This window comes from Notolepis coatsorum (assembly GCF_963971535.1).
Source record: "Notolepis coatsorum genome assembly, chromosome: 1".
Taxonomy (NCBI): Eukaryota; Metazoa; Chordata; class Actinopteri; order Aulopiformes; family Paralepididae; genus Notolepis; species Notolepis coatsorum.
The window spans coordinates 16,904,309-16,976,397 of NC_140165.1; the positions used below are offsets into that span (position 1 = coordinate 16,904,309).

Sequence of the window (72,089 nt, forward strand, 5' to 3'; positions counted from 1 at the left end):
CTTGGATCAACGCAAGATTGATACCATATAGCCCTTACCTTGACTATCATGTACTACAAAAAGAATATTCCAATTATCTGATCGCCATTCCAAGTATTGATGTCGATCGTGTTGCCAACATAATCCACCAAAGAACATGAATCGGGAGTGCTTGATTCTCCTCAATCCATGCATTATAAACGCTTGTCCTGCCCGACGAGGAAAACCCGGACCGGAGTTTTTAGATCGACGCACAGACCAAGCCAGAGATAAAGATCCCATTTTTAAAGATCCAGTACATTTTAATTCAGTCATAAATTGGATAATGTGGCATCTTTTTTTTTTTATTATAATTTGTTTTGATATAAACAGTGCAGCCTCTCTGAGCACAGCCAATCAGCTTTTAAAGGAACCAGATTGGATATCTGAAAGGCTGGATTCTGTTGCTATCCAGGGGGACAGAGAACAAAGGGCGTCGTCACCATTATGTCACCAGTTTTAACATTTTGGGTAACATACCTTCTGTTAAAAAATGCTAAAAGATTGAAAAACTATTTTCATTGTATTAAATCAAAAACAAAAAAACAAAAAAACATTACTATTTCTTTGAAGCTGTGAAACATATTTGTTTCCTGTAGAAACTAGTCTAAATCTGAATTTAATTATTTATTTTCCAGCATTATATTTTTGCCTTGTATTGAACAGGCATACACACCAAATACAAAATGTGGCACCTAAATACATGTCTGCCAAATCCACACTAAGACTATAAGGGACCTTTAAGAATTCATATTACAGGAGAGGGGGGTCTGGGTAGTGTACCACCACATAGACCTGGGTTCAATTCCTGGTAGCAGTACTCCCGGGTGGTTTGATGTTCGCGGTGGGGTATAAGTACTGGTCGTTGCAATAGCAAGTCCTCCTGGTCGGTTGGGTGACTGTTCAGCAGGGAAGGGATCTGGGAGGGAGATAGTGTGAACCTCCACATGTTACACTTTCCTGGTGAAACTCCTCGCCGTCAGGTGAAAAAAACATGTGGTTGTCTACTCTACACCCTCCCCAGACCGACAGGGGAGACATGTGGTCGTCTACACCCTCCCCAGACCAACAGAGGAGACATGTGGTCGTCTACACCCTCCCCAGACCGACAGCTCGCTCACTGAGATCATTCAGCACCTTCTTGAGATCAAGTGTAAAAAAAATCTAAGCAAATGAATAAAGGGAAGATGATTAAACAGAAGGATTTGTAGATACAGTAATAAATGATTAGTCATTTCCTTGCGGTTTTCCGATAAGAGATATAATTCGGTAAATCCTATAAAACATCGGTAAAAATTAAAATATACACTTTGACTACTGTTTTGATAGGGTTATGGTATTTACTCTTGGCTACAAAAATATATATAAAAAAACAGAACCTCTTAACATCGATGATTCGTGACGCGCCACTTTGCCGACCTCTAGCGGCTTGGGTGTGCATTTCTTTTAGTACAATATATAGATAGAATTAAAGCCCCATTTGTTGCCCGTCAATTGCCCTTTCAGGTGACAAAATCCATTCAGCGGTTCTCGAGTTACATGCGAATATGTGAGGCGTGCGCCAAAGTACACATTACCACCCCGACCTCTGGGGGCTCTAGCTCCGTCAATCATTTGGCGATCTCGAAAATATTTGGACAGGGTTGTAGCCAATGAGTGTGGCTTTCCATTGGGGATCTAATACGGTCTCTATTGAGAAAAGCAGGGTTCCCCTAAAGGGGGACCTACGGGCTTAACAGGTTTTAAAGGGGAACTATTTTACTATTTCTTTCACTATTTGGGCACTTTTACACAATTCCTGTGAGTCTATGGAACACCTCTGTAATTATATATATATTTTTTTTCATTGTTTTGTATTTCTAATCAAGTCCTCAAAAACAGCATTTTTCTACCTGAAGATCTTAAGCTGTTTTGAGGCTGGGCTCCTAAACCACTGTGTGGCCTTCGAAGCATCTGGGACATCATCATGCAGCGGTGTCTCTCTGACATCACAAATCATCACATTTTCAGATGACTCAGTTCAGTGAGGGTGAATATTGTGAGAGGAGAATTTGAAGAATGTGCCAATATAGAGACATAGATCATATTAATATACGTCCACATAGCTAGGAAACAATGCTAAACACTGAAAAAGGCCATTTATAAGATAGTTCCCCTTTAAGGAATTCCAGGTCTCGACTTTTTTTGGCAAAAAAATCAAGGACCTTGTGCCACCCTGGTTGGAGTGTTCCTTTCACTGCCCGGTGTAGCAACTGGGACGAACTGCACAGAAACACCAAGTGATTTATCTTCAAAGGATCACACCAGAGGTCAAACTTCTGGACTGAATCAGTAACGTCACAAAACACAAGTTGGAAAAAAAAAAAGCAGTCACTTTTATTTAGCATATTTTCACAACACTTGATACTTTTTATTTTTTGCCTTTAAATCAATTTTGTATCCTTTTTTTTCCTTTTTTCTTTTTTAGAATGTAACTGTCGATTTGCAAACCAACCTACAAACAACAAACTGCTCAGGTCGAACCCTTTTCACCTTTTTGCCTTAACCGGCCCCTGTGGGTGCTGCCACCGGGTGAGCAGCGTCTTCTGCGGTACAAAACAGAGGTACAAAGTAACCAAACGGGACAGTGGAAACCCAGAGGAAAAAAAAAAAAAAAAAGATACAAAACAAAAAAACAACAAAGCGCAATGGAAATGAGGGAGAGAGAAAAAGAAGATTCTGCACGGTACTGTTGTGTCAGTTCCACTCGCGCCGCCACAGAGCACTGGTAAAAAAAAAAGAAAAAAAATCTTGGGTTTTAGTGGCATACCAGGAGCGAACTGAGCTAGCATCTCAAGACGAGACAAAAGACGGAGACAAAAATCTACACAAGATGCCACTCTTTCTCCCTCCATCGTCTCTTCCTGCACCAGGGCCCCTCCCCTGGTTCGACATGTGCATTTCAGATCGGAGCGGGTGAAGGGTGCGAAAAGGGGAACGTCGGAGGGACAGAGTATAGAGACACTTGTGTGTGTGAAGACAGCGTTGTAAGGAATCGAGAGTCCTTTTGAAGCAGTGATTACACCCCTATTTCATCTGTCCAAAACTAAAAAGCAATAATCTGACCAAACAAAAAACAAAAGCACAACTGCCAGTGCTGAACGGAGTAGAATTTCACAGTTGGCGACCCAAACGTTACCAAAAAGTGAAACAAAAGAAAAGTGCAGTCACTACAGAATTTCTACACAGACAGATGTAGGTCCGTTGGATTCAAAATCATAGAGGGACCAAAGAAAAAAAACGTTGGTAACAATTGGCAAATGTATGTAGATCCTTAATTGAGCACAATGCCTCTACAGGTGGAGGTTTACAGCTAATCCGGGGCTATATTTAAACGGCTAGACTCCTCAGTGTGAAGGGTCCGTTAATAGAAGACATTCACACTGCAGACAAGAGGCCCAAATCCGATTTATTATGCGACTCAGATCTGATTCTTTCATGACAGTGTGAACAGCACAAATCACATGGAATCTGATCTTTTCAATTCTGATTTGGGCCGCTTTCATAATGTGGTTCCTAAATGATACAGGTCTGATTTTTTTGCAATGAGACCTCAGTCTGAACAGTCATGCGACTTTCACATCAGTCTAGATTGACATTTGTCACAATTATTTACGTCCATCTTGTTTATTGTTCATTTGTGCATGCGGGTCAGTTCAGCAGCGTGGACTAGTTCACACTGGAATCTGATAGTGGCCACATAAAAAAAATATATATTATAATAATAATAATGTCAACAGCCAAACCAAAGAGCAAATTATTCTGAATTGAGCACTACGGCCTGCAGTGTGAACAAAGCCTTTGTAGAGAGTGAGGAAACACAAGGTGCTTGCACCAAGAACTTACATGGGGGGTGGGGTGGGGTTAGCCAATCAACTGGCTATTATTAGTTGGCACAAGAAGTGCACTATCTTGGTACACACACTCTCTCTGAGCTACGCCACACTGTCCGTCTTTACAAGGGAGTGGTCCCAAGTCTGGAAATCCTCTCCTTTCAGGTGTGCGATAATGGTGTCCTGCTTTCCAACGGTTACTGAGGATTACAACAATACCGCTTTCCTGGAGAACCTTCGACGAGAGAGAGAGATAAAAAAAAAAAAAAAGGGAAGATGCGAGGAAATAAAAATGCTTCAAACAATCATGGCAAGCGGTGGCCAAAAAAAAAAAAAAACATTCTGAAAATGTCTAAGTGCACTTACACAGCTCTGACTCAGATTTTTAGTCTAACCTGCAGTACTCGGAATGATAAAAAAAAGAAAAGAAAAAGAAAATCTATTTTTGAGAATGTGTCTTTAAAATGACAAAATGCTTGTTTCAATAAAAACTAAATGAAGTCGTTAACCCTTTCACTGCCACACGACAGAAGGTTAACCCTTTACTATCACACAACCGACCAGTAAAGGGCTAACCTTCTGTATTGTCACAGTGAAAGGGTTAACCTTCTGTCGTGTGGCAGTGAAAGGGTTAAGAGCGATGATGAAGCTGATGGTTGTGAGCTGAAAGGTGGCGGAGCGAAGCGCCTTCTTCACCCAAGAGGAAGAGGAGGGTTATTTAAGTGTCCCCAAGTGTCGGGTCTATAACGGCTTTTCTTTATTTATTGTGTTGAGTTCATATTTATTTGTTAATGCATCCTACCAATTCATATTATATAATACCAAACCCCGCCCACCCTTTCCCTCCCCCCCACCCTTCCCCTTCCCACCTAGAAAGAAAAGAAAAAAGGTGTCACCCTAGGCAGGCATAAAAATAACCGATTTCAACCTTAAAATAAATAATAAGGGGGGGGGGGGGGGGGGGATCCTCTCTGTACATAGAAAAACGCAGGGCAATGTGCGGGGTTGGGAGGGGGACACATTCACGTGATGTGTAAGGGAGGGGAGGGGGGGGCTTCTATGCTTTGCGCCGAGTGATCTGGGATGCAGGCACAGACAAAGGACTACTAGAGCGCTCAACCGTATGAACCGATTCACCGTTTCCCATTCTAGCTCGCTTTTCCTTTCCTCTTTATCGTTTTCCTTTCGTGATTGGTGTTTTTATCATCTTTTAGATCATTTCTGATACAGAGGGCGGGGACAGGGACGGGACGGGGGGGCGGGTAGGTTTGGGACTGGGCCTTCTGAAAAGGAGTCCTTTTTGCAGTGTGGTTGAGGAGGCCTCAGAGCATGCCGAACCCTTTGGCGTAGGTGACGGCCTTCAGCAGCCTCTCCTTCAGCTTCTCCCTGGTGTTGTACTCTGGGAGCAGCAGCACGTTGAAGCAGGTGTGAGACGTGGGTAACCTGGCGGGGAGGGGAAGGAACACAAGAACCAGTGACTCAAAAGACCCTGTCGCAGATGGTGATGGAGGTATAAAGACAATACAGGTCATACAGGCCAGCAGCGTTATTAGTAAGAGTAGGTGAGGGATATGTGCATCCAGAAAGCATTCACACCCCTTCACTGTTTCCACATTGTTATTTTACAGCCTTACACCCCTTCCTGACAGGCAGCGACGCGAGCGAGCGTGATTGCGAAAATGATTAAAAAGGAATTCGTTTCAATCAGACTATCCTGACCTGCCGCGAGCGACAGCGAACTGAGCGGCGATGTCGTCCCCCCCTCAAATATTCGCTCGCTGTGTCTCTAGTTGAGTGATTACGCGGCCGAGTCCCGCCCCTAAACACTTTTTATTGGTCAAGAATCGCAGGCTGCTTTCCCCCCGTGTGCTTCCAGGTAAACACAGACACACTCGGACACGCGCCGCGTCATATCAGGACAGTGTCGCGCGCGATTTCGTCTCCAGTTCGCTCGCTCGCTCCCTGTCAGGAACCGGCTCCAAAATAGATGATTAATTTCCCCATAATGACAAAGTGAAAAAGCCTTTTTTGAAAATGTGGCAAATGTATTAAAAAATAAAACACTCAAATGAGTAGTATTCACACCCTTTACTCAATACTTTCTTGAAGCGCCATTGGCAGTATTTACCACCTCAAGGCTTCTTGAGTATGATGCTACAAGCTTGGCTCCATCTGGTCTGTATGATCTGTATCGACAGAGGTTCAATCGAGTTTCACTGTAGGTGCTGCCACCACCACCACGCTTCACTGTAGGTGCTGCCACCACCACCACGCTTCACTGTAGGTGCCGCCACCACACTTCACTGTAGATGCCTCCACCACGCTATTACAAGGTAATAGATAAAGGGTGGTGATTGATTGATCAGGGGAGACAAACAAATGGATTGAGCTAGGAGGGGGGGATGGTTTTAGGTGAGTTGGGGAGGGCTAGGGAGGAAACATATTCCACAGAGTCCTTTAGGTGCCTTTGGCAAACTCCAGGCAGGCTTACATGTGCCTTTTAGTGAAGAGTGGCTTCTGCTTGGCCACTCTACCACAAAGGCCTGATTGGTGGAGTGCTGCAGAGATGGTTGTCCTTCTGGAAGGTTCTCCCATCTCCACAGAGGAACAGTGGAACACTTGTCAGAGTGACCATCAGGTTCTTGGTAAACTCCCTGCCCAATGCCCCTCTTCCCCGATTGCTCAGTTTGGCCGGGTGGCCAGCTCTAGGAAGGGTCCTGGTGGTTCCAAACTACTTCCATTGGAGACCACCGTGCTCGTTGGGACCCTCAATGCTGCAGAAATCTTTTTGTACTCTTCCCAAGATTAGCCTGGATACAATCCTGTCTCGGAGGTCTACAGACAAATCCTCCGACTTCATGGCTTGATTTGTGCTCGGACATGCACCGTCAACTGTGGAACCTTATATAGACAGGTTGTGTGCCTTTCCAAATCATGTCCCATCAATTGAATTCACCACAGGTGGACTCCAATCAAGTTGTAGAAACATCTCAAGGATGATCAGTGGAAACATGATGCACCTGAGCTAAGGTGACAGCAAAAGGTGTGAATACTTATGTACATGTGCTATACAGTATATATATATATATATCATCTTTTTCCTTTTCAATACACTTGACAGGACTGTAAATGAAGGAAACCTCAGTTGCCTTTCGAGTTAAAATAAAGGTTTGGAATGAAGGTACAGAGAGGTAGGTAATGCATTCCCTTTCCTGTCGCAGGTACAGAGAGATTATCGGGGGTACAGGTCAGGAGGATAGTTCAGTGCCGACTCACCTGTCTGTGTCCGGCCCGTTCTTGGCAATGATCATCTTCAGCTTGCCCAGGCCGCCCACAGGGGCCCGGTCCGTTCCTGTGGTGAACTGCAGGAACAGCCTCTTCTGCTCCTCGCCAAATGCGTGCAATGTCTCCCAGAACTCCCTGAAGGAGAATATACACTTTAACCCTTGTGTCTGAAAACTAAAGTGTTACACTCTTACTATTAGGGGACTAAAGTGTCACACTCTTACAATTAGGGGACAAAATTGTATTATATGTTGAAATCATTTTCCAAATTTTTATGGATCTTTTGTAATGTCAGATTTAACAACAACTCTTCAGAAAAGTGGGAGTATTTCATTTTTAATCTGACATTACAAAAACTACAAATCCATCTAAATCTGTGTTGTTGCTAATCATTGACATATGCTAGCCTGTAATAATCCCCCCCAGAAAAATCCACTTGGCATTTTAAGCACATAATTGGCAGAATAAGAAGAGCAATGCATAAAGTGCAAATAGCTCTCGTTTACAGAACAATAATCACTTTTTAGCAGACATAGAAATAGACAATAATCCAAGTGGCAGAGTGCATTAGAAGGCTAAGGTGAAGAGGTACGTTTTTAGTTAACTTTTGAAAATACTGAATGAGCTAGCCTCCCTAATGTCCGTAGACAGGGTGTTCCATAGCTTTGGTGCGTAATTCGGAAAAGCTGCATCCCTGATTTTCTTTTGGCTGCTGTTGGGAACCTTCCATAAAACAGCAGTAGATGATCGTAATGTTCTAGGGGGCACATGGTTAACAAGAGAATTGTCAATGTAGCTTTGTCCTGTTCCATTTAGTGCCTTGTATAAAAGGAGTAGTCGAAGTAAAACAAAAAAAAGTGAGATGGAAGTGATTTTCTGCAGGAGACACATTTGGTAGCACAGGGTCATGAGAAACTGAAGAGATTTGGATATGAAAATGCATACTATAGTTCCTTTGAACAAAACCCGAGGAGAGGAGTAATCACGTTAATCAAAAACAGTCAAATTTGAATTGATCAAGGAAGTAAGAGACAAGGAGGGAAGGTTTGTTCTGGTGAAGGGGAAAATGGAGGGCCAAATGGTTACGTTAGTAAATGAACAGGAAACGCTCGGAGAAATCAAAGAAGTAAAGGCCAGGATAAATAGGGAATTATTGACGGAAATAGAAAAGAAAGCGAGGTTCATGAAACAAACGTACTATGAAGGGGGACCAAAAGCGACCAGACTGTTGGCTAGGAGAATTAGAACGCAACAGAAGTTGAACACGATACACACAATAAGGGATACAAAGACTAATGAAATATTGAGGGACCCAGCTGAAATAGAGAGGACATTTAGAGAATACTATGAGAAATTATACACACAGCCAAAAGCAGCGGGAGAAGAGGAAATAGAAACATATTTGGAGAAGCTAGAGTTACCATCGATAGGGAAAGAACAGAATGAAGAATTAAATAAAATAATTACGGAACAAGAACTGGAAGAGGCAATTAGTAGAGCTAAAAACAACAAGTCTCCGGGGAGCGACGGATTCCCATCGGAATTCTACAAGACATTTAGAACTGAATTAGCACCCATGTTAGGGGCGGCATTCAGACACACGATGGAAGAGGGGAAAATGCCCCCCTCGTGGAAGGAAGCCATAATCACCACGATACCGAAGGAAGGGAAGGATAGGGAATTATGTAGTAGTTTCAGACCTGTGTCCATACTTAACGTAGATTACAAGATGTATACATCGATAATATCAAAAAGATGAGACGTTTATGCCAGACATTATAGATGAAGATCAAACTGGATTTATTAAAGGGAGACAGACACAGGACAACGTGAGAAAGACATTACACATAGTAGAGGAGATACAAAAACAAGGGGGTAGCGCGGTACTGATTAGCCTAGATGCAGAAAAAGCGTTCCGACAGTGTGAGCTGGACATTTTTATATAAAACATTGATGAGGTTCGGACTGAACGGGAGGGCGATGAAGATGATCAAGGCGCTATATCAAGAACCGACAGCGAGGGTTAAGGTGAATGGCAGCTTGACGGATAGAATCAGATTAGAGAGGGCTACCAGACAGGGATGTTGTCTTTCACCGACACTCTTCGCCGTTTTCATAGAACCACTGGCACAACTGATCAGACAGACCGAGGACATCAAGGGAGTAAGGATAAAGGGAACGGAATATAAACTAGGCCTATTTGCAGACGACGTGATAGTATACATGAGGCAACCAGAAAAGAGCTTCCCGGCACTGATGGATCTACTGAAGGAATATGGCCACTACTCAGGATACAAACTAAACATGACAAAGACACAGACCTTAGCATGGAACTATTCTCCAACGACGGAAATTAGAGAACAGTACGGGATAAGATGGGACATGGACAAGATTAAATACTTAGGGGTGAACATCACGAGAGGGGTGGAGAAACTGTTTGAGGCGAATTATACACAGATAAATCAGAACATCAAGAGAGACTTAGAGAGATGGACAGTAATGCCCTTAGACTTCAATTCAAGAATAGAGGTCATTAAAATGAACATACTATCAAGGTTACTGTACCTATTCCAGTCACTACCGATACAAATACCACAGAATCAATTCAGGGAGTGGGACAGACTGATATCGAGGTTCATATGGGCGGGGAGAAGACCACGGGTCAGATATAAAACACTACAACTACCAAAGGAAGAGGGAGGGATGGCAGTACCCAGCCTACAAGATTATTATTATGCAGCACAACTGAGAGCAGTGACGTGCTGGTGTAACGACAGATATGAGGCAAGATGGAAAGACATTGAAAAAGAAGGGGAGGGATACAAGGTACAAGCTCTGGTGGGAGATAGGGAACTATTTAAAGAAAAAGAGGGACTATTAGATCCAATCACCAAATGCACCTTGACCATATGGAACAGAGTAGTAAAAACACACAAATTGGAGAAGCAGTCAGGGGTCCTGAGATGGGTAGCACATGACAAAAGATTCAAACCAGGGAGGTTAGACCATGGATTCAGAAGGTGGGAGAGGGGGGGGGGCAACAGCGATATGCAAAATGATAGAGAAGGGAGAAATGCAGACACCACAAAAATTAAAGGAGAAATTTGGACTAGAAAACAGGGACCACTTCAGATATCTACAGGTTAGAGACTACTACAACAAAGAAATAAGGGGGGCCAAAGACAAGGAACAGAATGGAATAATAAAGATGATAGTATGGGCATACGAAGGGGGGCAAGGAAGAGTAATATCAGCAATATACCGGGCTATAATGACCAGCAAGGGACACACGACCGATTATATAAGGGAGAAATGGGAGAGAGAACTAGAGATAGGAATAACAGGGAAGGAATGGGGGAACATATGCGAGGTACAACATTTAACAACAGGATCGAGAATATGGAAAGAATTTGGATGGAAAAACATAATCAGATTCTTTATAACCCCAGAGCTGAAGGGAAAATATGCACCAACACAAAAAGCATGCTGGAGGATGTGTGGGAAGGAGGGGGCAAATCACACGCACATATTCTGGGGATGTCAGAAGCTGAAGGGGTATTGGGAGGAGATAGGGGAAGCAATGATCAGAATATTAGGATACGGGCTACCACAAACAGGACTGATGCTTTACTTAGGAGACCTGACACACGAGGGAATACAAGGGGGGGACAAATATTTAATAAAGATAATGTTGATAGCGGCCAGAAAAGCAATAACGAGACTGTGGTACAAGGAAGACCCACCGACAATAGCAAAATGGGTAGGAATAGTGGAAGAAATACAGGATATGGAAAGGATAACACACATGCTGAGGTTACAAAAAGAGAAATTTGGGGAAAGATGGGGAAAGTGGGAGGATTATAAAAGGAACGAGAACGACATCACAGAAGAAGAACCAAATGCAACACAAGAGGGCGAAGGGTAAAGGAGGAAAGATGTTCAAGGAGGGTCTATGAACCCATGTCACACACCTGTGCTTTAGTTAGTATTTTCTATTTTGTTTTTGGGATATTACAATTGCTGAATGCTTTTATACCTTATTTATTTATGTCTGTTTAACGGTGTGATATTAAATATTCAGGGATGATGTGGTTTGTGTATGGGTGAACCAAAAGGCAAAGTGAAAGTTAATAAACAAGAGAAAAAAAAAAGAAAGGACGAAGGATAAGGGAAGAAAGAAGCTCAAGGAGGGTCTCTGGACCCAGATCACACATACAAGCCTTAGTCAGCATTTATCATCTTTGAGTAGGAATTACCTGTGTATGCCTGTTTAAGGGAGATACACAATCAGCCTTTGTATCAAATACCTAGAAAACAACAGTAGGGGAACCAGACAACCAACCATGATACCCATGTAAATATTTATGTGCACTGTTTTTTCTTTTTGTTTTTATTGTGATGCTAGTTTCTTTATTTTTTATTATTTATTTTTTGTGAGTGCTGTCTGTCTAAAAACTGTTAATAAAAAATTTAAGTTAAAAAAAAAAAATAATAATAATAATAATAATAATAAAATTCAAATGTTGATTTAGAATTTGAATGTCAACGTTATGAATGAAGCTTCGAAGCTTCGAACTATTCGGTACAGCCGTAGGCATAAGTAAGTAAGTATCTTGTGTTTTGTTATAACAATGTTAACCTGTATTATGTTTGTTGCAAGGACACACAGCTTCTTACTTGATGATTCGAGAATCTCTGTTGTAACCACCGTCATATTCCGTTGTCTCTTCAAGTGCCAAGAAGTCGAGGTTCTGTGTTTTGCACGAGAGAGACAAGAAACTTAGATATTCCTTTATTGACCCCCATGGGGAAATTCGGGCGTCATAGCAGCATGGGAGAGGGTAGGTACAGGTATGGACAGGGTAATAGTAGAAAGACATAAATATAGGCTATACAATTTTATCAGAATAAAAAAATAAACAGTGTAAACAAAAGTGCAGATGAGGGTCTGTATGCCCCATCAGTTATATTATACATTACATATAGGCAATGAAGAATTAATTTATGGAAATTGGGCATAAAAATGTGTATCACTTTTAAAGGAACACGCCAACATTTTGGGAAATTAGCTTACAGTCTTCTCCAGAGACACAAGATAAATCGATACCAGTTTCCTCTCTGTGCGTTCAGTAGAAAGCTATCTGGCTGCACGTTAGCCTAGCTTAGCACAATGAATGGTAGCGTGCATGGCCAGTTAGCCTAGGCATTGTCCAACTAACACCTCTCCCGAAGGCTAACCGGCACTGTCCGCTTCTATTCATTGTGCTAAGCTAACATGCAGCCAGATGGCTTTCTACTGAACTCACAGAGAGGAAACTGGTATCCATCTTCTTGTCTCTCTCTGGAGAAGACGGTAAGCTAATTTCCCCAAATGTCGGCGTGTTCCTAATAAATAGTTATTGGGAGTGCTTGACAGGACGACTCACCCTGCTCCCGCAGATCAGGAGCTCTATCTCCTCGGGTCGGAAAAGATACTTCAGCGGCGACTCGTTGGTGACCATGTGGAAGCCTCTCCTGAAGGCCTTGAACTGTTTCTCCACGCTCTTGTTCAGCATGTACTCCGCATACTGAGCCACAAACTCCTAAAGAAACAACATTTTCCATTTCATACTCTGACAGGGAGGCACAACAAACACCGGTATTTGTTAATTTTTAAAACCCTTATTGGTAAGCTACCTCCTTATATACTAGTAACTACATCATTATTGGAATGGGATTTTGGAACCCGTTCTAGTGACAGGTAGCGAGTTTGCTCGGAACAGGGTAAATCTGCATTTTAATATGACGCCCCTAGCTCATGGAATGAACTGCAACAGATTCTCCCCTCTGTTGGGAGTTTTTTTTATTGAAAAAAGTTTTTATCCAATATTTATGGCTTAAAAGTTAAACCAATTTCCGAGAATTAGTTACACTTTAGATATAAAAAAAAAAAAAAATCTTGATTCAATGTTCAATTCAATGTTTTATCAGGGATTAACAAAACTTTCAATGCGAATGGTTGATTTGAATTTCAAGGACTTTTTAAGTACCTTGTTAAAAAAATTGGCTGTTTAAGGAATTCCAGGCCTGGACTTTTCTTGGTAAAAAAAATCAAGCACTTTAAGCACTTCAAGGACCTTGTGCGAACCCTGTGTAAACTACTGGATGCACCAATATGAACATTTTGGCCGATACTGATAAACAATAATATATTTTCTGTTATGGCTGATATCGCTATGATGTGGTCTGTACAAAGAGTTCCTACTGTAATAAAAAAATTTACATACTGGAAGTGAAACGACGTGGAAAAACATTGTAAAATGGAAAATGATCCATCTTTATTTCCATCTCTGCAGTCTATTTCAACGCCATTGTACACGTGCCAGTAACCAAACAAAACCAGTGTGGCAAAAAGACACCGGTGGTTGCGTGGATACCACTCCAACTTTGGAAGTAATCTATTTTCGGCCAATTTAAACCCCGACTCCAGTTTCCTGTAGAGATGACCCACTTTGACCCCCTTTGTTCACCTCACCTCGCTAGGTGCAAGCCGTCACCACGTAGCTCACCTTTCTGTTGTCATTGGTTACGGGGATCTTGTCCCCATTTTCCCTCAAGTCGTACAGGAGGGGGTTCCCGTACAGGTCAGTCTGGGAGATCTGGAAGGTGATCATTATGTCCTCCTCCACGCTGCCCTCGTACCCCAGCAGCTCCCCCAGACTCTGGAAGAGAACCTGCCCCGCGGGGCAAGAGACACACAGACAGAGACACACACAGAGACAGAGACACACAGACAGAGACACACAGAGACACACAGAGACAGACACACACACAGAGACAGAGACACACAGAGACAGACACACACACAGAGACAGACACACAGAGACAGAGACAGACACACACAGACAGAGACACACAGAGACAGAGACACAGACACACACAGAGACAGAGACACACAGAGACAGAGACACACAGACACACACAGAGACAGAGACACACAGAGACAGACACACACACAGACAGACAGACACACAGAGACAGAGACACACACACACACACAGAGACAGAGACACACACACAGAGACAGAGACACACACACAGAGACAGAGACACACACACACACACACACAAGAGACAGAGACACACACAGAGACAGAGACACACACACACAGAGACAGAGACACACACAGAGACAGAGACACACACACACACAGAGACACACACAGAGACAGAGACACACGCATGGAGACAGAGACACACACAGAGACACACAGAGACAGAGACAACGACAGAGACACACACGCATGGAGACAGAGACACACAGAGATAGAGACACATACACACACTTTAAAAGGGGAACTACGGCTAATTTAAGATTATAACTTAATTTATTCCTACAGTCTAAGACAGCGGTTCTCAAACTACGGGTCGCAACCAGTGTTAATTTTGTCAACGAATTTGATGACGAAAGATCTTCGTCAACGTAGCTTTTTCCCGCGACGACAAAGAGACGTGACGTCACATTATTGAACACTAAATTATTAATTAAATATCGTTGCCCACAACTGAGGACACAAAAATGTAGTTTACAAAAACCATGACGAATTTATGTTGACTAAAACAAGATGAGACAAAATAATTATAACTTTTAGAATAAGTCACGTTATTATTTCAGCATTTCCCATTTCTGGGTTAAACTCAGCAGCGTTTATGGCTAAAAGCCAAGCTACATAACATACGTGAGGCTAAAAACCGCGTCCCAGGTCTCTCGTGACTACAGCTTATACCAATAACCATGAATGGAATCTGCTACTCTCTCAACACTCCTGCGGCAGCCGAACAGTTCTACCAAAAGAACATAGCATTTAAGACGACAGAGGCTGAGAGGATGGATAGGCTAATAGCCTGGGAGTCGGGACCTATATCCCAGACACAGACTTGCTCTCTTTCATCTGTGTACACACCCACTACTATCAACATTACACATGGATACAACAAGGACAAGACCACGTTCACTTAAAAAGGTATGAAAAGAAAAGAAACAGACGAGTACTAACACTGAGATTGACCCTGCTATAAGTTATGAATCCCTTTAGCGCTTGAAGTGCACTAAAACGTCATAATGACTTTTTATTTTTCATATAATGTTGGGTACATGCTCAGTAGAGTTAGAACGCTCCCAGTCTTAGGGGCTGTGATATTTTGTTACCACACTTTATGCACATAGAAGTGCGGTGGCAGGCTCGCTAAGCTAATGTTGTTAGCCGAATGCTCTGATGGGGGCCACCATTTTAAGTTTAAAGTGACGTCGGCGATCTACGGTACGACTCGAGGGACAAAAGGGAATGTGTGTGACGTGTGTGAAATTTGTACAGTAGGTCCCAGTGAGAATTGCAATGAGTGTGTACTATGTATTTACACTATCCTAATGTTCCTTTGTTGGTTAAAAAAAAAATAAGCAATTTAAATCAGAATATGTTCCATTCCATGTCTGACTATTTCTGAATCTATTGACCATTTCAAGGAATGTTTGGTTACTATTGGGCTTCTAGCCTCCTACTGAACTTATTGTGAATCAGCTGATAGCTGATCAGCTAGACTATACTTAATAAATAGAATTGCATTATTTACAATATAAAAATATAAAATGCCTTTTTTTCATTAGCGAAAACTAGACAAAAATCATCAGTTTTCTGCGACTAAATCTAGACAAAAACAAAAAAGACACAGACTAAGACTAAAATGGTCAGACATTTAGGCTACGTTTAGACGGAGAGAGTCTGAACAGAAATCGCAAAAGTCGTCTTACGGTTTCACTTTTAATTTTGCGTTTAGACTAGCGTTTTGGGATGGAATTCTGCATGCAGACGACGCTGTAACAACTCGAGACAACGGAGCCCCGCTGTCACACGATTGGCGCATGTCACATGACGTGCTGTGAAGACCCGCCCTACTCTGCCTCTGATTCGCAGACTGTGGGTGGGGAATGTGATTGGACCAAAGCAGAGTCACTCACAGACAGTGGGTCCAGTCACGCCGCGGGACAGATTCTTGTGTCTTTAAAAGTACTGCCAATGTAGCCTTCAAGTGATCTCCGTTGATATAGTCAGACATACTTGTTCGCTTTGTTTACGTCTCGGCTACTGGCGCATACCTGCTACCTGTGACGTAAGCAGTACGCGCGACCAGAGCCTTGACAACCCTTTCGTCATCGTTTTATGCGGTTTGACAGTTTAGATGAGAGCGCAAAGGTTTATCGTTTCTAGGAATTCCACCCTGGAAGGTAGTCTCACTTTTTTGCGGTTTCACCCCGTAAAAACGCAGTTTCCGTATAAACGAAAGGCACACCTGAAAAAATATTTTTGTGGATTCACCTGCTAGCGTTTCCGTCTAAACGGGGCCTTAGTTGACTAAAACTGACTACTGGTAAACGAAAAATAAATGCAGATGACTAAATATTAGGGATGTCTGATATTATCGGCCGATAGGCATTAAAATGTGATATCGGAAAATATCGGTATCGGTTTTCAATATTTTTTTACATTTCTATAACCTTTATTTACCCAGGCAAGCAAGTAAGAACAAATTCTGATTTTATTTATTGTCAAAAGTATAAATACAAATACCGATCTGAGATTAAAAAAAAAAAAAAAAAAAATATATATATATATATATATTTTTATTATTTAATTTTAGAATCCCAATTTCTCACATTACATTCACCCTGAATGTTGACGTTATCCAGGTGAAAAGTTAACTTCATTCAAGTGAGGCATTGCAATCCTTGACATAAATCATTTGATGTATAATTAAATCATCATTCAAGCGAGGCATTGCAATCCTTGACATAAATCATTTGATGTATAATTAAATCAAAGGAAATGCGTTTGGGTCTGAGGCCGTTTAGACGGAAACGCTAGCAGGTGAATCCGCAATTTTTTTTTCGGATGTGCCTTTTGTTTATACGGCAACAGCGTTTTTACAGGGTGAAACCGCAAAAAAGTGAGACCACCTTCCAGGGTGGAATTCCTAGAAACGATAAACCTTTGCGCTATCATCTAAACTGTCAAACCGCATAAAACGATGACGAAAGGGTTGTCAAGGCTGTCGTCGCGCGTACTGCTTACATCACAGGCATGCGCCAGTAGCCTAGAAGCGTAAACAAAGCATGTCTGATTCTATCCATGGCGATCACCTGAAGGCTACATTGGCAGTACGTTTAAATACACAAGAATCTGTCCCACGGCTATCACAACTATTAGTGACTGGACCCACTGTCTGTGAGTGACTCTGCTTTGGTCCAATCACATTCCCCCACCCACAGTCTGCGAATCAGAGGCAGAGTAGGGCGGGTCTTCACAGCACGTCTGGTTGTCTCAACGACCTGAGGCGATCTGATTGGCCACTGACGTTTCTCGTCATGTGACATCTGCGCCAATCGTGTGACAGCGGGGCTCCGTCGTCTCGAGTCTTTCAGCCTCGTCTGCACGCAGAATTCCATCCCAAAACACTAGTCTAAACACAAAATTAAAAGTGAGACCGCAAGACGACTTTTGCGGTTTTTATTCAGACTCTCTCCGTCTAAACGTAGCCTGAGAGTGTGGCTGGTCTGCTGTTCTGCAGCTGGATACTATTGGTTTGTTTTGGCAAAATTCTTCTGCTCTGTGTGACAATAAATGAATGAATGATGATATGCAATTTAAAACCAAAACTAAGGCCTCGGTATGAGTTTAAGACGTGAACATGGTCATGTTTGTTGAATAAAAAAAAAAAGTAATTAAAAAAAAAAATTGCCGATCCCGATCTTCGGAAAATCACGTGATCGGCCCCAATCCCGATCACGTGAGCGGATCGGGACATCCCTAGTTTTTAGTGAGTTTTTCCTTACCTTTGCCGGGGTATGTCTGTGAGAGTGTCGTTTTGGATTTCATGATGGGTTTTTTTTGTTCTTGATTTATTGTGATGTTTATTCTCGACTTGTTTAAAGAAGACTTGTCCGGCCCATGTAGGACATTAACTTGTGATTGCGCGGGCTTTACAAATACATTCGATTTGATTTACAAATACATTTGATTGGTTAGAAAATCCCGGGGAAAGCCCTGAAAAAACATTGTGGGTTGCTCCTACCGGATTGGAGTCGGCCAGGTCCCGGAAGGTGCCCTTCTTGCCCATGAGCTTCCTGTAGACCACCATGGGAAAGTGCACGTCCAGGATGCAGTTGTTGTAGATGGCCAGGCCCAGCACGATGCCGATCAGCGTGTACTGGCCCTCGTTCTCCAGCGACGAGCAGTTGAACCAGAACATCTTGGTGCGCTCGTCGTACGTGAACATCCCTGCAGGAGGGAGGGAAGGGGGCGGGAGAAGTTCAACTTAGGGCTGGGCGATATAACGATAACGATAAATATCGCGAAATATGTTAATAATCTATATCGAATATCAAAAAAAATATATATAAAAAAAATATATATATCGATTTTTTTTTTTTCGTGACCTGCAACAGGGCAGTTTTAAAACCAGAGACAGTGGACAGACTTGTCTTTCTTGCCTGCAACTTAAAGTAATGGCATTGCTTGTCCAAATGACAATACTGACCAAATTGAGATTTTTTTTCTCTTGTCCATTTATTTAGTTTGCTTTCTAATTTAAAATACAGTTTGAAACCATCTGTACACAGTAGGCTATGTGTGCTAGCAGAGCTAGACTCCAGTCACGAGTCACGGTGCACATGTGCGGTGGTTTGTCCACCAAAAAAGCGCCAAAAGATCGAAAATAAACGAGCAGAGCCAGAACTGTTCAACTCCCCTGGAGCCACATGCAGCAGAGAAGCCGGTTTACTTTAGCTTTTAAACCAGCTGCAACCTGAGAACTGGAGTGTGAGGGGATGTAACACTAAAGATGGCGGCAACAACAAAGAATTGCTGCAAAATAAACATACATCTGTTGTTTAATTTTTTTTTTTTAACCATTTCAATAATTATCGATATCGAGTGATATGATATTATCATATCGTTATCGCGATATGATTTTTTGCCATATCGCCCAGCCCTAGTTCAACTGACCCATCTCAAAACCCACCCCCTCTTTTCTCAATCCTCCAATCACAACTGTAGCCGTCCGAGGGGAAGCGACAGCCACACAGTGGGCTAGTTAAGTCTGCGTGGCGTATATTCATGTCTGGGGGGTCAAACGCTCCGCTTCAGACAGCAGGAGATACTAGGAGCACATGACACCCAAAGAGTTTTATATGACTCGGATCTATTAAAAAAACACAGGTGTTGAAAAGACCAGAGCTTCAGCCAACGCAGGGTTTTATTGGAAGGTCGATACGTCACGACTTAACAAGCAAGTTGTGAGTGGAGGATCAAGAAAAGAGGGCAGGGCTCGAGATAAGTCATCAATTCAATCAATTAAATGGTAGATGGGACTGCATTTATATAGCGCTTTTATCCAAACCACTTATGCCTCACATTCACACAGTGAGGACGGAAGAAGCGACCATGCGAGGTGCCGACCTCCTCACCGAGAGCAGTTCGGGGTTAAGTGTCTTGCTCAAGGACACTTACACGCTGCCTGCGAGGAGCCGGAATCGAACGGGGGAACCTTCTGATTACCAGACGACCGCTCTACCTCCTAACCCACTGTCACCCCCCACTGTCAATTAAAAATGTCAAACGGAAACATTTTCATTTGCTAATGGACAGATCATTCTTAAATTATTTGTTAATAGTTTGGATAGGTCAATCATCTCATGACAACGTGTTTTCAAATCCACCATCTGAATTGACTTGCACCATCTGGGTTCTGCCCAGACCATGCAGTCCTCCCTCCGCCCACTGGTGACGCTGCAGCACTAGTGTCAAACCTAACAAACCTAAAGTAAGTCAATTCACAAGGATTAGTTCAACAGGAATATAATTCGGTGTCAACGGTAATAATGACACAACATATTCATCACAGAATCCTGAGGGGAGTGCTGCACTGCGGCACGGTGGTGCAGTGTTCAGTACTGCAGTGCTCGCAGCAACAAGGTTGTGGGTTCAAACTGCAGCAGGGGGCCTTTCTGTGTGGAGTTTGCACATTCTCTCCCGTGTTTGCGCGGGTTTCCTCCCACACCGAAAAGACAACACATGCTAGGTTTCCTGCCGTTGCCCTTGACCAAGGTGCTGGCATCACACTTACAACTGGAGTTGGTCCCCGGGCGCTGCACTATGTGTGGCTCCCCACTGCTCCTAAATACTTAGGGTGGGTCAAATGCAAAGGACGAATTTCCCCAAGGGGATTAATAAAAGGTTCAACTTGACTTATATATAATTTCAAGATACTCTAGAGCATTTATTGCCATAAAAGCATGGCTATTCTATTTTGATTAGGTTATGACGTGCGTTCTGACTGAAATTTCATTACACTCATGTTGCAGTGGAGATCCTCTCTCTCACCTCATCCAGCCCAAGTCGCTCTTGCGGTTGCAATGTTGACAATCCAGTCAGATCACGCAAACAAAAAGTATTTGTTGAGCTACAATAAAAAATTTAACAATCTGACGCACGGATGTATCCGTCAACACAATTCAGGAGAAATCATGTTTAACACTTTGATCGCCATGGTTAAATTCATAATTTACCATCCCTAGCCAGCTCTATTTGTCTATGGAGAAGTTCCCCTTCTTTGCAGGGCTATAACTTTTTAAATTGTATTGCTAAATTGACATTATTATGGCCCATTCAATGTCCTATATCTATTGTTCAGGGTGTAGCAACGTTATACTTTTTCATTCACATATTCATACTAAAATACGGCAGCGTTTCCGTTAGCCGGTAATTACCGGTATTTGACTGGCAAAATATGTTGAAGTCCGAATATTTAAATATCTCCGGTCATAATTTCCGGTGGAAATAATTCCTCTAAGCACAATTTTATTATTTGAATTGTATTAAAATAGGCTAAAATTAAATAGCCTATGCGATGAACGAAACAATCATTACATTTGTTTCATTGTGCTTCGCTCTAATAAAGCGCGGATGGCGCCGCTCGGATGTGAATATTTTTTTTTCTTTTTTTGAGCCTGTCTGGCCACCATAATAACGACAAACAGCTATACGAGCGAGAGAGAGAGATGGCCAAACAAGCTAAACTTAACAAATATTTCATGAAACCAAGCACAAGCAGGTCTAATAATAATGACATTGACAACGAAGATGAGTCTTCTGAAGTCAGAGACCGCCGATGCTCCCGCGGAAAATAAACAAATGTCGAGCGTTCAGGCGGCGGCCCGAGTGGAAAGTTAAATTCTCCTGGCTGAGGTACGACATTATAGTCTAGTAGTCTAGCGTCTATGATGTACGAGAGATAACATTGATTGAACGTACACAAAGTACACTTTATTGATTGAACCACAAAGAGCATCCCCAGTCTGCTGCTACCGTTGCGAGCCTCGCAGAAGTCCACCTGTTCCAATGCAATGGGGATCTAGTCGCAGGTACAAAACGGATAGGCAGAACGAGACGGGGTGAGTAAGTGTTGACATTTTTTTATCATAATGCAACTGTTGGTTGACTGCCGTGTCACATAGTAATGCATATAATTGATTATAACTAAATGTAGGCTATAATGAAATCAACAAACGCATTACGAGCATGTGGCTCGTCCTCTCGCTCTCTGCATGCAAACGAGGCAATGTGATGATCAACTACAGTTTGCTGTGTGTGAAGTTGAACATTATGATATGCGTGACGTGTCTGATACAACGAGGTGAAGCGATGTCGACTCGAGATTCATTTGGGGGTGCGTGCGACAGCTGCTGCAGCGCAAGCCTGCGGGGCGGGAGCTTTATGCTGGTAGCGTATCGCACTAACTTGGGAGGCGAGAGATAGTAATTTGATTCTGCAAATCAATTTCTCATTCTTCGCTTGATGTAATTAATACAAATGTCCAATATAACGGAATTCGTTAGCTCATAAAAATGTGATTATAACAGACTGCTGTTTAAAACTCTGACCGGAATTTCAGGAATATGTCCGGGGATAGAAATCTTGCAGGACACTCAGACCGGCACGAATATGTTCTAACGGAAACGCTGAAATACGGTCTAAAGTATAAGTATGTTTTTATCGTTTTCTGCAGCTTTCTCCAGAACTTGATTTATAGCCCTAAATGCATTATATTGATGATCAAATACAGTTTGATAGCGATCGGTGCCAGATAAAAAATGTCAACTGCACGTAGTTCTAGAAGTTACTACGTATGATCTGATGTTGACCGGATGGGCGGGGGGTCGTTTATAATTCCGTGGGCAACGTTATATCATTCATCTAGTGTGGGTGATATGATCAGTTAGTATAGAGGACATTAGAAAATAACGCTGAAACTCACCGTAGCTTCCTCGCGCCGTTGGCAGATGAGCGTGGAACAGAATTTTTTCTATTATGGGATGGAGAAATACCCGATCCATTTCCAGGTTGTATAATAGTATATACGTCCAAATCATGTTGTTTATCGAGTTATTGGCAACGGATCGCTATGTATTGTGTCGAGCTCGAGTCCCGGGACCTATAGCGAGTGATCGGACCGAATTGAAATGAGCACCAGCTTCTACATCCTGTTTCTCCCCTGGGCGATCCCCCGATCGGCCACCAGATGGCGCTCTTGAACCGTTAGAGAGTTAAGTGGAGCTCAGCAGTATATCTCAGGTCCCCGGGGGAGAAATATGATTTCAATCACAGATTTTTGAAATATTGATATCAAAGACGTGTTACGGCGTCTTCGGCAGAATGAGCATGGCGGGGAAAGACGAGTTTCGGCGTCTCCGGCGATTAAAGTGTTAATTTTCCAATGCGCTTTGAACAGTATAGACTCGCGAGTGTCACCGTCAACCCAGTCCACATGAGAAAATGGGACATGAGAGAAATATGGGCAATAGCCTCACCTATTGCTCAATCTCACAGGGTGACAGCAGGCTGATCAGATTATGGCGCTCAACTCTACCTCCAGTGCACTTTACTTTTCTACGTCACCGCTGTGGTCGTGGCGTGCGTGCGCGTCCTTGTGGCGTGCGTGTGCGTCCTTGTTCGTGCACTGGAAAAACGCAAGATCTTTGGGGTCCCCTTTTCTCTGGCTGATGCCTTTAATGGAATGAATACACCGTGCAGTCTATAAGGCCCAATCCAAATTCCCTTTGTTTGACCCTACCCCTAGTTTTGGAGTGCCCTCGACTGGGTCGTGGCACTTCACCTAGAAGGTCTTTACCTAGGAAATGGGACACCAGTACTCCAGAACTATTTTATTGCACTGTAAAAACCGCCTCTCTGGCAGTCAAAGAGCTGACATACAAATAAAAAAAGGTCTACATTAAACATGAATGACACAGCAGTCACCATTTCAAAGGGAGTTTATTTAATTTGCGACACAATAGCCAAACAAATGCACTGGCCATCAATATCTTATGTCAAATGATTAGGGCCCATTACCATTTTTTTTTATAAATAAACTGTTTTTATCAATCAACAAGAGTTGTCGTCTGCACCTTCCAAGTCTGAATGCAGTCAATGCTCGAGTCCAAGTCATCAGTGCTCGAGTCCCAGACGAGTCACGAGTCCTGAAGTCCCTTCAGTTCAGGACTCAGACTAGAGTACTACAACACTGGTGGCCAAACGCAAAACGGAGGGGTAGGGCCAAGGGAGGGTATTGGGATTGGCCCTAAGTATTTGTATTAGGGATGGCACTGATCCGATATTCTGGCCAAATTCACAGGATCGGATATCGGAAAAACAGGAACTATTTTCCGATCTGATACATGCCTTAAAGCGAGCAGTGTCACGTGAACAGTAGCAGAGACAACAACGTTAGCTGAACGCGAGTAGGGTTGGGCACCGAAAACCGGTTCTAATGTCCGGTTCTGGAACCGGAAGTAACATATTTGCATTTTGATTCTTAATTTCGATTCTTAAAAAAAGAAAAAATATATAATATTTAATACCCTAGTTACAGTACAGCAACCAAATTAAACTATCAAGTCAAACTGAAAATGTGAATATCGGTAATATGAATTTTTTTGTAATTTTCAAAAAAAATAAAAAAACTCCTGCGAAATAAGCTGTGACCTGTTTTGACCTGCACCTCAAAGAATCGGAATCGAGAATCGTTTAGAACAGGAATCGATATGGGGAATCGGAACCGGAATCGTTAAAATCCAAACGATGCCCAAACGGCAAGGGGGGACTGTACAATCCCTTTAAAAAAAAGTGTATTTGGCCAGGCCGTCTTCTCATACAGAGCATCCCACCAATGGAACTCAATTCCTCAAACAATTAGAGTGTCCACATCATACCATTCATTCAAGTGCAGGGTTAGGGAATGGCTCATTGAAAACCAGAACTGTCAACCCTGAGGTGTCTGTGTGTGTATGTGTGTGTGGATATGGTGCGTCTGTCTATGTCTGGGTCTCTTAATGTCATGATGTGCTCTGTCCTTGTGTCCATGACTGTATTGTGACCTGTATCCCTACTATGTCTGTGCTTTTGTTGTGTTTTTATTCTAATGTCATGTATCTTGATTTTATTCTGATTTGATTTGATTCTGTTTTTATTGCTAACCCTTTTTTTACACAGGATTTTAACCTGTACCTTCTGGCAGGGGGACTGCCAATGGAAATTTGCCTTTTGGCTAAAATTGGGTGCATTTACATTTGTAAAATGTTTTATTAATGTACACTGTCCCCCCCTTGAACAAATAAAGTAAACCTAAAAAAAAACTAACCCTAAACGTGAGTGAACTTGTTAGCAGCGTGCCACAATCACGTCAGCCGAGTGGAGTTATTTTAAGGTCAAAGAAGAAAAAGGCAAAACAGCCGAGTGTAATATCTGCAACACAAGTATTTCTAGGGGTGGCAGCAACACTGGGAACTTAATTAAACACTTGCAGATTCATCATGGAAACTTGAGTATGCAGAGTTCATACGTGCAACGAATGCCAAGAGGAAAAGTTTTGCCGCAGCAGCTATTGCTGGAAACCATTCAGAAGTGTGAGAAACTCCCTGCAGACGGTAACAAAGCAAAGCTGATAACCGATAAAATAACCACATTTATTGTGCTGGACGACCAGCCCCTTTCTGTTGTTGAAAATGTCGGTTTCCGGTACTTAGTTGAACATTTGGAGCCTCGCTTCATGTTGCCAACCCGGCATTATCTCGGACACAGCTATCCCAAATAAGTACAAGCAAGTGTGCAAGTTTATTTCTAAATGCTTGGAAAACGTTGCCACCTTGAGTTTCACGACTGACATCTGGAGTTGATATAAGCTAACTTGAGCCTAGAGTTAAGCCTGATTGGAGATTTATTTTACGTCACAAATAGATCACTACAGTCCGTATTAACACATTGGGGACGGACCACGGAGAAATCCGTGTTTCGAATCCATGCGTTGTGAACAGAGGCACGGACATATCCGTGGGAAGTTGTTATTGCTTTTATTCCATTTTAATAACCTATTCAAGGTCGCCGAGCGGCCCTGCAGATTTTCCCTACTCTATGAATTCGACAAGGTGCAATACCGGCCAGATCCTCTTAGGGGCGCTATCGCGCTACTGCAGTGTGCCCTGTGGCTGAACAGATCAGTTTATTTTTTTTTCTTTCAACAGAGATTTCAGTAGCAGGATTCTGGATGTGCATCATGTAGCTTGGATTACGTTTCGAATCGCAGATTTCACCATGCAATAAGGGGATTTATCATCAGCCAATGGACATATCGATCTACCAGATGGCGATCGATAACGGGGAAATGCTCGGGGGGGGGGGGGGGGGGGAATCAGCCCGCACCACGATAAGATCTTTTTCACGTAAATTACAGCCCGATCGGGCAGTGTTTTGATAGCCATCCAGGAGATCGGCCTATGTGGCTAGTTAGACGAACACGGTTATTGGTAATCAATAATAATAAACGACGTCCCCCGCCCCCCCTTTCATGCATACATGCTTTGGGATGGTCCAGTTTGAGTTATTTCTGTAGCATCTGTAAAACAGAAATGCCATTGGATATAACGTTAGCAGCTATTAGCAGCTATTAGCACTGTATCTCGGCTTCCAGGAAATATACTAGACCAAATCCGGTATAAAGCTTATTCACAGCGCTATAAAATGAGAACCTATTGATGCATTTCCCCCCCCCTTTAAGCCATTTTGAAGGGACGGTTTATGGACTCAATTGACAATGAGAATGGACAGATAGCAATACTATAAAGTATAGATTTAGCTGTACAAAAAGACACACGTTTGTTTACATTCCCCGGTCCTCTTGCCATTAACACTTTAATCGCAGAAAACGCTGGAACTCGTCTTTCCCCGCCATGCTCATTCTGCCGAAGACGCCGTAACACGTCTTTGATATCAATATTTCAAAAATCTGTGATCGAAATCATATTTCTCCTCCAGGGACCTGAGATATACTGCTGAGCTCCACTCAACTGTCTAACGGTTCAAGAGCGCCATCTGGTGGCCAATCGGCAGATCGGCCAACAGGAAGTGACGTGCCAAACAGGAAGTGCTCATCCATATTTCGTCCGGGCACTCGCGATCGTTAGCCGGACTCCATCTCGACACACTGGATAATCAATCGCTCGCCCTAACTCAATAAACAACGTTATTTGGACGTATATAGTATTATACAACCTGGAAATGGTTCATCTAGATCAGACCTGGGCATTGTACGGCCCGCGGGCCGGATCCGGCCCGCGGGATGATTCTGACCGGCCCGCGAAAGATTACATGATAATAAAAAAAAATAAAAAAAAATAAAAAAAAATATTTTTTTTAATATTTTTTTTTTTTTTTTTTTTTATGTCAACGTTCACACGCACAGTATACGCTTAGGAGACATGCTCAGAAGATGTTGGTTCTCTTTGGATCCACCTACATATGTGAACAGACATTCTCAGTCATGACGTTTACCAAGTCCAGGTACAGATCCTCTCTCACTGATGAACATCTGGCAGCTGTGCTTCGCATCTCCACCTCAGACATGCAACCTGACTTTGATGGACTTGTTAAAGCTCAACAGAGACTGGATTTCTCACACTGAATGAAAAAAAAAGAACTGAAGAACACTAAAATGTGGAAATATAACAAGTGAAATGGGACACTTGATATTTTTTTTTCTTTTTTTTGCAGTTCTGAAAACATTAAATGTTTAATATAGGCATGTAAAGTAAAAAAAAAAAGGCTACAAAACTGGGACACTTTTCTTTACACAGTTCAGTGACATGTCTTGTTTATTTTTGCTATAAGATGATGTGATGTCTTTAGAAAGCTAAGAAAATCCTTGTTTCAATAGTATATGAAACTCAAAATGCCCTTTGTTATTAATGTTTCATATTTTGTTTATCATTTTGGAAATAAATTCTATTTGAATAAATTATATTTTTGAAAGCTAACCTCACCTTTTAATTGCCAAATAATAACATACACTCTTACCAGGGGTCAAAACAATGCCATTTACTGCTTTTTATATAGAAATAAAATGTATATTATGCATAATTGAGTTTGGAATTTTGGCCCGGCCCCCCAACATATTTTCAGTTGCTCATTCGGCCCCCCGGGAAAAATAATTGCCCACCCCTGATCTAGATCAACATCCCATAATCGAAAACTGTCTACTCCAAGCTGATCGTCCAACGGCGCGAGGAAGATGCGGTAAGATCCAGCATTATTTTCCAACGTGTTCTTTACTAACTGCTCTGATGACCATATGACCCACACTAGATGAATGATATAACGTTGCCCACGGAATTATAAACGACCCCCCGCCCATCCAGTCAACATCAGATGATACGTAGTCACTTCTAGAAGTACCTCCAGTTGAATTTTTTTATCTGGCACCGATCGCTACCAAACTGTATTTGATCATCAATATAATGCATTTGGGGCTATAAATCAAGTTCTGGAGAAAGCTGCAGAAAACGATAAAAACATACTTATACTTTAGACCATATTTTAGTATGAATATGTGAATGAAAAAGTATAACGTTGCTACACCCTGAACAATAGATATAGGACATTGAATGGGCCATAGTAATGTCAATTTAGCAATACAATTTAAAAAGTTATAGCCCTGCAAAGAAGGTGAACATCTCCATAGACTTACAGTACTGGCAGAGATCAAACAGCGATGGATATAAGCGTGGCAGAGAATGGGTTAATTAGACTAAGCCCAATGGCCCCGAATGTGTTAAGTGATGTTGTGTTTCTTTTTCAAATGTAGTCAAGAGTAAAGACCCCAAACGTATCAAAACAGTAGGGCTGTCTTAAATACTTCGAAGCTTCGTTCGATGGGCATGGGATTCGAATATAATATTAAAAAAAAAGAAAGAAAATTATATATATTTTATTTTTGGTGCAAAATCAACTCTGCCTCTCTTTGTTAATTACAACAAGCAATGCTGTTTGTTATTTAAGATGAGGTCGGACTCGGCACTGACAGATTTGTGTTCATTGTGCTGCTTTTATAAAGCCTCAAATGACGGCTTACAATATTTCATGAATGCAAAGTAGGGATGCACGATATGAGCAATTATGACGTCATGCCGATAAAATTATTGATAGCTCCGATAATATATAATATATTTTTTGGTAACAAAAATTCGGTGTGGGTGGATTTGATGAAGGGCGTTTGTTTTTACTGTAGGCTCCTCCCGTTTGCCAGTACTGTGGTACGACTGATAGCGTATGGTTTAGGAAGAGGGAGTTTTTCACAAATCCAGCGCTCCCTTCTCATGCCTGGCTGTGACGTAGTCACGTAACTTTCAGAAGCAGTGCGGATAGTAAACAAACATGGCGTCAGTAGTGTGGGACTTTTTCAAAGTTTCAGAGGAAAACAGTTCGCTTGCTATTTGTAACAAATGCAATGCAGAAGTTCCACGAGGAGGGAAAAGGATAAACACATCCAACATAATAAGTCACCTGCAACATCACCACCGCTACGATGGTGTATTAAAATCCTACGATGACGCGCGAGCAGCTAAAGCTGCTGTGAATCCAAAGCCAGCTGCAAAGGAACCGGCAGGGGCTTGTACCTATTGACGAGGCGTTTGCAAGATTAAAGACGTTTGACAGAGAGGGGCTCAAGCGCTCTCTAACTTGATCACAGAAATGATGGCACTTGACGACCAGCCCTTTTCCCTCGTCGAAGACAAAGGATTCTGTGGGCTACTTCATCATTTAGAGCCCAGGTTCATAATTCCAAACCGCCGTCACTTTGCAGAGGAGTGTTTACAAGCCAAGTATGCACGGCATGTAAGTTTCACCACGGACATATGGACCTGTAATGTTAACTTTGTTTGGTTTATTTAATTCTTTTTGAGGCGTGCTGTCCTATAAATGCCAAGTAATAGTTGTTTCATGGACCAAGACCACAACAGTCTCCTCTTCTATAGCGTCAAATGTTTTATCTGCTGACAAAGCACAATACCTGTTGGTTTTTAGTTCACTCATTGTTCAGGGAAACACATTAATGACATTGACGGATTGTGAATTTTGTGATTGACTCAAATTATATTTATTTGGAAAAACTGTCAAAACTGTTCTCTTGGCTTTGTTTTGTTCATAGTAGTAACGCTCATGTCATGATAAATCTGGTTAGGTCAAAACTACAGGAATATACATCAAAAAGAAAAAATTATAATACAATAAATATATATATATTATCGGTTATCGGTATCAACCTTGAGGAGCAGAAAGTTATCAGTATCGCGGTCAAAAAATCAATATCGTGCACCCCTAATGCAAAGTGTTTCGTTTGCCAAGATTTAAAAAGGTTTAAACTTTACAGCACTGACAAAGTTGTACAACGTGCTGTACAAGTCCCACAACATAAAAAAAAAACAATTTAAAAAAATAAGAAAATTCTATTTTTTTATTAGTCTCAAAGCTTCGAATTAAAATTGAATCTCGGCCCGAAGCTTCGAATTCCAAAAAAAATTCAAAGGTCAGCCCTACAAAACAGCAGTCAAAGTTAGACGTGAGGACAGGAAGCAGTCATGAAATTGTTGTAGTCTTATTAACTAAAAGATTTGAACAAAATAAAAAGCAGCAGCACTTTTGCATAACTGAGTCATGTATGCTATGCATTTCTATCTTTAGGGGAGTGGGACATTTGTTTCACAGTTTTAGCATGATGTTTTACAGATGGCCAGGTCAAACACAGGTTTTTGTTTTTAAGAGCGAGGGAAACGGTATCGGATGGGTATCGGTCATGAGAAAGTGGTATCGTGCCATCCCCAATTTGTATATGTATGAAAACAAATGGCTACAACTCCTACACAGTTCACTCCATTTGGATGTAAACACCCTCACATTAAAGCTGAAAGTCTGACCTTTAACCTCATAGTCATTGTTCCATTTCAAATCCAAATTCAAATACCTCCAGACTGCACTGTAGCTTTTTAGAATAAAATAAACAGTATTTGTTTTCCTACCAATGTCGGGGTTGAAGATCTCCTCCACCACCAGCTGAAAAAACTCTTTGGAAACACCACCTTCATCGACACCTTGCTCTCCTTCAAACTCCACATACAGCTGCTTCTTCAAGTCTGCAGGATTTTCCATCGCGATCATCTCCAGCTACACAGACGAGACAGAAGCAGAGGACCTAGTCAGTGAAATTATTATTTAAAAAAGGTGCTATGGATAACATTCAGCCACTAGATGTCATACTAGAGCACTTATCCAATCAGGTGCATTCCACATGGGGAAACAAGAAGTAGGGAGGGGAATCAGGGGATACATGCACACAACATGTAAACAACATAATTTGTTTTATGATCAATTCATTAATCAATATATATATATATATATATATATATTTTTTTTTTTGGAAAATAAATACTTTTATTCTGTGTCTACATAAACATCTATTAGTAAGGTTCATTATGTTTTTTTTTAGTTACGTTTTTGGAGATTATCATAACTACAAATTCGTTTTATATTCAGAGTATGGGGAATCCAAAAATTAAAGTTGGCATTTGTGTAGACACCTGCATGGCAGGCAGCCATTTCAGATTTTATAAATGACCACCACAAAATACATCATTTGCATAATCTCTGCTTTTGGTCAACCCAGAAACGTAATTAGATATGCCAATCCTTTTTTCTGGGTCAGGAAAACCACTGGTGGCAATAATAAATGACCTCCGCCGTGTTGAAACCATCCCGTTCTTCATCGAAGCCTCAAGAACATCTGATCTAGTTCTCCACCTGTAAGCTGGAGTCACTAATGGCTGAGATATGCTTCAATGTTGGCGGTGGCCAATATTTTGTGTGTGGGATCTAGACCGACATACATCCACATCAGTTCAACGCGTGGGTTGCAGTACACCGCGGAACCACTAGGTGGCTGTGCTGCATTGTACAAATATTTTTCCATTCTTTCTTTGATTTGGTCCAAATGGCTGTGCACTTTTACACAGCCATCATCAAGTCCATCCTTACCCCCTCCATCACAGTATGGTACGCTGCAGCCGCAGCCCAGGACAAAGGCAGGCTGCAGCGTGTTATTTAGGCTAGGGCTGGGCGATATAACGATAACGATAAATATCGCGATATATTTTAACACTTTGACTGCCTAAAAACGCTTAAACACGTCATTCCCGGCCATGCTCAAGTTGCCGAAGACGCTTTAAAGCGTCTTTGATATCAATATTTCTAAAATCTGGGACCGGATTCATATTTCCCCTCCGCTGGCCTGAGATCTACCAGGAGGACCCACTGAGCTCTCTGGCGGTTCAGGAGCGCCATCTGGTGGCCGATCGGCGCAATCGCTTAACAGGAAGCGCAGTAGAGGTTTTGCTGGACGGCCGTATTACTTCCGGGCACTCGGTACATGTCCCGGGACTCTGGCTCGTCACACTACACAGCGATCGATTGCCAATAACTCGATAAACAACATGATTTGGACGTATATACCATTATACAAGCTGGAGATGGACCGGGTAAATCGCCATCCCATAATGATACAATTTCTACTCTACGATGATCGCCCAACGGCGCGCGGAGACTGGGGTGAGTTTTAGCGTGTAACGTTACCGTCTTCGATACTAACTGCTATTATCAACATTTGACCCACATTAGATGATTGGTATAACGCTGCCCACGGAATTATAAACGCCCCCTAGCCCATCCGGTCAACATCAGATGACGCGTAGTAACTTCTAGAAGTACGTCTAGTTGGAATTTTTTATATCGCGCTGATTGCCATAAAACTGTATTGCATCATCAATATAATGTATTTGGGGCTATATATCACTGTTGTGAAGGATCAGATTAAACCGAATATGTATATTTATTTACATATATATATTTAAATAGTGTTGTATATCGTTTGATATCCCCTGTATATTCTTTGTACAATATGCACTGAATATCCCTTTAGTCTACTAAACAGCCCATAATAGTTTCATTCTACCATTGGACGAGAACCTGGCGCCAGGTTGCCATACCCCTAGGTTCAAGTTCAATCGTGCCGCCCAACATGTCGTGGCAAGCCCCGGTTCCGCGCAGGAATATGTCTGGCGAAATACGAATGGTACTATTTGTTCATAGCGCATATATATATGGCGCAAGTAAAGTAGAACTTTTCTTTTAGTCCAGTTCTTTACCCTCCAACAGAGTGACAGACGCGAAGCCTCACCCACGACGCACGTGTGGTGTAGTAAGGCCTACTTGGCCTCAGAATAGGCATTGAGATATCGTTTGGATTAATAGTTGAATAGTCATAGTTTGGCACTATACCGTCGAGTTGGACGTATTCTATTAAGCTAATAATAGTCTATTTATGTATGGTGCATCGTTCGGTTAGAGTTCTAAAGTTATCAGTACCCCCATCGTTCCTGACGTTATCTGGACGCTTAACCAGGCTGGGCAGACCCCTAGTGGTGCTTGCATCCGAGGAGCTCCGGGCCAGGGCGACTGGACCTGTATATTGGATTACTCTACCCGGACGACGGCGAGCCTTCCACGGCTTGGATTATGCTTTGGGTGCTTTGATTATTCCATGGATAAAGGCCAACACTGCGGAGTGTTGGAACTACCCCCCGGAGAGGACTCCAGGTGAGACGGCGCTCTACACCAGTGAGGTCGCCTCACGTCTCTCCGTTGTGGACCGGCAGCTACCGTCCACCAGAGGGTCCAGCTGTATTCGTCTGCGGACCGAGGTTCTGTGGGCACCGTGTTCAAGACTTTGAATTCTCCCAAGAAACCGTCGGCCAGATGGGATACCGCCAGCGGCTTCTCTAACCCCCCCCTCCTACTGTCTTACAACCAGCGGGACCCTCCCCCCCCCTTAGTGTATCCAGCTATAATCATTTAAGTACCATCGCTATCGTTCCTAAATATTCCAGGTTGTATACTTACTCCCTGCGTAACCAGAGATTGGACATTCAATGTTGATTTACCTACGAATACTCATTTGCCATACAAGTGCATATTTCAAATCATAAGTGTAAACAAGTGAACGTTGTATATACCTTTTGCTATATTAAATATTCGATTTGTACATTTGTGTGGATTCGTTTCATCAGGTGGGAAAGTGTTCATCATACTTATATCATGTACTGGATGACCAGAAGTTAAAGTACAAGAGGTAGTGGTATTAAATACCATATCTAACAATACAGTCAGGGAATTGTACCCCTCAGTTACAATCACGTTCTGGAGAAAGCTGCAGAAAGAGATGAAAACATACTTATACATTAGACCATACTTTACTATGAATATGTGAATGAAAAAGTTTAACGTTGCTACACAATGAACAATACATATAGGACTTTGAATGGGCCCTAATATAGGCAATGTAGCAATAGAATTTAAAAAGTTATAGCCCTGCAAAGAAGGGGAATTTCTCCATAGACAAATAGAGCCGGCAACCTACGGTTGATAACGAATTTAACCCATGGCAGCCAAAGTGTTAATAATCGATATCGGTAAACACATTTTTTTTTTTTTTTTGTGACCTGCAACAGGGCAGTTTTAAAACCAGAGACAGTGGACAGACTTGTCTTTCTTGCCTGCAACTGCAACTTAAAGTAATGGCTTTGCTTGTCCAAATGACAATACTGACCAAATTGAGATTTCTTTTTCTCTTTTATTTTGTTTGCTTTCTAATTTAAAATACAGTTTGAAACCGTCTGTACACAGTAGGCTATGTGTGCTAGCAGAGCTAGACTCCAGTCGGTGGTTTGTCCACCAAAAAAGCGCCAAAAGATTGAACATAAACTAGCAGAGCCAGAACTGTTCAACTCCCCTGGAGCCACAGCCAGCAGAGAAGCCGGTTTACTTTCGCTTTTAAACCAGCTGCAGCCTGAGAACTGGAGTGTGAGGGGATGTAACACTAAAGATGGCGGCAACGACAAATAATTGCTGCAAAATAAACATACATCTGTTGTTTATAAAAAAAATAATAATAATAATAATATATTTTTCTTTTTTTACTTATAACAATTTCGATAATTATCGATATCGAGAAATATGATAACATTATCATATCGTTATCGCGATATGATTTTTTGCCAAAGATCCATCCAAGAGCCCCGGGACGATAAACGAGTGGCCGGACGAAATTATGAGACGGACCGAGCTCCAACGGGCACTTCCGGTTTGGCAACTCGCCGATCGGCCACCAGGTGGCAGTATTGAAGCGTTGCAGAGTTGTGCTGGCTCAGACAGCATCAGCCAAGACTCCGTGGGTGAAATATGAATACCATGACGAAAATATGAAATATTGATCTCAAACACGCCTTACGGCGTGATTGGCAGACAACGCATGGCGGAGAAACACGCCTTAACACGGTATTGGCGGAGAATGGGTTAAGATAAATGAATATACCGTGATATATACCGTTACCGTCTATGCTTCAAATTATACCATGATATAAATTTTAGACCATACCATCCAGCCCTACTGTATTGTACCCATTCTGCAATCTGTTAATAAAATGTCCAATCAATCAATCCCATAGGCGAAGCGAGACGCTTCGCCAGTAATAATATAACTAGGGTTTTCGCGATTTCTTATTGGTTTGTCATGACAAACCAATTACATAATCCAACATATGTGTAAAGAACTAACATATTCCAGTTGACTGTATATTTTTTTAATGATTCGTTATGAAGAAATCAATACTTCCATTTGTCTAAATTACTGGTACCGCTCCGCAATTTTCTTTAGATTTGCGAAAGGTTTGCAGTGCATTCTGGGAAATACCATATCTCCCTTCTCGCCGAGCCTGCATCTCGGCACACTTCCTCTGAAGCCATATTTGGAGGGCTGGAACGTCACTACCCCTTGATCCAAAGAGAAATGAGACAGCCCTACACTTCGTGGGAACGTGCAAAACGAAGCCATAGTGTGAAGGGGAGAATTGGGACGCAGCATTAGTCTGCTGAGAAGGTGATCGGCTGCAATCTGCCATCTCTCCAGGACCTGTACGCCTCCAGAACCCTGAAGCGTGCAGGTAAGATTGTGACCGACCCCTACCACTAGGGCTGGGCGATTAATCGATATTATCGATTAATTCGAATTAATGATTTAGTATGATTTTGAAAAATTAAAATCGATATTTTTAAGCGTCACCTTTTATTTTACAAAAAGTGATGTTTGGTGAAATTATAATTTTTTTTTATTAATCCCAATAGGGAAATTCATTCTTGTTTGATCCACAGCCCAGCCAGGCCCCCAGCCACGCTACAGCCGGCGAGACAGGTTAGAATAGAACGTTTTATTCGCCATAACCAGTATGCTACTACCTTACCTCAGATCAGATGTTCTCCAAAAAGATTATTCCAATTCCTGATCGTCATTGCAAATATCTATCGCGTTTATTGATCCAACGCTGGGTGGTCGAAACACAGATTCCACGCTGTTCTGAGTAGGGTTGGGCACCGAAAACCGGTTCTAATAGGAACCGGTTCCTAACGTCCGGTTCTGGATTTGCATTTCGATTTTTTTACTTTGTTAATTAATACCCTAGTTACAGTACAGCAACCAAATTAAACTGTATCAAGTCAACTGAAAATGTGTATGAAAAAGATTTAAGATTTTTCAAAAAAAATTAAATCTCCTGCGAAGTAAGCTGTGACCTGTTTTGACCTGCACCTCAAAGAATCGGAATCGAGAATCGTTTAGAACAGGAATCGATATGGAGAATTGGAACCGGAACCGGAATCGTTCAAATCCAAACGATGCCCAACCCTAGTTCCGAGGCTCCACAATGAATCTGATCGTCTCGGGTGACTTGCCTGAGAAGTCAAATGTGGAAGCAGGATTTTTTTCCCCCCATGCGTTTCATTCAGTCTAATCCAAAGGGGTGCAGTACCACAGGGAGAGACGATAGGGGGCGGTATTTTCCCAATGGAGCTCAGAGAGTTTGCAGTGGTAACGTGAGGCTAGATTGATGAAATATGAATGGAAATCGCTAATAATAAAAAAACGAGATCTCTCGTCGTTGGCACTCAAAGTGTTAATATCTGGCGCCAGCGTTTCAGACCGTTTTAACGATGTTTGTAGACCCATTGTATTCTATAAGTTACATCCTCGGCCGGTTTGACTTTAGTCTTTTTATGATGTACCAGAAATGCTGAGTCTGATGAAACGCAACTTATGGATGGAGCATCACCATTTTTTTCTCTTCATAATAATCTCCAATAGTTCGCTACACACGATCACCATTGCAGAGTCAGTTTGCGGCCGAGTGCAAATCCGCCACAGGAAACTAGTCACTAGTCGCCAGCTCTGCGGCCCTGCTTCTGCTTTCGATCCCTCGCCGCGTACAAGGCCTCCTTTTCCCGGGAGGCGATGTAAACAGACCCGGTGTGCCCGGAGGTCTGACAATGTCATTTGGTCCATCGAAAAATATGGAAATATCCAGTAATCCAACATGTGAACCAAAGTCCAGTAGCTCTTGTCTTGTGTGTGGGGGGGCGGGGGTTGTGCAGGTCACTTGACTGAAACTTTTTTCTACTATTAGCGTAATCCTGTCTCTGGAGTCGCTGCGTGCGTCCTGCCATTATTGCTCGCCATGACTGCTTGGCGTGGCCGCGGTAGGAAAGAATTGCCCTTTTTCATGATATTTGACGCCCGATTGGCTCAATTTAGTTTCAATCTGTATGCATCTACAAATCATATTATACCAGGTAGCCAATTGACGGGAACTCCGTCAGACTCTGAATCAAATGGACGGAACTCCGAATCAAATGGACGGAATTCCGTCTCAAGACGGAACTCTGCCTGAAAGCAGCATTTTTCCACTTCAAGATTTCAAGCTGTTTTGGGCTGGGCTCCGCCCATAAGCGCTTTGAATAACAGTCACCCACAGTCTGCACTGGCAGACAGAGAGATAGAGAGATTGAGGGGGATACGAATTAATTTCACCGCAGGGGGCATAATCCCACAGGACAATGCATTGGTAACTTGTTTCAAATGACAATATATACCCCTGTGAATATTATTGCATGGATCGGAATACGGGCTCGCACGTGGGAGTCAAAGATATTTTGACAGTGATATGCGAGTGGAGAACCTCCAGCCCCCTCTCTCTCCCTCCCTCTCCCTCTCGCTCTCGTTCTCTGCCTCTCTCTGTCGGCACCCGCTTGAGGAAGTGTCGGTATTTCCACTCGCTCCGTTGTTGAGCGAATGGTGGCGCTACAACCATAGAGGGGGCGTTACTGCAGATCAGCTCCTTGCTACGTAGGATAGCACGTCAAATCAGAATAGCTTAGTTCACTGGGGGAGGATATTGTCTCAACTGAATTGGAGCAATCCGCCAAAATGAGAATTAGACACTGATCCCATTGATACAAACCCCCATTGCTAGGAAATAGGGATGCCCCGATCACGTTTTTTGCCACAGATACCTATCACCGATCCGTCTATGAGCCATATCGGCCGATGCCAATCGTTTTTGGTTTTATAAAAAAAAATATATATATATATATATATATATATATATATATAATATATTGTTTTATTATTATTTTTTTAACACATTGACTGTGCCACGCCCCTTCCGGGAAGTAACCACTTCCGTGGCGCCCATTAACCCCATGTAAACGTAGTTGTAGTTTGTAGAACTAAACCTATATTTTATAGTATCGCTATGGGTCTAATAACGCCCTCGAGTCTCATTGAGCTACTTCTGGTCAACATGCAAAAAACAGATAATTTTTTCATCCGTAAATTTCCGTTTGATACCGCTTCTGAGCAATTCCAGGGAAAAGACACGAAAACAGCGTTTTTGTGTAATTCAATAAACACGTTGTCATTTTTCGCCTGATTATCGGATCTTCCTGAAATCAACGCTAGTCGCTAGATCATCACTATTATCCTTTGTGGTGCACGCAGCCACGCATGCAATGTGGTTTAGACCGGCGCGCCCCCCCCCCCCTCCTGCATCCCAACGGCAGAACAGCCAGACACATAAACACATAGCTTCAATCGCAGTAGAAATAAATATCAACGCAAATCAATATATCAACGCAAGCTTTCATATAGTGTCCTTACCTGGTCTCTGAAGTAATGAAAAAAAAAAGAATCCAATAATCTCATCGCCATTCTAGTTATCCACAGCGATCGTGCCTCCGATGTTATTGGGCATTGCTCTTCAATGGGCGGGCGGGGTGAGTTGTCCAAGCCATCCCTATAAGCGTGTGTTTTGCCGGAGTGTTTAGGACTCGCCCCCACGCCGCAGCTCGGTATAGAAAATAAACAAACCCGTTTCTGCATTACTGGCCGAAGGCGTTAGAGAGCGGTATAATACCGTCTGCCAGCTCAGACACTCGGAACAGTATGCACAAGGTGCCCCGTTGAATTATGAATAGATATAGATAATAAAAGAAATACCGTGACAGAAACGTAGTTCTACGTGAATGGCACTGAAAATAAAGTGAACTATTTAGTTTACTGGGTAATTTCGTTTAAACAGTGAGCTAGCGTGAGCTAACGTTAGCTACCTAGCTAACGGAGGTCTCATGCTGGCCGATCGGCACGGGGCATCCCTATCATTCTTAAACTGAAATGCGCATTTGTTGATATCAGGTAGGGCTGACCTTCAAAGCTTTTTTTGGCAATCGAAGCTTCGGGGCCGAGCTTCGATTTTAATTCGAAGCTTCGAGAGAGAAAAGAAAATATATATATATAATATTTTTTTATTTTTTATCTTATGTTGTGGGACTTGTACAGCACTTTGGTAAACTTTGTTGTTTTTAAATGTGCTCTATAAATAAAGTGGATTGGATTAATTAATTAAGTAGCCCCTTTCGTGACTGTGACGCAGCCAACAAGGTTTCACTCGGCTGCGCTGCCTGGGTGCAGTGGGGCTGCTCTCACATGACATTACATAATTATGTTGCAACCTTCGTCTATCAAGCAAACAATTATATTATATTTAATTTATAATTATATCAGACAATGCACCTACAAAAGCAGATGATTACAATTAAATTAGCCAACTTGGTAACACATTAGTCATAGCAGCATAGGCATAGCCTTATTAATGTTTTGTGTGGCGTCGTCGTCGTGTACAACGATACTTATGTTTTTTAGGTGATTTGATAAAGTCACCTAAGAGTTGTAATATGCCATTTTCTTCTGGCATATCTGGCACTGCTTTTTGGGCATTGTCTTTGCATATTTTAAAGTGTAACCACACGTCTGATGACTTCTTCGTCGACATGTCTGCTGCACATGTCCTTGTTGTTTTCAACACGGATCATCTCCACGTGCTTGTTGTAGAGCAATTCTTTTTTTATTCTTTTTTTTCTTTAAACTTAGATTTTTTTTCTTATGTTGATACCAATCGCTGGCCGATCGATCGGGGCATCCCTACTAGGAAACAATGCTAAACACTGGAAAAGGCCATTTATAAGACACAGGACCTTTAACACTTTCAGAGCCGGCCGTGTTTTCCTTTTTACCCCCTTGAATGCCCACCAACCACTTCAATGTTAGCGTTAATATTGCCTAATCTATGTTTTAAATTATGGCTATGTGTCTAATCTGCCCGTCGCTTATCAATGACTCATTTTCCAGTCAACATTGTCGAAGCAGATTGTTTTTTTATCGGTTCATTTCCGTTTTTTTTTTAGCATTTTGAAAAGCCCTCGTTTTCACGGAAAATAAAAAGATTCCGTGATAAACGCCCTGTACTGGAATATTCTAGAACGTTGTCATTTTTCGGCCTATTTATGAATCGTTTTCAAATAAACGCTAGATTATCGATAGTATGTGTACGTATCCACGCTGGTACCACGAGCTGAAAATCGATTATCTTAGTTCCTGATCGCTCGCACAGCCAAACAGCCATATCACACATAGGGGAAAAGCTTATATCTCCGTGAAAACAGGTCTGATTATCCTAAGACTGGTCAAATAGATTCCTTACCCGAGATCAGATGGTATCCAAAAAGATTATTCCAATTCCTGATCGCCATTCCAAAAATCAATCCTTTTATTGATCCAATGCTACGTACTGTAAAGACATATTACACGCTGTTCTGATTGTCCACAATGACTCCGAGCGGCTCGGGGTACATGCGTGAGAAGTAAAATGTGGATTTTTTCTCATCCATTTTCATTGAGTCCATTCCAAATGGGTGCATTACCATCTGGGAGACGATAGGGGGCGCTTTTTTCACATCCGAGCGCCTGGTGGGGCTGGTTTCCCAACGGTAGACTCGGTTGATGAAATATGAATTCAGATTGCTAATAAAAAAAAATCACGCTAATTATCGTGCTGGGCATTCAGGGGGCGGGCTGCTAACACGTGTTATGTCGTGGCTGGCATTCAAAGTGTTAATGAATTTTCAATGATTTTCAAGTAGAGCCGTCTTAAATACTTCGAAGCTGCGTTCGATGGCACGAGCTTGGAACATTAAATAAAATATCGAAGTTTAAAAAAAAAAAAATAATAATATTTGCCTCCAAAATCTTGCGCCTCCATTCCAATGAAACGAAAGTAAGCGGCGCCTTCCCGCCTCCATTCCAATGAAACGAAAGTAAGCGGCGCCGACTCCACCTCTCTACAACAAGCACGTGGAGATGATCTGTGTTGAAAACAACAAGGACATGTGCAGCAGACATGTCGACGAAGAAGTCATCAGACGTGTGGTTACACTTTAAAATATGCAAAGACAATGCCCAAAAAGCCGAGTGCCAGATATGCCAGAAGAAAATGGCATATCACAACTCTACAACAACTATGTCAAATCACCTAAAAAAACGTAAGTATCGTTGTACACGACGGCGACGCCACAATAAGGCTATGCCTATGCTGCTATGACTAATGTGTTACCAAGTTGGCTAATTTAATTGTAATCATCTGCTTTTGTAGGTGCATTGTCTGATATAATTATAATTATAAATTAAATATAATATAATTGTTTGCTTGATAGACGAAGGTTGCAACATAATTATGTAATGTCATGTCGTTGGCTGTGAGAGCAGCCCCACTGCACCCAAGCAGCGCAGCCCAGTGAAACCTTGTCGAAAGGGGCTACTTAATTAATTAATCCAATCCACTTTATTTATAGAGCACATTTAAAAACAACAAAGTTTACCAAAGTGCTGTACAAGTCGCACAACATAAGATAAAAAAATAAAATCTAAGCTCGGCCCCGAAGCTTCAATTGCCAAAAAAAGCTTCGAAGGTCAGCCCTATATAGGTTCCAATTTAAAAAAATTATAAACCAATGGACAGCAACCTAATCACTTCATTGACTGACGGATGAATGTAGTGTATCGATCACATACTTCGTCTATCAAGCAAACATGGTCCAAACCGTAGTAACACATTGCACCAGTTTTACAGTGTTTATTATTAAGAGTCAGATAGTCAGTTCTCAAGTTCACCATAAGGCTGTCCCCGAACCCTGTTTTTGGGATTCGAATCGTCAGGGTTGTTTGAACCTTCGTTTTTAATTAAAAAAATAAAATAAAATAAAAGTTTCAAATTCTTTTTATAATTTTTTTTTAATTATTATTATATATTTTTTTACTATCCTCAAACTAAATCCTCAATTTGAATAGTGATTAATCTGATTAAATTAAGTTTTTTTTTTTTATTAAATCAACTTTCCAGCCCCAGCCCAGGGAGAAGCCCCAGCCCAACTAAATCAACTCTCTTTAATGAATATAACTCATCAGTTTCTTTTAATACTATAATATTAGTGTAGCCTAAACTTTATCTGCAACTGTGAAGAAAACCCCCATTGGTTTAAACAGAATTATAAAAAAAAAAAAAAAAAAAAAAAAAAAAAAAAAAATGTATTAAAAATTAAAATGTTGAATGTTGATTTAGAATTCGAATGCCAGCCTAACGAACGAAGGTTCGAACATTCGAACATTGGGCTCAGCCCTAGTTCACCAGCCGTTAGCTCTCCAGCAATTGGAAGCAGTCCGTGCCCACGGTTGTGGAGCCTGATGGCTACTGGCACGAAGGACTGGCCGAGGCGGTTTGTGGTGTGTCGTGGGGGGATAGTTATATGGCTGAACGTGCTCCTCATCCTGGCCAGCTCCTCATAGAGTGGGTGGGAGGAGTTTTCCAGTATAGCTTTTTCCTTGTCCTCCTCTCGGCCGCTACCTCTAGTTTGACCAGCTCGACTCCCACTAAGAGGGAAGAAACCAGAAGAGACTCTCTCTCCTCTTATCACGGAGGGGGGGGGGGGGGAGGAAGAATGCCACGACATCATTAGCTTCGGCTAACACGAGGAGGGTTCAGGCTAACGACTAGGCCTGAACACTATTGGACTGAACAGCAAAAGGACGATAATCTGAACACACCGAAAGATCATTAGAATACTCTTCAAGGACAATAACATCTGTTAACATCTGAGCTGAGGTTTCTGTTTATAGCAATAAAACCACGCTTTTCCTCATAAGGTATCTCACGGTGTCGAAGTGTCGAATTCTTACGGAGGTGGAGATTTATTATGGTTTATGGATTGCACTAACGGGGGAGATAAGGATCTTATCTACCAGTATCGGAGACGTCAGGACCATTAAAAGTACACAACGCAGAGGAATTGGATGGAGAGCCAAACAGACGAAGACGTGATACTGGACAGAGAAGATCAGGATGAGATCTACAAACACACTGCGATATGCATAGTATCAGGTACTTTGGAGATTGAGCCAATCTGGAGTGCACTGGGACGAGAAGGTAGCAGCGGTACCAGTATTCCATGCATTCACCAGCGCAGACAATTTTGGACGGACTAGACGAAGCCAAGTGGTTTCAACAGTACACGTATTCGTACTGAACCATCTCGGTACGGGACCTTCGGTTCAGTACACGCTGTGTACCGAACGAATGAAACGTGCAGAACCTTTTTTTTCTTCATGCAGAACTTAAATTCTTAAAAACTTAAATTAAAAACTCCAAGTGCAAATTAATCAAATTAATTAAAGTTTACGGCATATAGAACGGACATTCATACACAGCAACGCGCCTCCGAACAAGGTGTGATAAACGTGAAACTATATATTTTCCTTGGCATGAAACGGGAAATAGTAATACCATTCGGGACCTGGGCATGACGCTTCCGTATCTATTCATTATTCAATATCTTTTTTTTTATCCACTTTTTCTCCCCATTTTCTATTTTTCTCCCATCCCAATTTCGTATTATCCAGTTCTTCCCTCCCCTGTCTTGAACGTTGCTAGACTATGCCTCCCACTGGTCGGTTGTAGTGAGGACAGAAGCCTTGCATCACGTGTCCCCTCCGGTACACGAGGAGGCAGCCTGTCGCATCTTTTCACCGCAGCAGCTCGAAGTCGAACTCAGTGGCGAGGAGTAACGCGTGGGAGGCTCACGCTGCCCCCGCTACTTCCTGCTTCCGTCGCACCGGCGTCACCAAACCGAGCTGTAGGAGTCGCTGTCCACAACGTCCAATCCCCACCCACCGGCTTTCCCACCCTTTAACACTGCCAATTGTGTAAGTATGAACGACCGGCCAGCCGGTAGCAACGCCGAGAGCTGGGCTCGAACCCAGCGTCTCCTGCGTTAGTGGCAAGTGCCTTGCCCACTGCACCAATCAGCCGCACATTATTCAATATCTAAAGTTTTACCCTGAGGGACGATTTACAATAAAGTGCTAAGTGCAAAAAACTGAAAAGTAGGCTACTTACATTCTTGACGCTAGAACTCCCAAAACGTTTCTCAATACACTACACCAGGGCTATTCAACTGGCGGCCCGCCAAAGATTACATGATAATAAAAAAAAAATTAAAAAAAAAAAAAAAAAAAAAAAAAAAAAAAAAAAATGTTTACTTTTTTATTTTCATGTCAACGTTAACACGCACAATTTAGCCAACAGTCACTCAATTAATGACAGATTTCATTGATAAATTGAGGGAAAACTTTGCAAGTCGATTTGATGAATTTGACATGTCCAGAGAATTGATGCATTTTGTGAGCAACCCATTTGCCAATGTAGCTGCTATTTCCACAAAAGGACAAGAGTTCCTTGCATCACTTCACATTGATGAAGGTCTCCTGCAACTTGAAATAATTGACATGCAAGCATCATCTGCTCTGAAGCAGGCACTTGAGAATGAATCCACCACAACATTTTGGATAAAGTGTATTCATGTCAAGACATTCCCCAAAATAAAAACGCTGGCAATATCTGTGCCAACAATGTTTGGCTCAACATACACCTGTGAATCCAGTTTCTCTCACATGAATGCCATTAAAACAAGCAACCGTGCCCCTTGACAAATGAGCATTTGCATCACTGTTTGCGGGTAGCCCTCACTTCCTATGAACCCTCTTTCTCTGCCATTGCCCAGTCAAATAAGTGCAATCGCTCTCATTAGATGTGTGTATGCAGGGGCGTAGCTGGGGGGGGGGGGGGGGGTAGCTTAGGATGATTCCAAGGGCTGGGGGGGGGGCCCAACATTTTTTTTTTTTTTACTAGACATCACTCACGTGTATTATTGATGCTCTCATTGATACTATGTTTGTTTCTGAAGTGTGTGTGTGCGTGCGTGCGTGCGTGCGTGTGTGTGTATATAGAGAGAGAGGGGGGGCTTTGGTAGACTATTGCATTGGTCCATTCATTGAAGATGAACGCAATGCGACATCCTTTACTAGGCTCACCCACCAACAGTGCAGGTGCTGAACTGCTGATCCGAATGTATAGGTAAAAACCATATTATGCGTTTTCATCAATAAAAAAATGGCCAAACAAAATTCCGCTCGCGCGCTTACGCACGCTCGCATTCACTGGGGGCCTACAAATAAATTCTTTCATGGGGCCCAGAATCTGGAGCTACACCCCTGTGTGTATGTAGGCTAGGCCTGTCTGCCCCCCACCCCCCTGATGTTTGAGAGTTAAGAGTGGACAATAAGTGCTAATAAGATGCTGTGATTTGCTGTTGTTGCACAGACATGAAGCACTTTTTCATAAGCTCAGCTGCACTATAAATGTGTTTTTTTGTTCAAGTGTTGATGTTAGAATGTTCAGATGCAGTGATGCACATCATGCACTTTTTTGTTTTTTATTTTATTTTTATATTGAAATGTTGAAGAGGAGATGTTGCAGTTGTTGCACAGTCATAAATGAAGCACTTTCTGCAGGAGATGTTGCAGATGTGGCACATAAATGAAGCACTTTTTTTTGAAAAGTATACTACTTTTGCAATGTAGTTAAATAAAAGTTGTGAAAATGTGGTTGCGTGTTGTGTCAAGTGTACATATATTCATAGCACGGGGAGGCGCCGTGGCAGTCCGGCCCCTGGCCCCTTGGGTTTCTGACAATGTGGCCCCCTGAACAATTTAGTTGAATAGCCCTGCACTACACAGTGTAGGTTTATATAAAAAAAAAGTGTATATAAAAATACTACAATATATATTTTACACAAATTCTTTATCATTTAACGACTATTTGAAAATTGCTGCCCATCCTTACTGCACATGCATTAGAAATAAACGAATTACACATTGTCGCTTTAAACTATCCTGAATAAAAGAAGGAACTGGAGATTGGCATCGGGTGGCATTAGAACAAACTTACCCGGACCAGGGCATCGTCGATGATGTGGTCTCGGCGCACTTTGAGCCTCAGGTAGGGGTTGAGCTGCTGGCCCTGCACCAGGCTATAGAGCACGGTGATGCGCCGCTCGCTGTACATGCGGATGCGGTTGTCATAGTACAGGCCCAGGTTCTTGGTGACCGCGTTGAGGATGAAGGGGCACGTCATGAAGGAGAACTTGTTCTCTGTCTCCACCTTGAAGAAGGTGTAGTCCTTGTCCATCTCCAGCACCTCGTTAAGGGGCTCGTTGACAAACTCCTCGAAGGGGATGAGCGGCCGGCGGCAGTCGTTGGTGCGGATGCCCAGCTCCGTCTCCAGCGGGTCGACCCGCGGGCCCTTCTTGTTGCGCCGCTCCTCGCCCAGCAGCTCCTGCAGGGTGAGCTCGCTGGACTCCGGGATGGGCTCCTCGTCCTCGTCCTCGTTGTGCTCCGTGTCCAGCTCTCCGCCCAGCACGTTGGCATAGTAGACGATCTTCAAGCACTTGGTGGACGCCACCACGGCGTCGTCGTCGTTGACCAGGTTGCGGCTGTTGAACTCGTTGCTGATGACCTTGTAGGTGATGAGCTGCTGGAAGGTCTCCATCATGCGGCGGATCTGCTCGGCGCCGTAGCGCGACCACAGGCGGACCAGCTTGGCCAGGGCGGGCAGGGGGAGCTTGCTCATGGCCTTGCAGAACTGGGGCAGGGCGATCTCCAGGTACTCGGGACTGTGGAGGTTGCTGTTCTCCATCACTATGACGAACAGATTCAAGTAGTTGGGGTCGCGCGAGTAGACGTTGTGATACGTCAGGTCGCACTCTACGTTGGGCGACAGGTAGACCAGCGCGTTGAGGAAGGCCGCCTCGATCTTCTCGTTGGAAAGCAGGCGTTCGTAAACCCGCCGCACCACGTCGATGTCCACCGACACCTCATTGGGTCCGAGCTTCTGGACGTCATTTTCCCCCGAAGAGCCCTCTCCTAGCCGGGAAGAGGAGGAGGAGGAGGCCGGGGAGTCCTCCTCCATGGCTACGACGGAGCAGGCGGCTGCCTCCTTCTCGTCCTCGTCCTTGTCCTCGTCCTTCCCCTGGAGGGACTTGAGCTCCTCCTTGGTGTGTGGCTTGGACCTCCGGAAGCTCTGCACCAGGCCCTCTGCGCTGGAGAACACCCGGCCGATGACTCGGATGAGAGGGGAGTAGTCCTCCTTCTCCCCGCAGATGTCCAAAATCTCGTACACCTTCTCCTCCGTCAGGTAATTCACATCTGAGCAAACAACGGGACGTTATTTGGTTAGAACTATAAGGAAATAAACACCTGCTGCCCTATAAATGAAAAAAAACATTCCTGGTCAACAATGATGGTTGGTAAACTCTTCTAACAATGAATGTCTTTGAAGGAAACATAATATTAATAATGTGTTTGAAGAAAAAATATGAATGACTTTGAAGGAAGAATTTACCCTGATGCAACATTTCTGTAAGCTGCTCTATTGGCAATGAATGTCCGATGACTTTAGACCTCAATGTTTGCTTGAATGAGCAGTTTACACTAGTCACTAGTCATACTAGCAGTTCTGAATCAACCTATATTTACATTTGGCCATTTAGCTAAACCACAATACCACCACTGTCATGATCTCCAGGTGTTCACAAAATCGAATTTCCGATTCATTGTCAATGGAGAAGCCCTAGCAACTCTTGACTGTTAAAAAAAGTTATATTTTGTTCTGGTTAAAATTTGGACTTTTGGTCACTCTGACCATCATCAGACAGAGGATTCTACGCATTTAGGTAGCATCTCTACTCCTGGTTGTTTGAGCAGACTTTTTATCTACCACTTGATGACATAACAAATATGAATGTTGGCTCTCTCAAGGCTTGTGCTTGTTCACGAATCATGCCTGGACTGTCCGAGACCATGGAAGTAAGATAAATACTCACAGTGGACTTTCCCCTCGAGAAAGAAAATTAAGAAATAAATAAAATACAAAATACAGTCAGTCAACAATTATTGCCAATAGGGATGTCCTGATACCGATGCAGAGTACCAATATAAGTAATAATACCATTACAGTTCTAACAATGACTTTTAAAAACATTGAAGGATTTGGGTAGTTTTCTTAGAATTAATACAATTATATAGGTCTAAGTTCACGTGGGACCTTAAATTGGAGAGTGTTGGGATGAAAGAACAGTCTGCTTCTTACCTGTATATCAAGTGTCAACATTCTCTACTGAATCACGCCAAGTGTCAACATTTTAGTTTAGTTAGTTAACAATATAGCCTACAACACAACGCTGTTGCTGACATTTTTAGTTCAAATAATATAAATATAATACATATAAATGTACATTCAACTTTGTGTTTTCCTGACCAAACATGGCACACTGAGCAACAGTATCAGAGTAGTTTTACAAGCACACGTGTACAGTACCGGACCCGATACTTATATCGAGACATCCCTAATCACTGATGAATCTTTGCGACGTAGTCTGGTGGTTCGCTCACCTTTGAAATCTTCCCTCACAGAATGCACTGCCTTGTGGTTCATTTTCTTGTTGCTGCACGCCGAGTTGTTGCGGGCGCCGCTCTCCAGGTAGGACGAGGTGGCGCCCTTCTTCGACGGGTGGGGGTCGCACAGCTTGGCGTTGATCTTGTACAGCTCCAGGGCCTTGACCGCGGCGGCGTTGTTGTCCATACGGTGGAAGCCCGTCGACGAGGCACACCACGAGTTGGAGCACGAGTCATTCCCACAGCCCTCCGTTAACTGGTGGTAGTAGCGCTCTATCAGATGCTTGGCGGCTGCTCGCTTCCTGTATGAATCAGAATCAAAATGGTCTTTATTGCCAAGTAGTTTTCACATACGAGGAATTAGCTTTGGTCGTTATCGGTGCAACATTAGCGGACAGACATTAACAGACAGATAATACAACAAAGAGGTGGAGTAAAATTTAATTAAATATAAACTAAGTTAAGCACAATAGAACAATATAATTATCAAATAAAATATAGGCCAGGGCTGTACAACTGTAAATAAGAGGTTGAATAAAATATATATGGGATATAAACTAAATTAAATATAGCACAATAGAATATAGTACAATTATAAGTAAAAGATTAAATAAGAATAGGAATAGGCCAGGGCTGTACAACTGGGCAGATGTGGTCAAAATATATACACTCATTAGAATGAACAATACAGTGGGCAAGTATATAAAGTAGGGGTGTGTTAATGTATGAATTAATGAATGAATGACATTTTATTTCCGTGGCATGTCCGACGACCCATCCCTTACAGGATTATAAAACACCAAAAACAATAATTGAATTTAACAATCACTTCCCAAGGTTTGTAAGCTACACCATGCACACCATCAGAGGCCAAAATAAACACATCACATATCCGTTTTCGTTTCGTACGTTTATCCCAAGCTTTCTCTAAATATTCTGCAAGTGCAAATACCCTGTGGCTGTGATCAAAAATCCATTTTAGTCTTTCTGCATCACTCAACCACACTAACTCAAGGTTTTTACACCTGTCAAATAACTTTTGATGCAACTCATAATATAATGGGCAATAAAACATAAAATGTAGTCCTGTATTTAGGAAGTACAAGTTTATGTCTTTTCACTATTATGTACGTTACTACTATGCTACTATACTTATACTACCATCTATCATGCTGGTATGTCTCTACTACTATGCATTCAGAGTGTAACACTCAAGTTTGACACTATTTGATGAACAACGCCACTGACCCTTAGCTGCCAGAGTTGTACCCCTCCTGTTGACTTGTTCACAATTTGTAAGTCTCTTTGGATGAAAGTGTCAGCTACAGTACATTACTAAAATGTAAATGAATACTTTGGTATACATTCATTGTAAGAGTACTAGCTTTGCAACGCTGATGTCAAAGGTGAGCAAAATGTCTCACATTGGTAAGAGAAATTAAACTGAACAATATTTTGCATGCTTAGGTCACAGGTCTCTTTGAAAACTTGGCATCTCTTGTACAAACACACCCCTACCTTCACCCTAACCGTAACCGTGTTGGACATCTCACCCCACCTTAACCGGCCAGTTGGACACGGTGTGTGACATGGTAGAGGAGATACCAAGTTTTAAGTGGGTCGCCTCAGGTCACAGCCACAGGTGTAATGGGTGTGAAATGTCATGGCAAGGAGATGTGGGTGGGAGATTAAAGATGAGAGCGGAGAGAAAGGCACTGGTGCTTGTGAGCTTATTGGTATACATTTACATTTAGCTGACGCTTTTATCCATAGCAACTTACAAGTTCTGTACGACAAGTCATCAGGAAGAAGGGCACAACTCTATCAGCTGACTAACAATGAAGTGTTGAGTGCTACAGTGTATGTTAGTTTATTTAGTGCATGACAGTAAGGTTAGTATAAAAGGTTGATAGTTACTTCTAAACATAAATGGCCAATACATACATGCCTATGTGTGTACATGAGTATGAAAAGACATAATATGAAACATGACTTACATTCGGCTTGCTTCTGGGTTTTCTATTTCAGGCTCCTCGTATTCTCTGATTGAACAAATAACAATACAAGAATGATTAGTAAGATTGCTCTATTGATGACATGACATTTGAACTGACATGCCAGGCATAATCTCGGCACCGATTAATAATAGTCAATGAATAGTTATTCGTTATAATAATAACAACAACAGAGATTGCTGCAGCCTGGCAGGCCTTGCGAATATAATGACAGTTACCGGCGTTTCATTCAAGCAGAGCCGGGCAGCTCTGTTCAAAACACAGGGAGGATCAATGATGACAGTGCACCTTGCTAGCGGTGATGCTAACGTGTGTTGATAATAACCCAAACCTTATTAAATTATTGTCGTACAACAACAAACCCCCAGAGTATAACAACCAGGGAGAACGCCTAGGTTCCCAAACAGTCTAAGCGGTTAACGTTAACTTGGCTAAGCTAACTTCAACCAACTACCATTAAGCAGAAGAAGCCCCAAATGACGTTGAGTGGGTTAGCGAGCGAAGCTAACATTGAGTAAAAACACTAGCTACGTTTCAAAGGGTGCGACGTTTACCCAGTTTAGCGAAGACTATACAACAACACAACGACGCGTCGCTAGATATACTAACAATTACCACAACGCAGAGAGAAGCGACACACTGGAGCGTTATAGCCACCCGCTAGGCTAACATTAGCAGCTAGCGAATATAGCAGCCTTTCTCTCCAGCAGCAGCATCCGCGACTCTTTCCTGCCGCCGTGCCCACCTGTCGTGTCCTCCTGCAGGGCTGCTCTCGGCCTGTGGTGGCGCAACACACTCACAGTCCTCCGTCTCCTCGTCCACCGTATTCATACGAGACTATATCCCCTCTCAGTTGTTTCGTTATACTGTCTGTGTAATATACAGTATGAATGTAGCAATTCCTCCACACAGGCCGAATACAACTTGCACAAAAAAAACGTTTCTTTTTTCAAACTACGCGCTCGGGGGCGTCAATTCAATTAAATGGAACTTCATTTAAGGCCTATTTGCTGCTACATGCTGTTTCCTCTTTCTGATGTTTACAGCCATCTTGACTTCGCCGTCAGACACAGCGGTCGAACCGACGACATCCCAGAATGCACTGCGTTGAACTGTGTTTTGTTCAAAAACTCTCTAGTGTTTGTTGGGCTGGTTTACTGTCTCCCACTCTCTCCCTCACTCTAGTGTTGGGCTGGTTTACTGTCTCCTACTCTCCCTCACTCTAGTGTTGGGCTGGTTTACTGTCTCCCACTCTCTCCCTCACTAGTGTTGTTGGGCTGATTTACTGTCTCCCACTCTCCCTCACTCTAGTCAAGTGTTGGGCTGGTTTACTGTCTCCCACTCTCCCTCACTCTAGTGTTGGGCTGGTTTACTGTCTCCCACTCTCACTCTAGTCAAGTGTTGGGCTGGTTTACTGTCTCCCACTCTCCCTCACTCTAGTGTTGGGCTGGTTTACTGTCTCCCACTCTCCCTCACTCTAGTGTTGGGCTGGTTTACTGTCTCCCACTCTCCCTCACTCTAGTGTTGGGCTGGTTTACTGTCTCTTACTGTCTCCCACTCTCCCTCACTTTTGCCTCTGCTGCAACTGCTGGCGTCCATCTATCTGCAGAGCGCAGTCCCCTCCCCTGTTAAGAGCTGATCTGTCTGTGGCCCCAGTGTCCAAGCTGTGTCTATGATATGAGGTTTTTCAGTGTCAAGGCTCTGGACATCAAGTCAAGCACTAAGCTAAAACATCAACAATGTATTGACTGTGGTGCTGAGAGACGGGAGTCGGAGGCGGTGTTACAAAGCTGAATGTAACCCCTTTAATATTCATCAGCACAACTACACGATACAGTACGTTACTGGAAAGCTAGAAAGAATGTTCGATGTTCTAGAATGTTCGGCTATGACATCATCACAAACGTTCCAGAATGTTCGGGCAGAACTAATGTTCCTAACAATAGTTCCGTTGGTGAATTATGTACCATTACAATCACTACACAAGCCCCCCCAGATTTCACCCATAGTTAAAATCCCCCCGGCGGGGGGGGAACAACTGTCCGGCCTCGGCGTGCGCGGAAAAACTGGGGGCGGGGAGGGAGGAGCGGCGTAAGTGCTCTCGCCCTCCATGACACCCGGGGGCACTGACATCGGTGAGGTCGCCGGTGACTCCGTGGGAGGCGGATCACGGCGTAACGGCGGACAGCCTTTGCGGGGGGGTAGGGCCAACTCTAAGGGTTGGGAAACGTCCATGTGGGCGGGCTTGATCCTTTCTACTGACATGGTCTCCTTCCTTCCTACCGCCCATGTCGACCATAAAGTCCTTATCACCGTGCTGCAGGACCTTAAACGGGCCATGTGCGTCGTGGCGAACAAAAACGTACTCCGCCGTGTGCAGGCCGCACGGCACCCGGGAAACAGGGGTACCATGCTGCGACGTGGGGATCGGGGCGAAGGTCTGAGCGGCTTCCCGCAGGGAGGAGCCCTGGCTGGCCGCGGACCAGGGGGTCGTCGCGTCCGGGGAAAAAAATCTCCCGGGACGCGCAATGTCTGGCCATATAACAGTTCCACGGACGAGGACTGCAGGTCTTCCTTGGGGGCACTCCTAAGTCCGAGCATGACCCACGGCAGTTTGTCCACCCAGTTGCTGTCCGTCAGGCCTGCACGCAGCGCTGTCTTCATGGACCGGTGGAAGCGTTCGCATAGCCCGTTGGCCTGAGGGTGGTACGGTGCAGCTTAACCCCCAGGCCACTGGCGACCGCGTTTCCAGAGCTCCGAGGTAATTTGTGAGCCCCGGTCGGAGGAGAGGTTGGACGAGGTCCCGAAACGTGCGACCCACGTGCTGATAAAGGCGCGGGCCACGTCGGAAGAAGATGTCGAGGCGAGGGGAACAGCTTCCGGCCATTGGGTGGTCCTGTCCACCATAGTAAACAGGTAGGTAAACCCGTGAGAGGAGGGAATACTAACAATGTTAGATGAGCACAGTATTAGTGGTGTGTGTTTTCAAGTTAGACTGGGAAGCCACACAGGCTAATAGATCCATGGGCTGGGCTCCGAGGTCGTCGGCAGGTTGGTAACATCAACACCTGATAGCACTGGTGGGGGGAGGTTTGGTCAGAGAGCTATGGGGAGAGTTCGACATCGATAGAAACGGACGTTTAGTGTTAAAGGTGACCAGCTGTTGCCATGGTATCATGTCACTTAGTAACGAGAAAAGGGGGCGGGCCCATTGCTAGGGGGAAAACGTTATGAGATGCGAGTTCCTTCCGGGGTAAGTTAGAATAGGACCTGAGGCTGAGCCGTGTAGACGTGGACAGAGAGACCGAGCACTAACTAGAGGGTGGTGGGAGGGGCCTCCCCTCCTAGGCCTTGAGGAGGCTAGCTCCGGCTAACAGGGAAGGTTTTGGCTGACGACGAGGCCTCAAAACCATTGGACTAATAGCAGAAGAGACGGTAGAGATATTAATTCGATATATTCTTCAAGGACCTTTCAGAACTGTGTTAGAAGATACAAGATACTTTAATGCCACACAACAATGGTTGGTGGTAATTGTTTTCGGTACAGATTGTTAAGCACTGGTTACATCAACATGAAACAGACATCAAAAACGCCCCCCCTCCCACCTCCCAATCCCACAATAAATACATAAATACATATAGGACAGTCACGGTAACAGTGTCAGTAAGTGACAGATGCTTGCCCCTCTGTGCAAAGGGGGGCGGGCCAGGGTATTCAGTGTTCGGACTGCTGTGGGGAAAAAACTGTTTGTGAAGCGTGTGTGTCTGGTTAGAATGGACCTGTAGCGACCTGAGGGCATGTGCTGGAATAAGTGGTGTGCTGGGTGAGAGGGGTCGTTGACTATTTTACCAGAGCGGGTGACTGTGCGTGAGGTGTAGATGGAGTCCAGAGAGGGGAGGGGGCAGGCAATTATTTTGGAGGCTGTCTTGATGATGCGTTGGAGTTTGTGTTTGGTGTGTTTATCAGTGGAACCGTACCAGACTGTGATGGATGAGGTGAGGATGCTTTGAATTATGGCAGTGTAGAACTGGACCAGCAGCTGTTGTTGGACTCTGTACTTCCTCAGTTGCCTGAGGAAGTACAGGCGCTGCTGGGCCTTTTTGATGATGGCAGTGGTGTTAATGTGTCCCATTTGAGTTTATTGCTGATGTGGGTGCCGAGGAACTTGAATGAATCAGTTAGGGTTATGGGTTGGTCTGAGATGGTTATTGGGAGTATGGGTGTTTTTTTTTAAGTCCTGAAGTCTATGGCAATTTCCATGGTTTTGGAGGTGTTGAGCAGGAGGTTGTTGGATGAGCACCACCTCACTGCTCTGTCCACCTCCTGCCGGTAAATGGACTCGTCGTTGTTGGAGATGAGGCCCAGGATGGTGGTGTCGTCGGCGTATTTGAAGGCCTTGACTGAGCTGTCCAGGGGGGTGAATTGGTTAGTGTAGTGGGAGAAGAGCCAAGGGGAAAGGACGCAGCCCTGGGGGGCCCCAGTGCTGAGGGTCAGAGGGCGGGATGATTTGTTGTTTACCTTGACTGTTTGGGTTCTATTGCTGAGGAAATTGAGGATCCAGTGGTTGATGGTTGGTTTGATGTCAATGTCCTGTAGTTTATGGAACAGATTATTGGGGGAGATGGTGTTAAAAGCTGAGCTGAAGTCAATAAACAGGATACGGGTGTAGGTGTTGGGGGTTTCCAGGTGCTGTAGAGTGTGGTGGAGAGCCAGGTTGATGGCGTCCTCTACTGACCTGTTGGTCCGGTATGCAAACTGGTGTGGGTCCATGTGGGGTTCTGTGGCAGTTCTGAGGTAGTCCAGGACCAGATGTTCAAATGATTTTATTGCTACTGATGTAAGGGCTATGGGTCTGTAGTCATTGAGACAGGTTATTTTGGTGGTTTTGGGGACTGGGATGATGGTGGATTGCTTAAAGCACTGAGGGACTGAACAGAGTTGTAGGGATGTATTGTAGATGTCAGTGAAGACGGGGGCCAGCTGGTCTGCACAGTAGTGGAACACTGCAGAGGAGAGGAGGTCAGGCCCGGAGGCTTTCCTTTTATTTTTTATTGTGTTTCCATCTTGTGCAGAGTATGTTTATGAAAATAAACATCATGATCTAAGGAAAGAGATCACATTGCCAGTGTCGTTTTCTTCTGATTACGGATGTACCAACAGGGTTTGATACAGTGTGTGACAGCCAGTGAGATAACCAAGTATGGATGACACAAACACAATGCAGATGGGGAAATCACGGAGCAGCAGGTGACCAGGTGATTAAAGGCTGAAAACACTGTAATCTTTCACTATACTAACCTGATGTTTAACACGGTATGACAAATACAACAATAATAATGGCCAAATTACCTACAGTGTAACAATAGGTTCCGAGATTCCATTCCAACAGTGCTGCAGTCATGTAAGGGAAAGGTTTACCAATAAGAGCTTTAAAAATAAACAAATGGCAATGATAGTTATGTAGCACATCTCTATGGCCTGACTTGGTGCTGTGGTCCAGGGAAGCCAAAGACGTTCTCCCCATTGTGCCAGGGGAAGAGAGGCTTGAAAACACCCATGAAAGATGAGACAGATGGACTCACTAACATATGGCGCAAAGGGATGAATTACACTCGTGTTGGTAGGTGAAGCTCACACTGGTGCAGGCGCCCCCTGCAGGTAGGTACACTTATACTTATGCCACAAAAGGTGTTTTTGTGTCATCTGAGAGATACCATGACAGACCCCAAAAAGTCACTGCTTGGGGAGAACAAGCGTGTTACCAGTTGAGCAAACAAGGTAATAATAATTCAACTTTATTCCAGACACGTAGAAAGGTCCATATACAAAATAAATATACATAGCACAACAATACAATACAAAACATATAAAACTGTAAAAACAACCATCGTATTTTGACTGTGTATTTTTGATACCATGGATCATCCATGGTATCAAAAATACACAGTCAAAATACATAGAGGCTCTTTCGCCAATGTCGCCACAAAATAGAATTGAACCTGGTGTTCCTTTTGACAGGATTAGTTAAGGCCACAATAACACTGTTCAATGAGTAATCTAACCGACACATAAACCTGTACATAAGGTTTCTTTCAAGTGCCTTAACTCATTGACTGCCACGCTGTTTTCCCATATTTACTCAATGGTTCCAGCGTTATTGACAATTTTTGCAATGTTTGCGGACCCATGGTGTGTTTGTATTATAGCTATGGAGACAATAGCATGGCTCATTTGACAGGCATTGTTTATAGTCCAACATTGACAAACCAGTTAATTTCTTTTTATTTTTTATTATGTTTTTGGTCGATTTTTTATTGTTTTTTTTACTACCGGGCAGTCCGGTAGAGAGAGAGAGAGGAAGAATGGGAGATAGACGGGGGCGGCAAAGGTCGCCGGGTCCGGGAGTCGAACCCGGGATGGCCGTGTTGCGACGCAGCGCAGTACGTGGTGTGCTACTTGAGCGCCCAAACCAGTTCATTTCTACATACTTTAGTTTGTGCGCTATTACACGCTAAACATGGCCCCTTTCAAAAAGAATCCTTCTTACCCCAAAACTGCGATCGTTACAAAAAGCATGTTTTAGGTCCGGTGAAATACGACACTGGTCGGTACAAAAACATGTTTTAGATTCGGTAAAATAGACATAGAATAGACCTTACCTTAGCCAGAAGGTACTCCAAAAAGAATAATCCCCGGTGATCCCATATGTGTATACTCGTGTATACGGGAAACAATAAGTTTGAGGCGATGAAATCTCTGAGCAATTGCTCTGTCCTGATTCCCTCTGAGGGAGAGGAGTTATTGCAGACACTCCCCACACTAAACGATCCCAGTTCAAAAGGTAGGCGATACTGCCACCTGGCGGGATTCGGTCGTCATTGCAATTCCAACGTAGGCAGCTGTGCCAGGGAGACCCAGACAGCTCCGAGCGAGTGTTTAGAACGGGGATCAAAGGGAAAATATCAAAGGATCAAAACCTGCGGAAAAGTCGGGTTTGGCACTCAACGGTTGGCGAGGAAACCCGACCTTTCTCTGGTTCGGCGGGCAAAGAGTTAAATGTAGGTATACCCACACTGACAAACAGCTGGCTGGCACTGTGCCATCTAGGGACACGCAAGAACAGTCGTAGAGCATCATTATAAGCCACATTAAGTCTTTGCATGCTGTTTTTCCTGTAGCTGACCCACAGTTGAGCAGTATACAGCGGTGTACAATACGCTCTGAACAGTGAGATTTTTTACATCTGAAGTAACTCAGAAATAATTTCCACGTGAGATGTGTAGTATGACTAACTAGAACTAGAACACAAACCTTGCGTAAGTTTTAGCTGCTATAGCACACAAACATTTTACAGGGGGGGCAGGTCAGTGCCCCAGTCTTTGTCTATGGAGCTTTCTCAAAATAATAGCCCTGGTGATTCATCACTGTCTCACAATGCCTGGTAGAGAATGTATCATTTTGGTTTTTATACATAGGCCAATGCCACTGATTGATTGATTGATTGATTGATTGATTGATTGATTGATTGATTGATTGATTGATTGATTGATTGAACATTTTGAACAGATTGCAGAATGGGTATACAGTACGGCTCAATACACACAATTGTTAAGGGGATGCAGACCAGAGAAAGACTTTCGTCTTGTTTACATCAGGGTCCCCCATTTTCTTTTCTTTTTTGGTTGATCTTTTTCCCCCTCATTTTTCCCAATGTTAGTCGTTATGCCAATTCCCAATCCCCTTCCTGGTCGCTGCGCACTTACCCCCCACAGTTGGTCTGGGAGAGTGGAGGCTATCACGCGCTTCCTCCGACACACGTCTAGCCAATCAACCGCTTCTTTTCACCTGGCAGCGCGGACTCTCACTGAGAGGGTGTAACGTGTGGAAGGATCACACTACCCCCCTTAGATCCTATCCGCGCTGAGCAGGCGCCCCGACCGAACTGTAGGAGTCGCTGTTTACAACGACCCGGACCCACCCCGCCAGCTTTCCCACCCTCTAATACAGCCAATTGTATTAGTGTGAACGGCCAGCCAAGCTGGTGACAACGCCGGAGCTGTGAGCTGGATTCGAACAGGCGAATCCAGCGTCTCCGGCGTTTGGTGATGAACGCAATCTCCGCTACGCCACCTGACCGCCCTAGGGTCCCCCATTTTTTATCAAATTGAATTGATTGAATTGAATTGATTGAATTGATTGATTGATTGAAAATTGTATTAACAGATTGGAGAATGGGTACAATACCGTACAGCTCAATACACACAATTGTTAAGGGGATGCAGACCAGAGAAAGACTTTTGTCTTGTTTACATCAGGGTCCCCCATTATCAATTCATCATAACATATATGACATACATGACATACAGATAGACTACTAGACAAACCGACACACAGAAAAAGGTTACTAGGCAAAAGGGTGAACCAACCAGTTCACATATGCAGCCCAAATGATCAAATAATCCAAATAATCTGTCTACAGGAAGGCCGGGCGCTACCTGAGAAGGGGAAACAGAAATGAAAATTACTATGGATGAACACAGCACCATTAACTATAATATGAATACAAAATAATTTACCTATACCATTGATTGAATTGATTGATTGATTGATTGATTGATTGAAAACTTTATTAACAGATTGCAGAATGGGTACAATACAGTACAGCTCAATACACACAATTGTTAAGGGGATGCAGACCAGAGAAAGACTTTCATCTTGTTTACATCAGGGTCCCCCATTTTCAATTCATCAGGACATATATGACATACATGACATACAGATAGTCAGTACTGCTACATCTATACATTTATGACATACCAGATTTGCAAATACAGTACTGTTTGTGATACAGAAGGAGTCAGGAAAAGGGAGTATATACATTTGACGTAGAAACTGTACATTGGAGGAGGTTGGGTGGGGGGGGTTGGGTACACTGGGATATTGACAACCATACTGGGTAATCTACATTGGAGGTGGTTGGGGGGGGGGGGCACACTGTATAAACAAGCAAAACTGTACATTGAGGGGGGGGGGGAGACACTGTACAAACAAACAAAATTGTACATTGGACTATTGACAAAACCATACTAGGTAAATGACTGTACATTGGAGGGGGTTGGGTTAGGATATTTACAGGGGCCAGTGTTGAATTGCAGTCTCCCGTAGGTGTCCCGTGAGAGAGGTTTTGAAAGTGGGTAGTGATCCACATTCCTTTACAGCTTTGGGTAGGGCGTTCCACATTGATGTGGCATAATTGCGAAACGTGTTTAGTCCCTTATTTGAGCCGAATCTGGGTTTAACATGATTTGTGGAGCTCCCTCTGGTGTTGTGATCGTGGTATTCACTGACCTTTGGGAAGTATTTTGACATGTACATGGGTACCTTGGTCGTGTAGTGTATCTTGTAGACCAGGCCCATTGCAAGTTGCTGAACTCTGTCGTCTACTCTAAGCCATCCTAGGTTGTCAAAGTGGGCAGGGGTGAGGTGGGTTCTAGGAGTAAGGTCAAGCAGTAGTCTGACCAGTTTGTTTTGAGATGTTTGTAATTTTGTTTTTAGCGCCTTTGAGGTGCTTTGGTACCATGAGGTGCAAGCATAGTCGTAGTACCCCTGAATGAGTGCTCCTGCCAGAGTCTTCAGGGTATTCTTGTTTACCAGAGAGGAGATCCGGTACAAGAATCGAGTTTGTTGGTTGACTTTTTTTATTACATTGGATGCCATTTTGTCACAGGAGAGATTAGCCTCTAGGATGGAACCCAGGTAGGTAATTTCATCTTTCCTTGTGACAATATTGTCACCCACTGTAACTGAGAAGCCGTCGGTCTTGCTGAGTTTGTTATTTGAACCGAAGAGAATGGACTCTGTTTTGCCCATGTGTAATGATAGTTTGTTATCAGCTAACCATATGCAGATTCTGCCTAGTTCCGAGCTGAGGGTTTTTTCAACCTGTAATTTGTTCTTGTCAGAGACCAGCAGGGCTGAGTCGTCCGCAAACAGGAACAAGTTGCAGTCACAAGCTGACGACATGTCATTTGCATAAATTAGGAACAGTAGCGGTCCTAGTATGCTTCCTTGTGGAACACCACAGCTCACTGTGAGGGGGGGGGGGGGGGGGGTAGGGTACCGTTTACCTCCACCATCTGTTCCCTCCCCTCAAGGTAGGATTGCATCCAGCTCACTGATAGACTATCAAAACCAATTGCTTTTAGCTTGTCAATCAGAATGGAGTGATTGACCGTGTCAAAGGCCTTTTGTAGGTCCATGCCGCAGTATTTGCCTGCGTCCACCTCTTGTTTGATGTGGTCATTCAAATAGAGAAGGCATGTGTCAGTGGAGTGGGATGTTCTGAAGCCAGATTGGAATTCGTAGATTATCTTTTTTTCCGCTAGGTACTTTTCGACCTGTTCGTAGACTATTTTTTCCATGACTTTCGAGATGGAGGTGAGAATAGAAACAGGGCGGTAGTTGCCTGGGTCTAATTTGCTGCCCTTTTTGTGCAGAGAGGTCACCCTCGCAATTTTGAAGTCCTTGGGGACGTGTCCCTGTTTTATGGAGAGGTTTATTATGTGTGTGATGACCAACCTGATGTTTAACGTGGTATGACTGAATGTTACAATAAATGCAACAACAACAATAATGACCAACCTACCTGGCCAACCTACTGTGGTGTTATGTTAACGTAAGTGCAGTAACACGACACCTACCTGGTTCAACCTGTTTTGCCTTCACACAGTGTTCACATTCCAAATAAGATGCCATAAGCTCCCACATTAACACTATAACAAAAGAGACACATCAGCGTTCGCACCATCCAACTTCGTGTCCTGTAGTCAGAGGTGGTAAGTAATCATTAACTGATAACTGATCTGGCAGACGGTAGACTGTATATATATTATATCTATATATACCTTGTAAAAAACATATACATTGTATTGTATAGATCGTTGTGTATTGTTGTTTAAAAATCGACCATGTTGAGGAGCCAGGAAAAACAATGTTTGTTTGCCAGAGTGATTTTTTTTTTTTTTTTAAACTTTGACCAGTCAGCTGGTTCTTTTGAGCGTTTATCGCTTTTTCTGGTCAAGTATGACCGACAGGTTGAATAGGATATAGATCGGGGGAAAGAGAAGATACGGCGAGTCCGGGAGTCGAACTCGTGTACCCCAGATCCGTGACGATCCCGAGATAGCGCCGAGATACGCGGTGACCTACTGGAGCTCCCCTTGCCAGAGTGATTAAGCAACATTGTGGAGCAGAAGGTAAATATCAGCACTTTAGGACGTTTTATTTTCATTCTTTAAATCCTTTTTCAGGGAACATTGAGGAAACACATTTTGGTAACACTTTATAATAGCGCCGAGATACGCGGTGAGCTACTGGAGCTCCCCTTGCCAGAGTGATTAAGCAACATTGTGGAGCAGAAGGTAAATATCAGCACTTTACTTTAGGGCGTTTTATTTTCATTCTTTAAATCCTTTTTCAGGGAACATTGAGGAAACACATTTTTGTAACACTTTATAATAACACTCAGTTATAAGACATTATAAGGTATTTGTAGATAATGAACGAATCATGAACAAAGCCATTTGTATACATTCGTAAATTATTTTTAAATAATTTATAACTACATTTGTATAACATTTACAAATCATTTATACATGATTTATAACTCATTATCAACATTGATTGTACTTGATTTGTTCATTATATAATGTTATTTAATGTGTAGGAACACATTTGTAGATGCTTTGAAAAATATATGAAAAAAACGACTAAACCTCCATTTATTTGTTCATGTTCAACAAATGATTTGTTAGACATTCATAAAACATCTATAAATCATTTGCAGATGCTATTGCATGCGCTAATCTAAAGTGAAGACTATTCATCATTAAATTAACAAATGTCTAATACAGTTTGTTAATTATTTGTGGACTTTTTACTTGCCTGTTATGAACGATCTGGCTTTTATGAATACAGACACAAAGAAATTACCAGACTTGTCTTTTCATGTTTAAAACAAATGATTTGTTAGACATTCATAAAACATCTATAAAGCATTTGCAGATGCTATTGCGTGCCCTAATCTAAAGTGAAGACTATTCATCATTAAATGTCTAATTCCAAATCCCATTTTTGTGACATCAAACAGTGACAGAATATACTATAGATAAATGCAATTGTATTAACACAAACAAAGCAACAACCAATACACATTGTTTATAATAAAAAAGAAACAGTCTCTTTTGACACTCCATATAAAAAGAAAATGTCTCTTTCCAAGATGTCTCGCACCGACCGGTACTCTCTTAGATTCTCAAACTAAAAGCTTTGTAACATACCCCATACTTACATATAGAATTTTCACCCACCCACTCCTTTACTCTATTTCCTCTTCAGGAAAGGGAGTTTGATCATAGACACGCATGTCTTTATATAGAGCCGTTAGAGACTCTGATCTTAGCGCTTGTTGTGGGCAACGCTGGAACATGGAAGCCAGAAAAAAAGAGATCCTTGACTATCGAGGAGGAAGGAGCTGGCAACAGCGCAAGTAAACTACAGTATAAGTCCACAGCACTAAATTCACGTTGGCTGGCCAACTTACTTGTTCGACTTATTTTACCTTGCTAAATCTGCTAGCATCCTGCTGTACAAATGGTTTGTTCATGATTAGTTCATTATCCACTAATGCATTATAAACAGGGGTGCGGGCGGTCAGGTGGCATAGCGGAGATTGCGTTCGTCACCAACACCGGAGACGCTGGATTTGCCTGTTCGAATCCAGCTCACAGCTCCGGCGTTGTCACCAGCTTGGCTGGCCATTCACACTAATACAATTGGCTGTATTAGAGGGTGGGAAAGCTGGCGGGGTGGGTCCGGGTCGTTGTAAACAGCGACTCCTACAGTTCGGTCGGGGCGCCTGCTCAGCGCGGATAGGATCTAAGGGGGGTAGTGTGATCCTTCCACACATTACACCCTCTCAGTGAGAGTCCGCGCTGCCAGGTGAAAAGAAGCGGTTGATTGGCTAGACGTGTGTCGGAGGAAGCACGTGATAGCCTCCACTCTCCCAGACCGGACTGTGGGGGGTAAGGGCGCAGCGACCAGGAAGGGGATTGGGAATTGGATAACAATTCCCAATTGCATAACAATAGCTCAGGTCGCCAGGTGTGTTCAAATACGTTCTCAGATACATTCGCACAACTTGTGAATGAAATGTGTTATATTCCATTCCTAGAGGCAATTACATTTACATTTAGTCATTTAGCTGACGCTTTTATCCAAAGCGACTTACAAGTTCTGTACGACAGGTCATCAGGAAGGGTACAACTCTATCAGCTGAGTAACAATATTCATCACAATGTTGCGTGTTGCAGTGTAGGTTAGTTTATTAGGACAAGTGCATGACAGTAAGGTTAGTTAGGGTTAGATTTTTTTTATTATTTTTTATTTTTTATTATTATTTCAGATAATGGTTGAAGAAGTGCGTCTTTAGTCGACGGCGAAAGATTGGACGGGATTCGGCTGTCCTAACTGGGGTGGGTAGTTCATTCCACCATTGTGGGGCAAGGACTGAGAATAGGCGGCTTCTCTTTGATGACCCTCCGGGAGCTTGGATAGGAGTAGGTCTGAGGCGGCCAGAAGATGCAGAGCGTAGGGGTCTTGAGGGTGTGTAGTTAGAGACCATTGGTCCGGAGGTAGGCGGGAGCGGTTCCCTTTGCCGCACGGTATGCTAGGTCGAGGGCCTTGAAGCGGATACGTGCAGCAATGGGGAGCCAGTGCAGGTCCCTAAGAAGTGGGGTGACATGGGCCGACTTCGGTAGGTTTGAGATCAGGCGGGCCGCTGCGTTTTGAATGAGTTGAAGAGGCTTGGTGGCAGTGGCCGGGAGGCCAGCTAGCAGTGCGTTGCAGTAGTCGAGGCGGGAGATGACTGTTGATTGGACGAGGAGTTGGATGGCTTCTTTTGTCAGGAAGGGGTGGATCCTTCTGACGTTGCTCAGGAGGAATCTGCAGGTTCTGGTTGTCGCTGCGATGTGAGCAGAGAAGTTCAACTGGTCGTCGAGGACAACACCAAGGTTCTTGGCGGTCGGGGACACGGTCACAGCTGCATTCTCGACTGTGATGGAGAGGTCGGTCAGCAATTCTGTTTTGCTCAGGTTCAGTTTGAGGTGGTTGGTCGTCATCCAGGAGATGTCGGACAGACAGGCCGAGATCCGCTCAGAGACGTGGATATCTGAGGCATTGTCTTTAGTCTGTGCGCACACAAGGGAACATTTATGCGCATGCGCGGGAGTGAGTGCACGCGCCCGGGAGTGCGTGTGCACGTGGCGTCATTAAAACACAGTGCAACCAGCTTTGAAATCACCAACGCACCCCTGATTATAAATAATGTATAACTAATTTGTAAATGTTATACAAATATAGTTATAAATGATTTAATAATAAAAAAAAATTTGATCCACTTTTTCTCCCATTTTTCTATATTTTCTCCCATCCCAATTTCGTATCATCCAATTCAACCCTCCCCTGTCACGAACGCTGTTTCTTGCCTCCCACAAGCCGGCTGCAATGTGGACTAAGTCATACATAGCACAAGTCCCCTCCGGTACTTGAGGTTCAAGTTCAAGTTTCTTTAATATTTGTCATACAGAAGTACAGAATACTTTTATACAAAATGCTTCTTACTGTTACGCTCCAGAGACTGTGCAAGACAAGATAAGTATGAAATAAAATAACATAGTAAAATTAGAAGTAAAAAAATGAGGTCACAGTGTTCAGTTTAGACATATGTACAATGTTCGATGCAGAATAGACGTAGTTACCATACAATATACAATACTGTGCAGTGTACTAATATACAATACTATATAGTGCAAGGCAGAAATGGGACGAGGTGCAATTTAGGTACAATTCACAGTAGGTGTACGAGTTGTAGTGCAAATCCTTTATCAATAAATATAAAGTGTAAAGTGTGTTTGTGTGATCTAAAGTGTGGAGAGTGGGTGCTGCAGTGTGTTGTTTGTTTGAGTGAGTGTGTGCGTGTGGGTGTGTGTGCTGTGTGCATTTGATGGTTGTTGCATAGTGTTTATTGTTCGTTTAGCAGCCTGATGGCCTGGGGATAGAAGCTTCTTCTGAGTATTTCTGTGCTCGCCTTAAGACTCTGGTATCGCTTGCCTGACCGCAGCAGTTCAAAGAGGCAGTTGTTCGGGTGGCTCGAGTCCTTAATAATTCTCTTAGCCTTCCCCTTGCACCGCTTGTTGTAAATGTTCTGGAGGGTGGGAAGCCCCCCTCCAATTGTGCGTTCGGCTGAACGTGTCACTCTTTGTAGTCTGCTACGGTCTTGTGCAGTGCTATTCCCAAACCAGGAGGTGATGTTGCCGGTCAGGATGCTCTCTATTGTACATGAGTAGAAGTTCCTAAGGATCTTCTGGCTGACTTGGAACTTCCTTAGGCGCCTGAGGAAGTAGAGGCGTTGTCGTGCCTTCTTCACAACACTGTCAATGTGTGTGGTCCATGTCAAGTCCTCGGATATGTGGGCTCCGAGGTACTTGAAACTGTTCACTCTCTCAACCGGTGCCCCGTCGATGCTGAGGGGGCTGTAGTCCTTGACCCCCGACCTCCTGAAGTCCACAATCATCTCTTTTGTTTTGCTGACGTTCAGGGAGAGGCAGTTCTCCTGACACCACTGTGACAGGTTCTCTACCTCTTCCAGGTAGGCCCTTTCGTCGTTGGCAGAGATCAGGCCCACCACTACTGTGTCATCAGCAAATTTGATGATGGTGTTGTTGTTCCGCTGTGCTACGCAGTCATGTGTGTACAGGGAGTAGAGGAGGGGGCTCAGAACACAGCCCTGGGGGGCCCCTATGTTGAGCGTGATGGATGAGGAGGTGCAGTTGCCGGCTCTTACCACCTGGGGTCTGCCCGTCAGGAAGTCCAAGACCCACTGGCAGAGGTCATAGTTCAAGCCCAGGTCCCTGAGCTTGGCTATGAGTTTGGAGGGGACTATGGTATTGAATGCTGAGCTGTAGTCGATGAACAGCATTCTCACATAGTTCCCCTGCCTCTTGTAACAGCAGTCGCATCTTTTCACCTGCGCAGCTCGATCTCTCAGTGGCGAGGACTCAACGCGTGGGAGGCTCACGCTGCCCCAGACACTTCCTGATTCTGCTGCGCAGGCGCACCAACCGACCTGTAGGAGTCGCTGTCCACAACGCCCGATCCCCACCCATCAGTTTCCCACCCCCTAATACGGCCAATGTGTATTGTACAGACGACCAGCTAAACTGAAGGCAAATGTGGAGCGCTGGGCTCGAACAGGCGAGCCCAGCGTCTCCAGATTTAGTGGCGAGCGCCTTGCCCACTACGCCACGTAGCCGCCCATATGATTTAATAATAATTTACGGTTAGTTCATTATCTACAAATACCTTATACATGTGTTATTGTGAGTGTTACTGAGTGTTATTATAAAGTGTTACCCACACTTATGTCCAGCCAAAACCTGGAGAGAGTAGCTACAAAGGAGAGAGGACGACCGCCGTTGGCTGTTAAGCACCTTGTTCAGAGGCACTTCTATCACTGAGGGAGGGGAGTTTTTTGGTCTCTTCCCCATCTGTCTCTAGATTCGCTGGCATGGCTCTACTGGAAGATCTTCTCTTTCACTCCACCAGTTCAGTCACCCTGCTGGTGGCTGTTCTGTTCCTGCTTGTCCTCTACCTCCTCTCCTCCAACTCCAACTCCCAGGAAAAGAGGAAGGAGCCTCCAGGACCCAGGCCACTGCCCCTGCTTGGTAACTTACTGCAGCTGGATCTCAAGAGACCCTACAACACCCTCTGTGATGTGAGATATACATGTACATCTGTTTGTGCTCTCACTGTGCAAGGGATGTTCGATATATATATATTTTTTACAGATATCCGATATTGTCCAACTTAATTTCCGATACCGATATCAACCGATACCGATATATGAAAAAAAAAAACTGAATAATTTCAGGTAATTAACATTACATATCTCTTGTCGTGGAATTAACACAACATTATGCATACTTTTGACAATAAATAAAATCAGAATTTGTTGTTACTTGCTTGCCTGGGTAAATAAAGGTTAAATAAATGTAAAAAAAAATTGTTTTGAAAACCGATACAGATCATTTCCGATATCACATTTTAATGCCAATATCGGCCGATAATATCGGACATCCGCAGCAATGATGTGATCACTTTAGGAGATCAGTAGATCAGTATGGGTCTTTGTAAAATGGTTGTGACATGTATTGACGTACACAAACCCCCCCATCAGTTATTTTCATGGAAGGAAATAGTGAAAGTATATAATGTTGGACCGCAATTATTTAGCACATTATTTTGTAATGTCCCCTCTCTTTTATCTCTAGCTCTCAAAGAAATATGGGTCCGTGTTTACTGTCCATTTTGGACTCAAGAAAGTGGTTGTCCTTGCGGGATATAAGTCAGTCAAGCAGGCTCTGGTCAACCATGCAGATGTGTTTGGAGACAGAGACATCACTCCTGTATTCTACGACTTCAACCAAGGGCATGGTAAGGAAAAAGACATTATGTGTAGTTGACTCTTCATATGAATCTTATTTGTCAGGTTGCAATTGGTCGACAACTTCTTTCGTTATAGGTATCATATTCTCCAACGGAGACTCGTGGAAAGAGATGAGGCGTTTTGCCCTGATTAAGCTCAAAGACTTTGGGATGGGGAAGAAAATAATTGAGGCGAAAATCATTGAGGAGTGTCGCTATCTGACTGAAGTATTTGAAAAACATGAAGGTAATGAAATCATCTCTACTCCAGTGCTAAACCTGACAAAACAATCACCCAGATAGATAGCTGAGTATTTGGATCTAACTGTACGGATTTATCATATATTTGTTACAGGTAAATCATTCGATACAAACCAGCCAGTGAGTTATGCAGCTTCCAATATCATTTCTGCCATAGTGTATGGAAGCAGATTTGACTACAGTGACCCAGTGTTCCAGAAAATGGTGGACAGAGATAATGAAATCATACGTCTCACAGGATCTGCTGCCATCCAGGTAAAATATAGGCGTTTCCAAAGGTATCCAATGTAATAAAAAAAGTCAACCAACGAACAAGATTCTTGTACCGGATCTCCTCTCTAGTCTGGTAAACAAAAATACCCTGAAGACTGGAGCACTAATTCAAGGGTACTACGACTATGCTTGCACCTCATGGTACCATGTACTGATTGATTGAAAACTTTATTAACAGATTGCAGAATGGGTACAGTACAGTACAGCTCAATACATACAATTGTTAAGGGGATGCAGACCAGAGAAAGACTTTCGTCTTGTTTACATCAGGGTCCCCCATTTTCAATTCATCATAACATAAAAAAAGAGAAAAAAAGAAAACAGTTGGGCAATGTTATGTTGGAATGTCATTTGAAGTTGTGATTGATAAACAAGATGCAAGCATATCATTATTTGCAAACAGCTAAAGGAAAGGAGATGTTACAGGCATATGTTTATAGCCTGTGTTAGAGGGACACCTAGTGGTGCTTGACCGGATGTGATGTGTGGACATGCGCAGGGCTGTAACCGCAGTTTAATAAAAGATATACTGAAACAACTACTGCTTAACCTCACTCCTAGAACCCACCTCACCCCTGCCCATTTTGACAACCTAGGATGGCTTAGAGTAGACGACAGAGTACAGCAACTTGCAATGGGCCTGGTCTACAAGATACACTACACCACTAAGGTACCCATGTACATGTCGAAATACTTCCCAAAGGTCAGTGAATACCACAACCACAACACCCGAGGGAGTTCCACAAATCATGTCCAACCCAGATTCGGCTCAAACAAGGGACTAAACACATTCCGCAATTATGCCACATAAATGTGGAACGCCCTACCCACAGCCGTAAAAAATTTGAATCCCTACCCACCTTCAAAACCGCCCTCAAAGAGCACCTACGGGAGGCTGCAATTCGAAACTGGCCCCCGTAAATGTCTGAACCCTCCTAATGTACAGTTCCCTCCCCCTCGTATGTATATATTTACTGTCAGGATCTGTTTAACAGTACTGTATATTTGTATATCTTGTATCTGTATGTCATGTATGTCATGATTAGATTAGATGATTAGATTAGATTATATATTATATCTGTATGTTGTGTATGTCATAAATCAGTATGAATTGAAAATGGGGGACCCTGATGTAAACAAGACGAAAGTCTTTCTCTGGTCTGCATCCCCTTAACAATTGTGTGTATTGAGCTATACTGTACTGTACCCATTCTGCAATCTGTTAATTAAAGTTTTCAATCAATCAATCAATCAATCAATCAATCAATCAGCTCTTTGAGTGAGTGCCCTAAATAGGCAATACATTATCTGCCTGATATTTGCACCCTTCATTTCACACTTGGCATTACACATCAAAGGCTTGTTAATCTAATTGTATTGCTATTCCAAATAAAGCACCCACGCCATTATTTTGGGGCTCAATGATTACCAACCAAAGAAAATTACCGAAATATTATTTCATTGTGTGTGCACAGATTTGATTAAATCATGTGCCTCATCTATTTTTATTTACGCTGTATGCAAATTAAAATATGCTTTGCATTGAACTACTGTATATTGTAGGTGTACAATGCATTTCCTTGGCTGGGCCCTTGGCTGAAAAGCTGGAGGAAGCTGATGGAGACTTTTTACGAGAACAGGGAGGAGATAAAGGGATTAATAAAAGGTTTGAAAGATACTCTGGACCCTGAGCGGTGCAGAGGCATTGTTGATTCATTCCTGACCCGGAAGCAAAGTCTGGAGGTGAGGTTACTTCCTAGATATGTTTTCATTTGACCATATTGTGCTTCCTTGTACTCATCAACCATCATTTACAATCATTCCATCTGTGTCTTGGTGCCAAGTAGGAGTCTGGAAACATGGATTCCTACTACCATGACAACAACCTGCTCTACAGTGTGTACAACCTGTTTGGAGCTGGCACTGATACCACAGCAAATACTCTGAAATGGGCTCTACTGTTCATGGCCAAGTACCCTCATATTCAAGGTTCCAAAACACAGCAACCTTACAGTATTCATAGGCCTTGTTGTACTGAGCTTTCCTGTGATAATGTTCTTAATTAAGCAGTGTGATACATACACACATATATATATATATATATATATATATATATATATATATATATATATATATATATATATATATATATATATATATATATATATATATATTAGTGCTGTCAGGCGATTAAAATGTTTAATCTAATTAATTACAGGTTTTGTAATTAATTAATCTAATTAATCGCATTTTAATCGCATATTTATATTTCATATTCATATAAATATTTAAAATTCAAGGACATTACATTATTGTAGCAGGTGACTGATCAATTAAATACACCAAGAAGAATGCTTTAGAAATCAATTTTATTAAATAAATAAAATAAATAAAATGAAAACATACCTCTCAATAAGGTAACATTTGTTGCTGATACAGCTAACAGTTTACACTAAGCTACAGTATCCTCAAATCAGGGTCTACTGCAGGGTCTACTGCAGGATCTAGTGCAGGGTCTACTACAGGGTCTACTGTATGCATGACATCTATTCCTCAGCTTGTTTACATTGTCTGAGTGTAAGGCTGCCCTCTTCTTTTGGACTATGTGACCTGCAAGTGAAGAATGCTTTAGAAATCAATTCTATTAAATTGAATAAATAAATAAATAAAATGAATGAAAACATACCTCTCAATAAGGTAACATTTGTTGCCGATACAGCCAATAACAGTTTACACTAAGCTACAGTATCCTCAAAAATCAGGGTCTAGTGCAGGGTTTACTACAGGGTCTACTGTATGCATGACATCTATTCCTTGAGCCAATTGCTAAGACAAACAAGCTTCAGCTTGTTTACATTGTCTGTGTGTAAGGCTGCCCTCTTCTTTTGGACTATGTGACCTGCAAGTGAAGAATGCTTTAGAAATCAATTTTATTAAATTGAATAAAATAAAATGAATGAAAACATACCTCTCAATAAGGTAACATTTGTTGCTGATACAGCCAATAACAGTTTACACTAAGCTACAGTATCCTCAAAAATCAAAACAGCCCACAGCAAGCTAGTGTCTGGGGGCATGACTACAGGGTCTAGTACAGTGTCTACTACAGTGTCTGGGGGCATGACTACAGGGTCTAGTACAGTGTCTACTACAGTGTCTGGGGGCATGACTACAGGGTCTAGTACAGTGTCTACTACAGTGTCTGGGGGCATGACTACAGTGTCGGGGGTCTTTATCCATGGAATAATCAAAGTATACAAAGCATAATCCGTGCCTGGGAAGGCGGGCTGTCGT

The 72,089-nt window shown here is 43.0% G+C and overlaps 2 protein-coding genes across 3 annotated transcripts in view; one reads left to right on the top strand and one right to left on the bottom strand.

Annotated features, from left to right (window-relative positions):
• Positions 1-4,813: 4,813 nt before the first annotated feature.
• Positions 4,814-51,648, bottom strand: LOC311233229 (ubiquitin-protein ligase E3A). 2 transcript variants are annotated; one of them, XM_084320161.1, is made up of 11 exons: positions 51,465-51,648; positions 50,702-50,746; positions 48,702-49,006; positions 46,201-47,456; positions 30,613-30,757; positions 18,282-18,487; positions 13,724-13,888; positions 12,602-12,757; positions 11,853-11,926; positions 7,167-7,310; positions 4,814-5,333 (listed from the first exon to the last, which is right to left on the bottom strand). In XM_084320161.1, exons 1-11 carry the CDS (start codon positions 51,548-51,550, stop codon positions 5,213-5,215), a joined length of 2,703 nt encoding a protein of 900 aa, XP_084176287.1. In that variant the 5' UTR covers positions 51,551-51,648; the 3' UTR covers positions 4,814-5,212. The 2 variants fall into 2 exon arrangements, with proteins under 2 accessions (XP_084176287.1, XP_084176288.1); XM_084320162.1 differs by lacking the exon at positions 51,465-51,648 and adding an exon at positions 51,335-51,422.
• A 9,825-nt stretch (positions 51,649-61,473) lies between these two features.
• LOC311242167 (cytochrome P450 2K1-like) overlaps positions 61,474-72,089 on the top strand; it is a 17,878-nt gene continuing 7,262 nt past the window's right edge. Inside the window, exons 1-8 of the mRNA XM_084331116.1 lie at positions 61,474-61,555; positions 61,802-61,975; positions 67,335-67,551; positions 68,108-68,270; positions 68,359-68,508; positions 68,617-68,777; positions 70,359-70,538; positions 70,643-70,784. Coding sequence (XP_084187242.1) covers positions 67,345-67,551; positions 68,108-68,270; positions 68,359-68,508; positions 68,617-68,777; positions 70,359-70,538; positions 70,643-70,784 — 1,003 coding nt within the window. The 5' untranslated portion in view covers positions 61,474-61,555; positions 61,802-61,975; positions 67,335-67,344. The remainder of the gene's footprint in view (positions 61,556-61,801; positions 61,976-67,334; positions 67,552-68,107; positions 68,271-68,358; positions 68,509-68,616; positions 68,778-70,358; positions 70,539-70,642; positions 70,785-72,089) is intronic.

Coding starts and splice junctions, on each gene's coding strand:
- LOC311233229 (XM_084320161.1), bottom strand. CDS start 51,550: ATGAATACGGTGGACGAGGAGACGGAGGACTGTGAGTGTGTTGCGCCA. Junction 7,311..11,852: donor AGAGATTCTCGAATCATCAA/GTAAGAAGCTGT, acceptor ATTCTCCTTCAG/GGAGTTCTGGGAGACATTGC. Junction 5,334..7,166: donor AACGGGCCGGACACAGACAG/GTGAGTCGGCAC, acceptor CCTCCCCGCCAG/GTTACCCACGTCTCACACCT.